General features: G+C 41.8%; 1 long non-coding RNA gene across 3 annotated transcripts; it reads left to right on the top strand.

Moving 5' to 3' along the window:
* Positions 1 to 35,574: 35,574 nt before the first annotated feature.
* On the top strand, positions 35,575 to 43,136 carry LOC143434776 (uncharacterized). Of its 3 annotated transcripts, XR_013104532.1 has the most exons (5): positions 35,575 to 35,683; positions 35,949 to 36,027; positions 36,865 to 36,973; positions 37,108 to 37,209; positions 42,972 to 43,136. It is a non-coding gene; the product is annotated as an uncharacterized LOC143434776 (long non-coding RNA). The 3 variants fall into 3 exon arrangements; XR_013104531.1 differs by lacking the exon at positions 42,972 to 43,136 and having other exon boundaries at positions 37,108 to 37,317; XR_013104533.1 differs by lacking the exons at positions 36,865 to 36,973; positions 42,972 to 43,136 and having other exon boundaries at positions 37,108 to 37,317.
* Positions 43,137 to 72,089: the final 28,953 nt, after the last annotated feature.

The raw sequence follows: 72,089 nt of genomic DNA, 5'->3' as shown, positions 1-72,089 counted from the left end.
CACATGATCACATTTATATTTCTTCCTGTGTTCTTTCTTTTCCTCTGGGAGACACAGCCTTCCTGCCGTAAGTCAGGGTTGAAGCTTGGGTTGTACATATTCCAAACAATTTGGTGGTCTCTGGCAAGTGGACAAGATCCACTATAAATCAGATTTCCATTACTTCCCTTGGGGGTAAACACAGAAGGATGTTTGAGCGGAGACGGACTCAGTGTAAATGATGCTTTCTTCCACGTGAACAAATTGCCTAATCTCTCATTCTGTGCTAAACTTGGCCCTTTGTTGCAAAGTTATCTTGATTGCACTAAAAACAGATTCAAATTTTTCATCAACTCTTGATTCTGATGTGGAGGGAGACTGTTAAAATGGATGAGGGGTGGTGCTGCCAACAGTCACCTAAAAGTTCAGTATCTCACACACAGAAAAATTGTTTTCACTGCTCTGCATGGGAGGGCAGAGCAGATATAAAAGAAAGAAGAAATGGAGAAAGAAAATGAATAGTTGCAGTAACAGGCACCTTGACAAATGCGGGCCATTTTCCATATACTTGATCTTCACAGGATTTCAGTGACAAGCACAGGGAGATTTAATGTGATTGGGAAAAGTGAGAAGCCTGGGAAATAATGAGATGCAGTCCATGGGGATGGATCTCTGTCAGAGAAAAAATTCCCTTTAAAGGTGTTCTGATACTATTTACTATCTTATTGTTAGCTTTGTTTTTAGGAATGTGTGATGTACTGTCTCAAAGCAAATAACTTCAAAGTCTTTTTTTTCCCCCCTCGCCCTGATGGCTTTTTGTGGGGTTTTCAATCATTCATTCATTCACTAGATCAGAGAGCACACATCTCATTCCAGGTGCTAAGGGTTCATTAAAACATCACTTTAAAGCAAGATGGAGCAGGAGCACATGGGGAAAATGATTGGAACCAAGTGGAGAGTGCAAACAGCCCCCAGCTTCACATTCATTTCTGTAATAAGTGTCTCAGTTGGCGCAGTGCCTAGCAAAGCGATGTTGAGTGACACTCCTCACTACTGACACTGGTGGGTCAGTTCTGACCTTTAGTATTGATTAACATGCAAGCTATAGCTGAAGCTTACATGTTAAAAGCTCATGTTTTTGGACTCGGTCCTGATGCAGCAGTGTCCAGGAGTGGAGACTTTGGGAGGTGAATGGATCCAGAGGGCTCCAACTGTTACCAGGATTTTGCTCTGGCTTCCTCTCAACACAGTTCTTATCATTTCCTCTGCAAGAACTGAGGCTCGGCACCCCGAGTATAGCATTAGAAGACAAGAGTTTATTGTAGAGCAAAGTTAGGGTCATTTCCAAGGTGTAGAGTGGTCAAAAGCAAAAGAGCCATTTTGGAGGAAAGCACTCTCAAAAAGTGAGAATGGACAATGACCAGATTATTGGGCCCAATTTACACTTTTAGAGTAGGCTCTGTGTTGTTTTCTAAATTGTCTAGAATTATTGTGTTTTTTTTTTTTATTATTATTCAAGTGATTAGCAGGTCCATTTGGATTATCAAGGGAAGGGAATTGGTTCATTGCCAGGAAGCCTCCTGCTAGATCATGATCTTGTAATCTTCCTGGGAATTCAGAAACTCACGCCTCCCTCCATTCCGAGCCAGCTTTAAGGGAAGAGCTTTGGCATAAGAGCAGAGTTTTTCTCCCTGCTTCCTTGCCAGTATGACACAAGCTACTACTATATGTTCCCCACCATAACATCCTACCTTGCTACAGACTTGGAAGAAGTGAGAAGACTGGAGTGACGGCTAAGGGTTTAAAATCTCTTATTGCCTTACAATTGCATGCAACTCCAGTTTCAGAGGTTCAGTGTCTTTTTCTAGTTCCTGTAGTCACCAGGCATGTATATGGTTCATACACTTACATGTAGAAACATACACACAGGCACACATACACACAAAATAAAATAGTTGGTGATAAAAAGAAGAAAAGTAGCCAATTAACCATAGACTTACAACAGCTGAAAATAAATATTTCATCCATTAAGTTCATTTTCTCAGATATTTTCTCTCAGCAATGGAAATCTGATTAGTAAGCCCACTTTGGGTCAACCATTTGCAAACCTTGTGGACCTTTGATTTTTGAAGGTAAAATGTGATATGGCCATGGATTTCTTATATGCACAGATGAAGAGAGGTATCCTTTGGCCTCTTCTAAAGGCATTAATGTTACCAATGAGGACGGTACCCTTACAATCTCATTATTCCTCAGAGCCTTGACTTCCAAATGCCATATCAAGGGTTAGGATCTCCATTTCTCTGTCTAAGCCTAGCAGTAGGGGTGCCAGCATCTATGTTCACAGGGCAGGCTGTTCTCCAGCCTCTAGTCCTATGTGAAACCCCTTTCCAAAGACTGACTGTGAACATGGCTTCCCCAGTGTTTAAAATGCAGGTACCCAAGCTTGACTTTCTGAGTTCAAGCTCTGATCCACCAGTTATGAACATTAATGTTTTTAAAAAAATTTTTAGCAGTTATTTATATATGTGTGTATTTGTTTGAGTGTGTGTGTGTGTGTGTGTGTGTGTGTGTGCATACATCTGCCTACTATAGTGTTTATGAAGGTCAGAGGACAGCCTGTAGGAGTCAGTTCTCTCTTCTAACCCATGGATTCTGATGATTGAACTCAGGTCATCAGGTCTGGCAGCAAGCACCTTTCTTTACCTATGGAGCTAACCCACCTGCCTTGGCATTACCATGATTGCTGCGTATGCTCAAACAAGAAACCTGTTCCCAGTTCCTTCAGCTTTAAAGTATGGATATTGATACAGTGCAAGTATAGTACCAATACTAATAGTGTACAAGGGGTTGTTACAAAAATTAAATAAAGTGAAATACATATGCTACCAAGAAAAATGCTTAGTATATTGTAAATCTTGACTGATGTAAAAGGGACACAATTAAAACAATATTTCTGCTTCTTGTTTCATCACTGACTAGCACAGTGATTTCAGCATAATATCCCATCAAAACACAGATTATTTCTGTTTCCTTGGTTCTATGTGTGTATACAATCAATAACTAAAGAAGGAGAGGCCATGGATTTGAAAGGAGACAGACATGGCAGAGGTAGGAGGAAAGGGAGAGAGAGGTAGGAAATTGTGTAACTGTATTTCAATTAAATTAAAAAAATAAAATAAATCTATTTTAAATTTACAGCCCGACTGATGCAATGCTATCAATACCCTTCAACTAAATTAGGAAGACTGTGTAATTGATAGTAAGGGAACTTAGAACATCAATAGGAAAATTATAAGTCTAATCAGTAAAGTGTGTAAATAACAGTGTTGTCTTTACCCAGGTCAGTTAAGATGTTTAATCTTTCAGACAACGGTATTCGTATTGTCCCTTTGCAGGGATCCTGAGATTTGATTTGCTCCAGGTTGAGTCTGGGGACATTGAAATCAGCTCTTAGACTACATGTAAGAGCCGTAATGTCACACCACTGCCATACAACACTGAAGAAAAGACAACAGTGAACAAGTTTCACAGGTGCTGTGAAATAGCTGGACTACATTGTATTTTTATAGCAACAACTGATTGTCATGCATATCCCTGCAGATGAGGAACTGCCAGTGGCTGCTGTTGGTCAGGGCTTCTTCTCTTCTCTTCTCTTCTCTTCTCTTCTCTTCTCTTCTCTTCTCTTCTCTTCTCTTCTCTTCTCTTCTCTTCTCTTCTCTTCTCTCCTCTCCTCTCCTCTCCTCTCCTCTCCTCTCCTCTCCTCTCCTCTCCTCTCCTCTCCTCTCCTCTCCTCCCTCCCCTCCCCTCCCCTCTCCTCCCCTCCCCTCCCCTCCTCTTCTCTTTTTTCTTTTTCTTTTTCTTTTTTCTCTTTCTTTCTTTCTTTCTTTCTTTCTTTCTTTCTTTCTTTCTTTCTTTCTTTCTTTCTTTCTTTTTTTGAGACAGGGTTTCTCTGTGTAGCCCTAGCTGTCCTGGAGCTCACTCTGTAGACCAGGCTGGCCTCAAACTCAGAGATCTGCCTGCCAATGACTTCTGAATACTGGGATTGAAGGTATAGTTTTCTGCAAAGGGTAGTCATTGACCAGCGGCAGCGGCAGCACCTGCAACCCTGGGATAGACATAGAATCTAGACCCACTGAAGCCTACACAGGAGAATTCTGGATGATTTAATCGGTTTGAAAAGAAATGTCCTAGAGTCTAAAGCAGTGGTTTTCAACCTGTGTGTCTAGACCCCTTTGGGGGCCTCATATCAGACATCCTGCATGTCATATTTACCTTATGATTTATAACAGTAGCAAAATTACAGTTTTAAAGTAGCAATGAAATAATTTTATGGTTGGGGGTCACCACAACAAGAGGAATTGTATTGAAGGGTCACAGCATTAGGGGACAGGAAGAATAGGAAGAAACTTTTCAGTTCAGCCTGGCTGCACAAAAGAGCGGGAATTTCTGGCTGATGTGGTAAGAGACACAAGGCTTTGCATCTGGAGCTTTCTTGTTATACCATTTAACAAGTCACTGCAAAGAGGAATCTTCACTTTGAAAACACCGTCCTATAGTCATCAGTAGCTATGGTAGAAAGGACACCCACACCTTTTACCACAGGACTAGGGGTCAACATTCGGCTGGTACAGCAGCCTGGCCAGATTGTCCATGAAGTATACTTAAGAAGCTTCACCATGACAACTGCAGGAGTGGGGGTAACTCAAACAAGGCTCTTACATAAGACTACTCTCCTTTGAAGGACTTCAAGTCAACTAGAGTGAAAACTTGTTCTGTGAGTTCAAGACTATCAGACATTACCAGGTCTCAGGGAACTGTTTGCCTACATAATGTTTATCTAAGACAGGAAGTAATGATACAATTTCCTTCTGATGCAACGAGCTAGTCTGTCTGGAGACCGAAGAGTGATTTTGCAACAATCTGACTTCCAGGTTTTAAAGTGGGCTGCCAGTAACTTACCCGTATCTCGAGTGAGCATCACATCTAAGGAAAGCATGTCACTCCTCCCATTTTCACCCCTACCTCACAGTACCCTGAGGACCCACATCCTGGTGGGAGAGGATTTCATGACTTGTGTCTCTGTACCAACTTTAGAGAGCTTTGGTCTTGTTTTTCTGGATTTCACAAAGATGAAGTGACTTGCCCAGGGCAGCAGGGATGGTTATTTCTGGAGCTGCTTTTCCTCTTCTGAGTCATCTTGAATAATGTAACCCTGAGCCTCAAGGTACTAAATTTAACATGGAAACTGTTCTTATAAACACTCAAAAAGTAATAGGTGGGGTGGGGGGATGACAGGCAGAACAAAATAAGAGATGGAATAAAACCAGGCATTAACCAGGGAGGAAAATGGACTAGCATATTTCAGATATGTCTTCTGGTTGTCATAATAGGTTGAAGCAGGTAGACTTTTCCTGGTGAGTTGTAACTACTAACATGACGGAGGGTTTTTTGACTACTTTTCAAAACATTGTATTAGTCAACAGACTCTGAATGTGTCATTGACTCACCCTCCAGAAGACAGGAGATTGATAATTAGCAAATGTGGTCGAGCCATAAAATAATAACTTTTAAAATAAACTAGGCACTTTAAAGAGTCCTATAAATGCAACGTTCCAAATTCCAGGAAGAACGTATAAAAACACATCTTAACATATGTAAATCAGTTCACAAGAAGAAAAATAATAGGAGTTGTCTGCTGAACTCCCAATACTTTTCAGCCCTATTCTGCCAATACGTGGTGACAGAAAATTCAATAATATATACAGACTGAGGAACAGCAATAGTGCATAAGCAACAGGGATACTCTATATTGTAAAAGAAAATGCAAAATTGCTTTCTTGGGTCAGATGAAAAAAATTTGAAGCAAGGACGCTATTTGTCATATCCTTTGTCTGTTCTATCTGTAAACGGAGGAAGTGCAATGATCTTAGTGGATATTTCAAAGCAATGAATAAGCCTTATTTTTGTTCTGTGATAGCAGGGAAACTGTTTTGCATTACCAAGATCAATGTCATGTCAGTTACCTTCACAAATATGTCGACTCCATTGAGTGTCATCATATACTCCTTCATCAAGAAGGTGTGCACGACTGTGGTCCGTGCTGTTGCCAGAAACCATGTGCAAGTCTATGATCCCTGCTCCCGCTGCCTGTAAAAGACAAGGAAGCTACTCTTGCAATGGTATCGATGATTCGGACTCACAGTTGAGAAAGACACAGAAGGCTTTTGTGACAACCCCTTCCTTCTCCCCTTACAAGTAATAACCTAGACAGGAAACCACCAAAAAAAAAAAAAAAAAAAAAAACCCCTCTTACAAAATATGATGTGGTAAGGATGCTGAAGTGTAGCTCTATGAGATGGGAGGCTTCTGGAGCTGAAGAGGACAGGGTGCAGATGGAAAAAGACCCAGTTTTCTTTAAGGGGCTGGCTACTGAGAGTTTGACTATGCTCCAGTGTGTGTATGGGCATCGAAAAGTAGGCTTGTTCTTTTGGGGGGAGGAATGGGGGTTCACAAGGGCCAGGGGTGGACATTGGGAGGACTAGGAAATGAATGTGATATGAAATTCCCAAACAATCAATAAAAAATGGGATAACAATGATCTTAATCAATAGAAATAAAACCAAAGCCCAAAAGTTCATCCTTAAATCAAATCACTGTGGTAACTTTGAGCCACCTAGAAAGCACTTGACAAATGATCCCCAACTTTTCTGGGTGCAGCCACGCACGGATGCTTCTAGCACTGCCTAGCATAGAAAGACTCCAGTGGTAGGTCCTGATGCTAATTCTCTGTCTGTGACCACAGCATGATGATAGGAACAGACTGGGAAACTGGAGTCAGTGAGGATGAGGAACTGTCGTTTAAGAAATGAGCAAAGCATGCTGCTTACTGAAGTTCATAGCAGAATACATGACAGCAATAGTTTGGAGATTTAACGTCTCTGAATTTGAAAGAATAAAATTCTAACAAAATATTCTGCAGGCAGTGACATCAGCAATGCAACTCCATTGTAGCTGTGTTTCTGCTAAATCCAAAGAGCTATTGAATGGCTTCCTCATTGCCTAGAAAAATGGCTACTCCATAGAAGTAATTTTAGACTGAGCAGATGAGAAAGACCCAGGGTCAAGGCTTTTAATCATTGCTTCATAGGAGACAATCTTAAAAGAACTGGGGACAGCACAGGAACATACAATTCGTGGAGGGGAAAAGGAAGAAAAGCAGCATAGTTCTTAACATCAGCAGTGTTAAGCAATGGTGGAAGTACACAGCCTAATGAAATAAAATGAGTGTTACATCAAAGCTCTTAAAGCCAGGAGAGGTTCAAATACAATTGACTTCCTTTGGAAGATCCCGGGGCCAAGAAAAGTCACTTGAAAGTAGGAGTTTGAACCACTTGAGCAGCTATTACTGTAGATGACAGTGCTTCCCCTATAGTCATCCACTAAAAAGAAATAAAATAAAAAATAAACATCCCTTTTAAAACCTAGACATCCAATTCCATTAAAACACAATACGGAATGTAGAACCTCACTTGAAAATGGCTTGGTTTTTCTGTTCCTTTGTGCTATCAAGGACATCAATTCTTCAGATTCAGAACTGGTGGCCAAGAACCCCTTGTCTTGTCAATAATGTACAATAGGACACGAATGAACGTAAGAGTGGATTCGTGCTAGGAGGGATGGAGCTTTCCCACTGAACTATTCAGGCGGGGCGGGGGAGATATGCAGTTAAATACAATCAAATAGTTTGATCAGAATGTTGTGCTGTTGACATTGGCGTGTTGGGTGTATGTGCTTTAGTGCACACATATGGTGGTAGGAGATTGTTAAGCATAAACGGCATCCAGAGAACTAGCACGTTCAATCGGTCTGTGTTCCCTAAAATAATGACGAATAATAATAAAAAAAAAAACATCTGTATACAGGCACGTAGCCTTGAAGTCTTGCAAGCTAGAGCACGGCTTTCAAAAAGTAATTATGTAAAAGAAAATTACATAAAGCTCCAGATGAACTTTTGGGTTTCTCTCTTTATCGAATTTCTTTGCGGAATCATAGCCCAGAGCTGAGGAAAGCCCCCAAGACACCCAGTGAGGTTGATTAAACCTGTTCTTTTCAAAAGTCATCTTCCTGAAATGTGAGGCTTTATCCATTAACCTTACGTGGTCCCCGAAACTTCTTTTTCAATCACAAAATACTTTCTCTGTCCGGATTAAAGAATTAATGAAAACCTACTGTGTTCAAGAACTATATGATTATGTGTTACTATGTGTTTGGGGTAAAATACATGCTCTCAAGCACACCCTTCTCTATTGTCTGGTAATTTCTCCTTTTAGTCATTGACTTTTTTTTTTTTTAAATCATCAGACTGTGAAGTGATCAAACTTGTCAGAATTTTCACACTTCAAATATCTCTATCTCCACCCAGATCACCCTAAGCACACAGAACACTGAAGTCTGAAGTGAATTCAAGCAATAAAAGATATAGTTAAACAATGCAGAGGTGGAAGAAGACATCTCTTTGAAGAGTGTGGGAAATGTGTCTTGTGTAGGGCTCTTTGCAGCTTGGTTGTATCTGACCCAAGCTTTCCTTTATTGATGTGTTACTGGGAGGACACCCTGTTGGGGATGAATCACATCCTGCTCTGGTAATGTGATAGGATGTTTTAAAGAGCACACGGACCATTGCTGAATTTGGCGAGAAATGAATATACTCTTTCAACTTCAGCAAGTTAGGATAAGAGTTCCGTGGGTGTGTGGTCAGAGACCTGAAAGAAATGGGTGAGGCAAGGTTTCCATGAAGGGTGGACTATGACTAGGAACAATGATAGAGGAAAAGGACCCCAATCGTAGCTGGAAGGGCTGGAGAGGAATAGGGAAATTACAAGAGATATGCAATGAGGTTGGAAGGGATTATCCAAACCAGGAGAGGATCTGGAATCTAGTAAGCAGAGGCAACATTTAAATAAATATTTAGTCTTTAAAGATGAGAATGGGGACAACTTGACTCTGCTCTGTGCTTATTTACCTACTCAGCAGTGAGACACCAACACCAGGGCAAAGGAGCAAGCAGGACATAGCACAGCTCAGAGCTGAAAAACTGAACCCCAAAGCTCTTCTGGGAGGTTAGTGGATCTGCTATGGCAGCAGAGCCCAATGTTTAAACACTGGCCCCAAGTGTTTAAAGAAGTCCATGCCATAGGACAGTGTCTGTTTATCATATCTCAGTTTATGGAATCCCAAGGGCAGGTGTTCCCTACAGGAAGCATCCAACCAAATAAGACAATGTATCATTTTGATAGCATTATCACGAGGGAAAGACAAATAAGCAGAATACAAGGTTTATAAATAATACTGAGTAGTCCGTCACAATTTCAAGAAACTGGTCCTTAAAGAATTTGGACTCCGGAGCTAGCTGAGTGGAGTTGCATAGCTAGCTTTGTCATTACTTGGTAGAATTCCTAACGAAAATAATTCAAAGGAAGGAAAGATTTATTTTAGCAAACTCAGAGACTTCAGTCCATCATCATTGATTCTGTTCACTTGGGGCCCCCAGGGGGAAGTGGAACATCATGATAGAAATGAGTGGAGGTGGAGGCTATTTGCCTCATGGTGGACAGGAAATAGGGAGCAGAGGAGGAACTGTGGAACAGGAAGTAACCTTTAGAGGCATGCCTCCAGTTACTTACTTCTTTCAGCAAGACCCTTCCCCCTAACATTTCCAGAACCTTCCAAATTAGTGATTCTGTGTGAGGACATTTAATATTTAAAATATAACAGTTTGATTTCTGGCTTTCTACTTCCTAAAAGCAATCTTGTAGAATTCTTTGAATGTCTCTGTCTCATTATCTTACTCTGTGAAAGCCGCAGGTGGGGATTAAATTAGTTAATACCTGAAAAGGACTTTGTGGTGTTCCTGGCGCATGAGGACCATTCACCAAGGAACTATGTTCTGAGATATAGTTGCCATTCCATTATTGTTGTATAAAGAATGGCTTTTAAGCAAGGGTACATAGTATACTTGATAAAGACTGATCTGACTAGTCAGGCATGTGGGATAGACATTTGATTCCCCCGTACACTGCATCCTGAGATAAAGCCCAGCTTCATTAAGAATCCTAACAATTCCAGAACATGCTGGTCAGTGTTTCAGTAGTCACACAGTAGAAGAGGGTCTTCTTAAGCGTAACATCAGATGGAAAAATCTAGACGAGAAAGACAAACGGATAGACTTGATTAGATGAACACAAGAAAACTTCCAGGTCTCCAAACACAATAAACTTACTCAGCATAAGCACAGTTAGGTAGTAAATGACAAGCTAAGAAAAACATTGTAACATCTAAGGTAGACCAAGTAACATGTACAGTATATAAAGAGTTTATATTTTAGGAGTATCATATATAACACACACGTATACATAATATATGTTATATATAATGCTTTTTGTAAAGCATGAAACAAATCTACCCATTAATAAAATCTTAGCACCTCTATCTGAAAGCATGCCATAAGTCACTATGAATATTTCATTCATGATAAAAGTATGTAAATAGACAAAAATGATTAATCAAAGGAATGTGACATGAAGTGAGATAACATTTTTCACTTTTCAAACTGGCAATGACTTATGAATAACTTTGGTCAATATTGGTTACATACAGGAAAATAGGCACTTCCCATTTTGTGGTCAGAAGTCAAGTTAGCTTAGCCTTGTATAGGATAATTTGTTATATTGATTGTGGGTGTGTCTGCATGTATGCACAGGCACATGTATGTCACAGCATACACATGCTACAGCATGCATGTGGAGGTCAGGAGACAATATTTGGGAGTCAGGTTTTCTCCCAGGCATGTTCTGAGGATTAAACTCAGGTCATCAGACTTGGCAGCAAGCCATCTTACTGGCCCCAGACAGTTGTTTATTGTTTGCTTTTGTAAATAGGTCTGAAGTCTGGGCAGACTTTAACTTACTAAGTAGCTAAGAATGGCCTTGAACTCCTAATCCTCCTTCCTCAGCTTCCTGTGTGCCAGGCCCACAGGTGTGTACCACCATACTAGGTTAAAAGCATTGTTTTCTTTTTGTAACTCTGGGGACTGACCCCAAGCCCTCGTGACTTCCTGGCAAGTACTCTACAGACTGAGCTATATCCCCCAGCCCCACTGCAGGAGGATTTCTAAGGCATATCCATGTAACCTTTGCCTTATCTTTTATATTTCTAAGAGTTAATTTTTAAAAAAATATCTTAAATGCTAGAATAAAATAAGTATAAGTTTAAGGGTGTCTTTTTACAACATTTTAATAATGTGAAAAGGTTGTATCGTCTTAATGTCAGAGAGGTTACTGGTGAGATCCAGGTCCAGACCACCTTGGCAGCCTTGAGAGTCAGCTGTTCAGATCTTTGACTGTGGTTGCCCTAAGCCTCCAGCTGCTGTGTTCTGAAAGGCATGCTTAGGGAGAACCTAAAATAAAACATCTGGATAGCGCTTAGCAGTGCATCCGTATCTGCAAGGGATGTGTTCCAAGCCCTGTGCTGGAGGTCAGAAATGACACTGTGCATTTCCTCTACACGTATCACTACCAGAAATGTTGACCTGTGCACTTAGAGGAAGCACTTTATGACTTCTTGCTATATTTGAACTGCTTGTCATTTTGTCTGAGGGGCCATTATTAATGTGTGTGTGTGTGTGTGTTGCTAAAAGATCTTCAATCTCTCCTGATTCTGGAAGCTGCTTTAGAGTCACTCATATAGCCAATGGCAAGACATCCAGCAGGCCGAGTGTCCTGCCTGACCTACAGGATATGAGCCAAAGCACAGATAGTCCTCAAGTCCCAGCTGTGCCGGCCTCATTCTGGCTTTCAGCTTCCCCTCAGTACCCAACTCTAGGTTCTGCCTACCATGCTGTAGACAGGCTTTGTGTTTGTTCAGGCCTTCTGGCTCCAGGGTGGCCTCTTTCCTGCAGTGTTTGCTCCAGCTTAGCTTTTAAAAGCAGCCTCCTCCCTCCAGCCCATCCTGACTTGCCCTAAGGTGCTTCTTGGAGGCAATTTTCTCTGCTATTCTACTCTTAATGGTGGTAAATAGACCTTCCATCTTCCAATTTTTCTTTCTGTCAAAATAGTTTTCTAAAAGTCTTTTCTAGGCTCTTTCTAACCTTGACAACTTATAAACAGCCCATCTGAATTGTGCCCCCTGATGTGTCCCTTCTGCTTTCTGAAGACACATTCCATCTTGCCAAGAGATGCCTTACTTATTCTTTAAGGTAACTGTTAATAATGCTCACGACCCCAGTCCCCAGAAGGTACACATCCATCCTGAGCATCACCTTGTGTGTCAGGTTTCCCCCTCTGTCACCTGTTTCTTACCACTCTCAGATCTCGAAAGATGCATACCTCCTTCTGGCCTCTAGGGAATCCTTGTTTACCACATTTGAACCTCTCTTTCCTCTTGCCCTGTCAGTTATATCTCATCCTATCTGGGCACCAGCTTGCTGAAGCAAACACAAAACTTTGTGTACATCAGAGGCGCATGAGAAAAAAAAAATCAAAAAGACTAATTTTTCTACTTAATTGCTATGGCCTGAACATGTATGCTCCTTCATCCTCCTAAATTCTTACGTTGAAATGTTAAAAGATAAGGTGATGATGTCAGGAGCTAAAGTCTTTGGGAAGGTGATTTGGTCGTGAGAATAGGACCCTTGTTAGTGGGGTTAGTGCCCTCATGAAAGAGGTCCCAGAAATCCGCCTTGTTCCTTCTGCTGTACAAGAACATAGCTAGAGGACACCATCTATGAACCAGATGTGGAGCCTATTTGTGTATTGGCCTTGGACTTCCCAGTTCTCAGAACTATGAGAAACAGCCATGTTGTTTATAAGCCATCAAGTCTAAGTCATTTGTCACTTACTCACAGAGACATCCCATGAGAGACGTTTCTTCAGGTAATTTTCATCTTTGTGTGAAATTCCTAAAAGTCTGATTGCACATACTAAGATATCTGTGATGTCATTAGATAGTATACTGTTCTGGGTCCATTTCGTATGTGCAGCCCATGGTTGACCAAAATGTCCTTATGTGTTATATTTGTTACAAAATCTGTCTTAGTTACTTTTCTGTTGCTATGATAAAACAGGGAGACAATTTTGGAAGAAAGACTTTATTTTTGTGCTCCCAGTCCCAGGGGGTTAGGATCAATAATGATGTCAACAGGTGGAAAATATTGTGTCCAGGTCTGGGAACTGAGTGCTCACATCTCAAACCACATGCACCAAGCAGAAGGGGAACACTGGAAATGGCACAAGGCTTATGAAATCCCAAAGGCTGTCTGTCTCTAGTGACATACTTCTTCCAGTAAGGCCATACATCTTAAATCTCTCGAAACAGCCACCAACTGGGAACTGAGTATTCAAATGCCCTAGAAGATGGAGAGTATCTCATTCAAACCACCATAGAGTCTGAGTGGCCTAACACACTTCTACGGTGGCTCTTATTCAGTACGTCTAGGATTCAGTGGTCTTCAAATCTCATGTCAGTGTAACCTTGGGGAGTTTTATAGAAAATGCACATCTTCAAATAGAGTGGTGTTTATCATCATTTAGCTGTGTATGAATAAAAATAAAGGGACCTTAGGTTTGTGTTGGAGATAGGGAATGAGAAGAAGAAACACAAATATAAAAATCAAAAATACAATTGTAAACGGATGCTACCTCAACTCTTTTTGTGTCTTCTTGATTTTCAGGTGACTAGATTTCATTAGCATCCATTCTATATTACACAGATGCCTATCCTGTCCAACAGAGGCTCAGTTCCTGTCTCTGAACCTTTCCCCTTCTTGTTTTTCTGCTCTCTTACCCCTTTATCATTAGATAAAAGGGATACAGGTTTTGACCTGCACCAAATTTAATCAGAATCCCCTTGTGATATCAGATTCCTGTACAGAGGAAAGCACGACAAAGAAAACAGGGGTCAAACCACCACCACAAGAAACTTTCCACAAGACCTTTGCTTTCTGTAAGCAGAGGATTCCAGCTCATTTGAATAGGCTGATTCATTTTCAGGATTTTTTTTTTTTTTTAACATTGGGTTTTAAAAAATCTACCCATGTTCCTATGGCTTAGAAGTTTGGCGGGGAGCTAGCTTTTTCTCCGATAACTCTTCCCAAAGTAATTCTTATCCTATTTCTAATCTGTGAAGCTGTCTGACTTTCTGCCCCAGAATTGTGTGGAAGGCAGAGATCACAGGAGTCTTATCACACCTCATTTCATCTGTAGCTCTGCCACCCACCTATCGCCCTTTCAGGAATTCAATGCTATTTTTCTTCTCTCTGATTCCTGCCGAGCAAGCATGCTCTGATCCCACCATTCAAACTCAGGAGTAGCTCCTGTGTGAATAATGGGAGCCCAGCAATTACTTCTCCACCTTTGCTTCCTATTATTACCTGACATGCATTGCACCATAAAAACTTCCTGACGATATCTAATTCGGAATATCCTGCTTTGGTTTACTTAGCCACCCTCACACCAGACTCTTCTACCATGAAAGGAAATTGGCTTCCTTTCACTTTCCTCATGAACACCTAAGAAGTTGTGAATGGGGATGCTTATGTCATGTCTTCCCAAAAGAACTCTACATCATACAAAAGAGACTTCAAGGACACTGCAGAAGTAATATAATTGTCATCTCAGAGGCTTGCTGCTGACCTTTCTGGTCTTTTCTGAACTCTGGCTGGCTGGTTCAATTCAGCTGTTCTGGTTCAAACTCCTCTCTACACTGACTGATTCAATCTGGCTTCCCTTAGCTTCTCAGTGAATTGCTTTGCAAGTCTGGTAATTTGTTCTAATCCCCTGTCTCCTTCTTATTCTCTGGCTCTTTCTGTCTTCACCTTGTTGTCTTTGCAACCTGTCTCTGTAAAACTGTCCATGTAGAGACTGTCTCTGAACTACATAAACTGAATTGCCATGGACTCCACTCTACTGCTCTGACTGTCCACTCACTGACCCAGCTGAACTGACTGAACAGAACTGACTGACTCTCTCTCTCTGCACTGTTCTTAAGTAGTCTTTCTTTCCTGTCTGTTCTTGTGAGAAATGGGCATATCTTATCTTTGACTCATTCTGTCAAATCTTTCTCTGATTCTTCACTGTCTCTGTCTCTCAATAGATAGAGGATATCACTTAGCTGTCACTTTCAAACATGGCTGCTTCCTTCTACAAATTAACCTTACCTACACTGTTAGGGATCAAAGGTCTGTAATTTGGGTGTGTCTGTATTCCAGCCAAAGCAGCAATGTTTCAGGATTAAAATTCCTCTACAGGACACATTTATACAAGTAAGCATAAATCAATATTTGTTAAGACCAACACTGCTTCTTCTAGAGGGGAGTATACAGGAAGTATTAGGATGCTTACTGTAATAGTTGTCTCCTGCTTCACACCAAACTCCTGAGAATGTAATGGTGAAAGAACACATGGACATGAGAGCAGAAACCCAGGTATGCCCTGTGGAAGTTCTCTTGGGGGCAGCCAGGGGAGTGAAGAGGCATTAAGACCATGGTCTTTTGCTCCTTTCTGTGTCCTCTGCTTCAAGCTGACACTGTCCATTGGATTTACATTTCTCCAGTCATGTGCCTCCCACTGCACAGAGTGGTCTGCCTGTGAGCCCTGGAGCTGAGTTTTGATAACATTAAAAAAAATTAGTGCTTAATTCTCTCTGTTCCTCAAGCATGCTTTATTCCAAGAGAGGGAGGAAAAAATGACAATCTGCACAGTGTTTAATTACAAATTGTTCTGGGGCTGAGTTTCTCCACAATTAAACATTCTGGAAAAGCTTAGACACCTGTCAGATTTCCACTCCAGACTTGATTAGTCCCATGTGGTGAGGAGGAGAGTGGGTAGCAAAGTCAGACCAAGGATTCAGGTTTAGACTCCACTGACCCAGACACTATAAGAAGAAAACAGGGATACATGACTTTGTGTCATACCTCTCTTCACTCTCCTGCTTGGTCATCATGGGCCTCTTTCCATATCTAAAACACACACCCCCTAAAGCCCTTCTGTAAGCAGGCCATTTTCCCCTACGTGTGTTGGTTGTCACTGCCGCCATGAGTTCTTTGCTCATCTTAGCCATTGTTTTGCCCTGATCTTCTCTACACAGAGTATTTTATATTCTGGATGCGTCTTATGGACAGCATGAGTGTATTTGTTCTCGTGTTGGAATGTCAGGGTGCTGTCTTACTTATCACTGTGCTCTTAGCTCTTAAAACAGTACACAGTTCATGGCATGGCTGCAGCTAGCGCTTGTTGTTTGTTTGCCTGGGATCCATTTTAGTAAGCATAGCTCAATGTTTGTTAAATCAGCATCCCTTCTTCCAGAGGCATGTGGGATAAGGTGGGGATTAATTGTCTACTGACGTGCATCAAGTGCCTCAGAATACAGTGCTTAAAAATAACATTCACTTATTTATGTTTCTATAGTCAGACACAGAATGACATCAGCTATGTTGTTCTTGCTATGGGTTTCTTCTAAGGTTGCAGTTGAATTGCTGGCTAGATGGAGATTGTCTTTTTAAAATTAAGGGAACAGGAGGCTTGAAAGGTCATTCACATGGCTAGTGGCATGAGGATTCAGTTCTTGGAGACCATTAGCAGGTCTTAACTCTGACATTTGGGCAGTCAGTGATGAGAAGATTGAGGCTGGATGAGGGATGTAGAGAAAATTCCAATTGGGCAGAAAGATCAAAGTACCTGGATGGAAACATAGATGGTAATGAGAGCTGTAAACAATAGGTAAGATTTGGAGGACACTACACAATGCCCTGAAGTGGTAGGGGTCCACAAGAAGATGCTTGGAAGATTAAGGTAGAAAGACACTGGTGAGGAATATTCAGCTCCAGACTTAGGGTACCAAAATAGGACTCCAACCTCACAGACAGTTTTATCAAGTTTTTGTTTTCTTTTTTAAAAACCTGGCTGTTTGTTAGTCACCCCATCTCCCTCACCATTCTTTACCTCCAACAATTCTAAAGGCCAGTGTTCAACATCATTTCCAAGCTGTGAAAGACTCCCTGCCAGGATGGAGAGATTGTTTAGAGGTTAAGAGCACTGTCTGCTCTTCCAGAAGACCCAGGTTCAATTCCCAGCACCCTCATGAAAGCTCACAGTTCCTTGCAAATCTAGTTCCAGGGGATCTGATAATCTCCCACAAACACACATGCCAACAAAACATCAATGCATACAAAATAAAATTAATAATCATTTAAAATAAAGAAGATTGCCTGTTCCTCGCTCTGCTAGGAAATGTGTTGTTAGCCTTGTTTCTTTGTTGGCTTTCCTCACATAACTAGGGGAAAACATGGAAATATCTCTAATAGCAAATACAAAACCAACAAAAACTCTTCTTTCGAATTCTAGGACTGATAGGACCTGCCCAAAGCTTCACTCTACTGGCCGCCCAAACTCCAAATAGATATTTAAACCCAGAATCTTTACTTCATAGCCCACTTGGAACCAGATCACTTTCCACTGTTGTGATAGAACCATATGTGTGGTCTCTGATAACACCCTTGAATTAGATTCTAAAAGTGGTTTCCAGTGGGCAGTGGTGGCGCATGCCTTTAATCTGAGCATAATCCCAGCACTTGGGAGGCAGAGGCAGGCAGATTTCTGAGCTCGAGGCCAGCCTGATCTACAGAGTGAGTTCTAGGACAGCTAAGGCTATACAGAGAAACCCTGTCTCGAAAAACAAACAAACAAACAAAAGTGGTTTCCAGGCTTGAGCATCAGAGACCTGCTGTTTCACCAACAAACCCCAACTACAGGCTCTCCACTGAGCTGTCTCAGCTTCCGGGTTCCATGATGTCTTTCTACTTTGCACCTTTATCTACCTACTTTTCTTCTTTTTAAAATGGGTTTTGTTTTGTTTTTAAATTGTGCACATGTGCAAGTGCCTGCAAAGGTACAAAAGTTCATCAAATATTCTGTAGCTGGAGACACAGGTAGTTGTCAGCTTCCTGATACGGGTTCTGAGGACTAAACTCTGATCCTCTGCAAGAACAGCAAGCACTCTTTCCTGCTGAGTCCATCTCTCCAGCCTTCCGGGACCACATGACTCCCACCCCTAACCACAAGATCCTCACCCCAACCCCACCGGCTTTTCCGAAAGCCTCTTACATGCTCCGGCTCTGCGTTGCCACTCTCCTCACTTTGCCAGTTCTAGCTGTGTGATTTAGCGCGCGCACACACACACACACACACACACACACACACACACACACACACAATCATGATTTAAACTCTGACTCAGACTTAACAGTTGCCACCTCCATCTTCCAGGCAAGACCTGGAGCTGAGGTTTCAGACCGTGACATCAACTGTTTGCCTGATTTCACTTCTAGAAATTTCCATTGTTCTTCTCCACTAAATTTCTACCAAAAATTCACTTCTTATAGGATGTATATGTATATGTATGTATATGTATATTTCCATCTCCTCAGGTCTATGTTAGACAACCAAGTTTCACCATAAAGTTCCCTTCCCTCCTTCTTCTACATACTAAACCCCAACCTCCTGGCTTGATTTTTGACACTGGATATCCCTTCTTCTCCATCTCCCTTCTCTAGCTCAGTCTGTCAGTATGTCCTTCTTGTTTATGTCAACAGATTCCTCTCTGCTTTCTAATTTCATATAGATATGAAATATATTAACATAAATGTGCATATAGGAATATGCATTTATAGGAATATGCATATATATGAAGTTCAGAGTTCACAGAAAAATCTCCTAAGTGTCCTTATCCAGTCTGTGTATAGTCTGTCTCATTTTTAGTGTAACATCCCAAACCCAAGTGCTACATTTAATAAAACTGATCTTCATTGACAAATACAATCACCCAGAGCCTGTAATTTACATCACAGTTTGTTCTTGGTGTTTATGCATTTTATGAGTTTGACATGTGTCTATCATGATCTTATAGAATCATGGGATAGTTTCACCATCCATCCTACCTTTGGCCTGCCCCTCTTTGCCTCCTGTCACAGCCCCAACAGTGTCCACAGTTGGCAGACATTCTGCATTGAATGCCAGGTAGTTATAAATGAGCTCTTTCTTTATTTTAACCCCTTCTTAAGTTTTTCTTCCACATACTGCTGTGGTGCTCTATCTAGAGCCCCAAGTTTGATTGTTGCATAGGTAGAATACCTTCAGTGGTTCCCACTGTCTCTGTCTAAAGTGGAACTGGGATGGTTTGTTGAGTGGGTACCTGCCCCTCTAATTTTTATTTCCTGCCTTTGTGATCACCTCAAATATCATGTACTTGGGTGAACACTGTTTTCTTTCTCTACTTCTGGCAAGAAGGAAGTTCCTTTAAGGTCGCCTCAAGCTAAGCTCTTCCAAGATGACATGCTTCTCCATATTCAACTGCCCTGACAATCCTAGCACCTCCTCCAGAGCTGCCCTGCAGCTCTGTGTGGGCCTCTCACATTGTACTTGTCCCTGTTCCAGAAGATTGGACTTTCTGTCACCGTGTCACCAACATCCCATCCCGTACTTTCATGTATCAGAAAGCTCAATAACATCTCTGTTAACGGACTGTCTGAAGGGTTTTTCCTCCTTACTACTTCAGTGTCTGAATAGGAAATGTCTTCCCGCCTGAGGGAAATTAGTAAGACGTGAAGGTTCAGGAACTGAATCCAAGGTCAGCACCAGAGATCACACAGGAAGCATGCTTGCAGGTGCTAATGATGCAATGAGGAAGAAGCATTATGATTTGGAAGCAGCTGCTTCAGGGGTGGCATTTACAGGATGCTATAATGTGAGGAAGTCAGGAGGGCTGAGGAAAACCTATAGTAACCTGAAATCGGTGACACACCAAAGGGAACCTCCATTTCACACACACAGTCTTGTGTAGAAAAATATGTGGTCGTATGACCAAAATCTGTTTGGTCGGACTTCCATAGAATTTTTGTTGGTGGTGTTAAATTTATGTAAAGTATCCTGAATGGAGTATTTCCTTTTCATTTTTCCTCTTCTCTGCTAAACAGAATATACATGTGTAGACTAGAGGTGGAGTACCCATCCTGGACAATGGACTCCTGTGAATGAAAAGCACTCAAGGAAAAGGCACAGGACAGAAAGAATCAGTGAGAGCAATATTGTGGAGTCCCATACTTGACATTTGTAAGGAGAGAAAAAACTATTCTGCTTTGTTTAAGCTTTTGATGTTTGTTCATGTGTAGCTAATCAAATCCTAAGAAACATGGGCAACTAAGAAGATAGCACAGATAATTTTACACCTTTTAATGTCTTAAAAACCTAGACTTGAAGATATAATGTGTTGACTCATTCAGGATTTTATTCAGTTGTGGTAGAGACATGTGGAGTAAGTAAGGGCACAGAGAGCTGTCAATGATCAGCAGAATAAGTCTTTGGTATTCTGAGAAAAAAATGGTGCTGTTGGATGTCCTCACGGTATTCCGATGGGATTATGGTATTAAATTCTTTCATTCAAGGTAAGTGCTTAGCTCAGTTGACTGTGATGTGGACCAACCAAAGAGATAATGTAGTGGATGTTGAGTTTACAAAGAGATTTCAGGACAAGTGCTTTGCTTGAAAACCCAAGGCTCTGTAAACCATGAAGATATATCTCTAGGGCTGGGGAAATGGCTCAGTGGGTCAGAGCCCTTGCTTTGTAAGTATGAAGTACTTACAAATGTAAAAACACTGTACATGCCTGGTACCTGAGTACCAGAGGTTAGCAGAGAGCCAGGACTGCTTGGGGTTTCCTAGCCAAAATTGGATGTGTTCCAAGTTCAGTAATAGAACACAAGACAGTGACAGAAAGGGATATGCAGTATTCTTCTGTATCTCCTCACACAAGTGCATGGGTGTGTTCTCTTATATACACAGGGACATAACACACACACACACACACACACACAGAGAGAGAGAGAGAGAGAGAGAGAGAGAGAGAGAGAGAGAGAGAGACAGTCTATCTTACTAATTGCCTGGAAGGAGATGAGTTTGCCTTAAGTTTGACTTTTTCTGGAGAGCTGCAAATGCCTCAGTCATCCAAACTTCACTGATACTCATTTTAATTGGTGTTGTGAGCACACTGTGCCAGAAACATTTATGTCTTTCTACAATGTCAGAATTTATTGAATTATAATAAATTAATAAGGTTTAGCTGTTTGAATAGCAGCAATTTGCAATATAATACCTCCTACTTTGGAAACCTAACAGGGGTGATGTAGGTTCTTTTGTTCTGATCCTAATTACTAATATTAACTTTCATGTTTCATATTATAGAGCAAAAATATATGAATTTATATGTATAGATATGAGTTACAGAATAAGCACATGTTAAAGAGGCTACAGTAGAGATCAAGAGGCTTCAGAAGGGAACTGACAGAAATAAAATAGAGTCTATATTGATAAGATAAAAAACCCAAGCCAACCACAGGAAAGAAGATGTTGCCATAGAAGTCAGAACATGAAAGTGGGTTAAGAGTGAAGATGTAGCCAGCTGCAGAAACAAAGGGACCAGTCCTGGAATATACACAGCAGGTCCAGATCCAAATGTATGAACAAATAAATAGGCACCTAACAGAATCAACGGTGGAGAACCAAGTGGAGAACCAAGCTGAGCTGGAGCCCTAGGGATACTTGTGGGGGAGGTATCTTTGATACATAAACATTTATCCGATGATAAGTCAATGTGGTGGCTCTTGTAATAACAGTGCTGGATGTCAATCACTTTATGGAGTCCTGATTTGGACAATCCAACAAAAAACTAGCTGTGATCAGCTCCAAAGGACCTGTGTTTTCAAATAAAGCAATAGCAGGGTAAAATGGTGGCACTCCTGGGGACAAGATAGGGGTGAGTCAGAGTCCAAACGGCTGAGTGTCTGCAGAGAAGGAAAGAAAGGAACTTGGGAAGAGATGGACAAAGACCTGGTCTACATGCCAGCATGGCTCTGAACTCTGTTGGGAATGAGATATACTGAAAGTCACCCAGTGTGGCCCTTGGCACATCTTTTGTGTCTTGGATTGCCAAGAGCTGATGTCAAGACTTGTCTGCAAGTTATAAGTCACATCCAACCATGGTCTGGCATGGGCCCATGGCAGACATTTAGGGAGTCTGTTGGTGTGGAATGTGAAGGCCAGTGAAGTTGAGAATTCACAAAGGTCACAGTGAGAGCAAGTAATCTAGCTTTACTTGGTCTGACTTCCCAAAATAAGTATTCTTGACAAAGGCTAGCCACAGGTCTTTGCACCCAGCCCCTCTCAACCTACTCTAGGTGAAAGATGAGGTGTGGGAACAGAGAGGAAGCCAAGTGGGTGTCTCTGTATTGTTCTATAGCAGGAAATTGGCACTTCCTGTCCCTTCTCCTTATCTTTATGTCATCTTCCAGAACAGGGATCTTTAGTAGTTTCTAAACCTGCTCAATTTGGAGAAAATATATATACTTTACAATCAATGTGCCCCCCTCTCCCGTGTGTGTGTGTGTGTGTGTGTGTGTGTGTGTGTGTGTGTGTCCATGCTTAAATCTAGGTGACTGATGGCCTTGGTGGCTGTGATCTACAGCTCAGTTGAAGCCAGGAGTGGAATACAGAGGAAGTAGCCTCAGCAATCCTTCTTGTGTGGAAAGGACAAATCCTTTGTCGTCCAAACCAAACAAACCCCACTACTTCTGTAAACTGATTGAGAGAAACACTCCCTTGGTCGGGATCTGACTATAGAATTATTAATTCAACTGACACAGAAACTGCATGAAAACCAAGCATGTCTTTAAGATGCCTACTATGTTCCCCTAATGTGCTTATTCCCCTTGGATGCAGCCAAACAATTCTACTGACTTAGGGGATCAGAGAAATGCAAGAGATTCCTCTCTGTCTTCTTTCATCTCTCTGTACAGGTGTGTAGGACCTATATTCAGTCCTACAGGTGTGTTGACCATGGTTTCTATACCACTGCCCAATCCTGTGCATCTTTTTCCTCTCTCCATCTTCACTACGGGCTCCCTTTCCCCTCCAAGTACTCTCATATTTACTTAGGCTAACAGAGCTGTCACTGGAAGATAGCTAAGTTGTGAATGTTCTGGGAGGTACTGGTCACACAATGTAGGATTTGCTGGGGATTTACAGGAGCCTTAGGTTTTCTTCCATTTTGTTTCCTTGTAGAGTAAGTTGTTGATCTTAGTAAGAGGTCATACGCTAAGAAATCCCAGAGCTTATGTTGGAAGAAATCAATTGCAATGCCTAAGATGAATATACTTGATATATATTTTTTTTTCTATCTGGCTCCTGCTGACCAAAGATGAAATTATAAACTAGAAGAAAGCCAGTTTCTCAGTCATTCTCAAACTATTCCACCTGAGTATTTACAAATATTGTAATTGCAAAACTATGCTCTGCTCAGCAAAGGAGGCAGTTGCCCATTATCACGTGAACCTTCAAGGATGATGGGAGGATAAGTCAGGTGCCTACGTAATTATTTCCACTCAGAAGAGGAGCTATGAGATAGGTAATTTAGTGTCAAACTCTGCTTACTTTAAAGATACACATTATAATCTGGGGTTATCAGGAGCTTTACTTTAGATTGCAGAATGATACAACTCTTCAGAGTGTACTTTTAGAAAGATGATAGTAGACTTAGCTTACCAAGTTCACAGGAGAGACAGACTGAGTAGTTGCCATGTGCTGAGGACTGGAACCAGAAACTAAATACCTCCCCAGATGAGAATGCTCATTTCTACGGGCCCTTCATGGTCTCATTCCTGTGTCCTTCAGTTATCAGATTGTATTGATTACTGCTTGCCAAAGACCCTACTGGTATTGCAAAGAAAAATGTTTGATGTTTCAATTATGGACAAATATCTTTCCCCAACAATTCTTGGTTCATGATATATCACTCTGAATGAAAAGCAGACTTGCAGGGTAGTATCACATCAGACCCATAACACGGTGAGAAGACCAACTTAAATCCCCTGTGTTGCCTGAAGACAATTATAGCAATCACGAGTTCTTATTAGTTGTTGGAAAAGATTCATTATTAGTGAATGTGCAGGGTTTTTTTTTTTTATTTTAACCCAAGCATCCCCATAAATCTTTAGAGTGTTTCCCCATGATCCACCCTTACACTACCCCTCTTCATTTATAAATAAAACTGCTGTTTCATGAGATACTGAACATAACTCCCAAGAGACAGACTGACAGGATTGAAGTAGAGCCTCTTGGTCACAAAATAGTCTCTGTTCTTAAATTTTCCTGGTGCTGGCCAGATAAGGGTTTTGAAAGATGACACATGGGTTTATTATTTGGTCTGGCTGTGGCCTGCATGATAGCTGCTGGAGGTCTGACAATCTTTTTGGAGTCTAGGGAATAGATGCCTGACAATGTTCATGTCTGAGAACAAGGCAGAACAAGAGGTATTTTTCTATACTATATAAAATCAGATTACTGTTATCAAATGTCCCCTTCTATCAAGATATGTCATTCTTAAAGCTTGTTTCCAATGTGGCACCCTTTCCTCTTCTGTTGCCATGCTAGAAGGCTCTAGAGCCTTCTTGGTGACTATAATATAGCTATTTCTACCATCTCCTACTATCCGCTAGTATTCCTCCACTTGTGTAAAGTGAGACCACTGGAATACATTTTCCTATCAGTCCTCCACTGGGAAGTTATGACAAGCACAAACCCTCCTTCATCTTTCAAATTCTTACTACATGCAGCTCTGTGCTTCCACCTCCCACTCATATCCCAAGCAAACCTGTCACTTACAGGTCACTCAAGGGGCTCGAGATTAGTCATCAAGAAAATCTCTCACATGCTTTGCCCACACTTTTCTTACCTCATAATCTCTGTTATTTGTATCAGACTACATCACTTACTGTGCCTTCATGTCATGGTCATTCATGAACTCCAGGCACCTTTGTTCCTGAAGACTTTATGTCCAGGATTAGTGTCACCTTTTCTAGTGCCATAGCTATCATGACTCTTGAGGTTTTCATAACTCCTTTCAATGGTCCTCCTGATCTCCGTCCGACCTCTGAGGCCCTTCTCCTCCAATGACTGTGACCACGTCCTGCCTCACATAGATATCCCACAGTCTTGGCCTTCTCAGTTACTGCTGTTGCTGTAATAAATTAACTGAGAAAAGAAATGAATAGAAGCAAAGGTTTATTTTGACCTATGATTTTAGCTCATACAGTCAGTCACAGTAGAGAAGACATGGTAGTGGGTGTCTGGGCTCATTGTATGCAGTCAGGAGGTATTAGGATAAATGCTTGCACTCAGTTGTTTTCCTCTTTTCCAACCCCTTTTATTTTGTGGGATGATGCTGTACACATTCAGAATGAGTTTTTCTGCCTCAGTTAAACCTCCAGGAAACCATCCTCCCAGACACACCCAGAGGTATGTCTCCTAGGTAACTCCCAATCCAGTCACATTGTTGATGAAACGGAACCATTGCAGTCTCAGATGCTAGAAGGTGAGGGTGACCACACTTGCCCTGCTTTTGAGCTCATTCCCTCCGGTAGCTATATCAACTCCAATAAATCCTCAGTCTGACTGAGGCCATGGTAGTTTCTATTGCCAATATGTCAAATTTCACAGCATAAAACAACACAATTTTTTTGTTTTGTGAGAAAACAACACAATTGTTTTCTCACAGTCCTGGGGGATAGAAGTCTAAAATCAGCTTAAGTCAAGGAGACGGTTCCTTTTAGAGGTTATGAGAAGAGAGTCCTTGGTTGTTGTTTTCAGTTTCTCGTGGCCACCCGAATCCTGTGCCTTCTGGCTCCAACTTCAGAGCACATCATCCTACTTTCTGCTATTGTAATCATGTGGCCTTCTTCCATGACTCTGACCCTCTGCATCTTTCCTAAGAATCATTGGGATGCCATGAGGACCACACAGATAATGCAAGACAATCCCTCATCTTGAGATCATAAATTACTGCTTTACCTGTTTCGTTACATAAGGTAACATTGACTGTGCTTAGGAATTAGGACTTAATATCTTTTCAGGGTATTCCTCAGCCTATGATGATGATTTGTAATCAGTGGCTAGTCCACATTTCCCTCATTTTCCAGCTCCTTCATACCTTCTCTACTCTGCTTAGATGCCACAGTAAGCATTACGACTAATCCTTTGCATAGTCTGGTAGCTCGCTTATTCCTTTCTTGGATTATCGTGTTTGTCTGAAAACCTCCCATGTTGGTTAATTGCAACACAGAGTTTTGAAAACCCATACCAAGAAGCTGGATGCCACTGAAGAGACATACACATTTATGTTAAATGTCTTCTCTTGAAGTCTTTGACCAGCAGCTTCATAACAGCCCAACTGAGCACACTATCTGCAGTCTAGGTACCTACTCCCACTCCCACTGTTAACCAACATCTTGTTATGCCTTCATTTAAAGATGAGAGCAGACAGGAAGCTCTCATCAATAGATAAGAGGTTAATCTTTTTATGTGCACAAAGATGAAACTTTGCCTTTCTCCAGGACCATGGGTGAATAACTTCATTTCTGCAGAAGACTAGAACCCAACTCCCTAGGTCTCATGCCCTCTCCTAGGGCACAGTGTGAGGAAATGCTCTCCCTCTAGTATGCACTCTCTTTCCTCTGTGCTGCCCCATCATTCCCACCAAGAGGCCTGTAACTTGAGAATAAAGGAGTGGGGTCCCATAGCTGTCCCACTTGTGATTGAACACTTCACAGACATTTGCTCTCTGCACTTTGACCAGTTGTGTTTCTGTACTGACTGCTTTCCACTCCACAAAGAAACTTCTCTGAGGAGGTCTGCATTAACCTATGGGTCTAGAAATAAGAATTTAGAAAGCAGTTTGATACTATGTCTATTTAGAAAAAAAAATAGTGGTAGGCTCACCCTTGGGGCCTGTGAGTTCTACCATGGGCTCTTGGCCAGATTTATCAGGCACATATCCATATCCTGTGGAGGGGGCCTGAAATCCAGCCAGAATGTGCTTTTATTAATCAAAATGTTATCTTATATTCGTGTCACTATTGCACACAAAAGCATATCTTATCATTCTGGTCTTTGGGTTCATTCTGGTGTATTGGGTTCTTAACTGGCTATGATTGTTGATGAAATTTTCCTCTCAGAGTCTACCTAGCAACTCCTTGTACTGTCAGAGCTAGTCAGAAGGGAGGAAACCTTCTGGACAATACTAACTTGATATCTCATCCCCTGTAACGAATGCATGTGTTGTCTTCAGCAACTAGGTCTTAACCTTGAGTTCTAGTGATCAACCGAGAGCAAGGGCAGCAGATTGCATTTCAGGAGTCTCTGGGACATCCCTGGGCAATAAATAATTCAGTGGGAAATATCATATGCCTGAGCCTTTAGGGAGGAGCATTCTCTTAAACATCCTTACCATCAGTTATTCTTTTCTCTAACCAGCCCTCCCCCAAGAGAGACTTCCCTTTAGAGAATCAAATATGTCCATGATGCGGTAGTAAAACACTAAATTCTAACCACTAGGCCACATGAGAGCACCCATATTTTTTCCTATCAAACATAAAAAAGTAGTTTTAAAACCTAACACATCACAGAGTATGATTCTTTTTTTTTTTTTTTTTTAACTCACTCAAGACTGGCCCTATATAGCCATTAAACCAAAATTAATTCATGGCAAACACACCAAAAACAGTGGTTTTTCAATCTTGTATTTAATACCAAAGTTAAGGTTTTAATCAATTTGGTTGTTCCACAGAACAGCAGATTCCCTGACAAAAATACATCTCCACTTATCAGGAAATGACATTCTGTTGAGGAATGTGAACATTCTATCAAAAAAAAATTCTAACCCTGCTCCTGAAGCTAGGTTGGAGGGAGCTGCCTTTTTCATGTTGACAACCTCAGGTCTGAATTACTCATCAAAGATGGGTCACGATTCAGCAGAAGCCGAGGACTCAGTGTGTGGTTCCGTGAATTCTAACCACTCACTCTGTAATTCGAGACCTGTTAGAGTCACATTTGTGCCTTGGCAAGAAATTTATGATCTACATAAACAAGAAACTCATTTTTCTGTAATTTGAATATGGCCTTCATGCCAAAGATTAGAGCACCGAGTTTTGAAAGGCACTTTGGAACCAAATTAGATCCTTAAGATTCTTGATTCGGGCTTGATGAAGTTGCCAAAAGTGTCTTGCCTTTTATAAGTTTCCTGATAAATAATGCAAAGTGTTGCATATCCTCTGATTTATAACCCCCATGTCTAGAACTCTATCCTAAGAAAATAGTCTCATGCATGGAAGTTAATGGTAAGAGACACAAATAGGCCTTTGTTCTGACCCATCTCCAGTACTAATACCAGCACTTACACACCCTTTAAATTCCTGTTCTCAGTTTTCCCTGTTCTAATAAGGAGAACAGCATCACACATATCTGGTACCTTTTGAGGTTTGGAGATGTTAGAACTATAGCCTACTCCTAGGCAGTTCTGGAGTATTATGAAATGGTAGCTTTGGAATGGACCATGTGTTTTTTAAAAACATGCTTGGCTTCTGATGTCAAAGAAAGAGACACAAACCAGGTATCCAGGAATGGGAGATTTTAAGCTAACATTTTGTTTTCTTTTGTTTTTCTTAATTTGACTTTTTTTCCAGATACTACATTTAGGTCATGGCTTTTCCTCCCCCAGCTCCTCACAGATTCTTCCTACCTCCTAATCCCCTAACTTCATCCTCTCTCTCTCAACAAAAATATAGAAAAAAAATGAAAATCAAAACAAATGTTTTAAAAAAAAACTAATAAGCTAAAAATACTAAAACAGAACAACATAGACATAATCCCCTCACCCCTCAGAAAAAGTCATGGAGTCTTTTGTTTTGGTCAACAGCTCCTAGGCGTGGGGCCTAGGCATATGGTTGAAACACCTAGGGATATTCTTTGGGTAGAAACTGGTTTTCCCTTTTCCATAAAGAATCCATTGCAAATAGTTTCTTGGCTAGGGGTGGGACTTTGTGTTCACTTTCTTTTTCAGTGCTGGGATTTTGTCTGGTTTGAACCTGTGTAGGTCTTATGTGTGTTGCCACAGTCTCTGTATATCTAACTTTTTATAAACCCATATAAGCCTTTTCCGAAATAAAAAGACATGCCAGAAGAATTTTAATGACTTAGAAAAATATTCACAATGAAGGGCTGCCTGAAATCCTATCCCTAGCTACCAAAGTGAAATTGAGCACTTGAGCAAAAATTGGTATATATAAAAATGGAGACGGGGAATACTGGAAACAGAGAGACTTAAACAGAGAAGAGGTGGGGATAAGGGAGACAACATGGCCAGGAAGGAGAACCAAAATGAAGGGGTATGACAAAGCCATATGGAAGCCTGCTACCTTGTCCCCAAATTAAAAATATATAAATTCTTTTTAAAAGTTGTAATTACCTGCTAGGCTGGAAAAAGCTGTTCCTAGGAACTGTGGACCATTAAGCAAAACTCCAACTTGAAGGATTAAGGAGGCCCCAGAGTATACTCCCCAGCACAATATAGGCTCTTTCTATTTCTCTGGATTTTCTACCAGAAGTATATGATAAGGCCCTACTTCTGAAGACACCACACACCATGCTTCTGTTGCATAACAAGGAAAAAATCAAGCTAAAACTGATCTAGAAGCTTCCTCTCTGCCAGCTAGTTTATATTGTTTCAGAAAGTGTTATGCAGGTTGCTCGTGGAGAAGAGGTCCTATCAGTAGCCTTACCCAGTTGTGAACCCTGTGAACAGTGAAACCAACCTGCCAGGCAAGATGTCTCTTTGTACAAGAGGGGTACTACTACTATGGGGATCAACAATTGCTCTCTAACTGGATTTGAGGCCTAATGTACAGAAGGAAACCCATTCTTTTTACTATATACCTGGACAAAACCCCAAGATAAAAGGGGGTCATAGGTCCAAGGACTAACTGAATACTGTCACATAGTTGAATTGACATAGTACCAAACTGCCTTAAAACATCTATTTACATCCATAGACAAATGCTACCCTCAGCCTTGATCAGAGAAGCTTCACTTCAGTGAAGAGCAATGACTGTGGAGACACATAGCTTCAGAAGGCACTGAATCCACCACTATGGATGCATGTTAACATTAAACAACATATGTGTACTATCCCCTCTCTGTGTGCACAAGACTTGACCATGATCATGCCAGCCAAAGTTCTAGCAAGGATGGGGAGGCCTCATCAACCCTACCTGAGAAGCTATTGGTAATGGATGGGTGCTGAGTGAGGGACAGTCAATTATTTTTTCAGGAATATGACCCTGATAGGCTACTGTGCCCCAGTAGGTGATCCCACACCTGTGCACACACAGTCAGCACTAAGTGGACTCAGTGGGTTCTAAAAACAAATAGTACATAATACTGGTAAGGAAAATTGGTGGTGTGGATAAGGGGGAAATTTGAGAGGAGGGAACTGGACAGGGGACGAATTTGATCAAAGTACAATATGTGCATGTATGAAATTCTCAAACAATGATAAGATTTTTAAAAACAATTTATTTATTTTATATGAGTATATGAGTACACTGTCACTAATTTCAGACACACCAGAAGAGGGCATTGGATCCCATTACAGACAGTTGTGCGCCACCATGTGGATACTGGGAATTGAACTCAAGACCTCTGAAGAGCAGCCAGTGCTCTTAACCATTGAGCCATCTCTTCAGCCTCCAATGATAGGATTTTTAGTGGAAAAAGAAAAGAAAGAAGAGAGAGAATCAAGAAAGTGTGTATGCTGAATATGTAGGAAAGATGAAAGTAGACCTGGACCAACTCCCACTGTGGGTTTCATGTGGCATCAGGTTCGATACTTGGTACTTAATTTACAGATCAGCACAGTAGAACCTGTACCTGGAGAGCAGGCAATGATAACTGTACCTTAATCAAAGCCTGACAGAATCACCATAAGAAATCCCATCACTATGTGTACAGCTCTAAATACCTCTTGGCTTTTCTCTTTCCCCCAGGAAACTCAGATACTAGTCAGTAGGACTCAAAGTTAGATATGTAGCCACTCTGAATATATTATTTTTCTTATTTAAGTCAGCGACCTCATGGGGAAATTTTTATTATTTAGAATTTAAGGAGATGGTTCAGTGGATAAGAGTTTTGCTCTGTAAGCATGAGGATGTGAGTTCAAATCCTCAGCCCCTGTGGAAAAAGTTGAACATGGCTGAACTGGGAATCAGAGATAAACAGATTCCAAATTTGCTGGTCAACCATCTTAGCTGAAACAGCAAGCTTCCCACAAAACGGGTGGCCTAGTCTCAAGGCAATAAGGCAGAAAGAAATAAAAAAGACAAGTGATGTCCTGCTCTGGCCTCCACATGTTATGCATGGGCTTATTAACTGTATGTACTATGTGTATGCAAACACACACACACACACACACACACACACACACACACACACACATATGCATGCACAGAGTCACACAAACATTCTATGCACACATACACTATAAAAAATCTCATTACTCATATTTTACACACAATAAAGCTTTGCCAAAGTGTGAATCACTTCTTGGGGTTCAGAATATTAAATACATATTAAGTCCAGAATTCATGGTCAGGTCACTATGCTGTGCAAACAGTGGCCAATTATTGTTTTGTCATTCCACAGACGAGAGTGATGAGCAGAGGCAGAGGGGCAACATGCCTGAGCCAAGGTCATTGAGAGACCTTGTGATGGACTTAGAATCTGATCCCAGCTTTATTAATCTAGGACAGTCATACAAATCTCCACCTCTGTGGATCTTTAGGTGATACCGTACCCTTCAAGAAGAGTGCCATGAAGGCCAGAGGACTGTGCCACCTCAGAGAACTGGTGTAAAGGTGACAGGTACCGTAGGATAAACAGATCTCATACGCTGAGACGATGACTGCTCAAAGCTGACATCGATCTGTAACTGGTTTCAAGTGCAAGCTGATGTGAGTACTTAGTTTTCAGTGGCTTAAATGATAGCAGGGATAACTCTTCGATGTGATCTACACTCCATTGTGAGCAGCAAGTGGGTTCAGGAAGCCTCACGGAGGCAGGCGGGTCAAAGCCCTACATGAGCCTGGGGAGCAGGGCCAGCTGCCAGGTTGGTGTAGCATCCGGGCTTCGTTCAGTAGACACAGTCCATGTCCTGATCTTTGAGCCACATCTATAGGCCTCTACAGGAAGCATGCAGGTGAGGCATCTCTACGCCTCATTTAGAGGTTGGTTCCGCATGCAGCTCTTAAGCCTTAAGGGAAAATAGAAACCATATGCTTTTCTTTGCAGCTTCTCCCCCATAGCGAGTTAGCCATTTGGATGGTTCTACCCTGAGCTCTAGTTTCATGTTCCCCCAAATTTCAGGAGACCTTTCAATCAGACATCGTTGGTACCTCCTCACGGCAATGGTTTGTGCTGGGATTAGATTCTATATAAACCATGTGGTCCCTTCTTTAAAGACCTGCCTGCTCTGGTCTTTTTCTTCCAGACTCAATGATCCAAATTGCTCATTTGTTTGTCTCTTTATGGTTTCTCCAGCCTAAACATCTGTCTTCTTACATTTTATTTTACTTTGTCTCTGCCCATCAATTGACTTTGCATGCACACTCTCTGGCCTTCTCACATGCTCCCAGTCATCTGTCTCTGAAGCAAGCCCCTCCCTCAGCCTTATACCTACCATTCTGGTTATATCTGCTTGTTTGGTGAAGGTCTCCTTTGCATCCAGAGTGGTACATCAACCATCTCAAGGCCTCTGTTGAACTCTCTGATCTCCTTTTTTTGCAGCCTATCCAATGAAGGGCTGGAAGTGAGTTATTTACCGAGGAGGCTGAGCAGAGAGATAACTAACTTGAACTCAATTTTCCAGAGTGTGAAGGCAAGCCAGGGAAGTGCTGTCTTTCAATCACGATGCCTTCAGTCATTCTTCAATATGTGTGCTTCGAAGATCCTGAATATCAAACACTCTTCAAGATATGCCTGCACGAGTCTGTTTACCTGTTTGTCACAGAGGGACATGACAAAGATTTCTCCAACTTCCCTGGCACATCATCATTAACATCTCAGCTATGTCTTCATGACATTCCAATATGAAAGAACTGATCAAACAGCTTTTATTTTAGCAGGTGAGGTTTTTTTTAATTGTAACAAATATTTAACAGATTAACCACTTCTTTGTTCTTTGAGAAACAGGTGCACATGAACACACCATATCTGAGTCTGAACTTGAATTATCTTAAACTAGAAGGTTGTAAATATATGGTTTATTTACTAGTTGAGCTGTGTTTGTTTAAAAAAAAAAAAAAACTGTAATGTCCCACAGAACTCCTATGGGTAGCCCTTAGTGCACAGTTTGAAAACAATGAAGATGTGGCTTTTGTCTCCTTGGCCATATTATATGCTGATAAGCTCTGAAGCCAACTATCAAAAAGACAGAAGCCATATCCATTAGGGAGGGTGAGGCAGGAGTCAGAATGACTTACCAGGTTAGAGAGGTCGTTCTGTTGATGATTTCGTGGGTCTACACAAGACTAACTTTTTGTATTACTCGAAAGAACTTTACACTAGAAGACAGGCTGGGGGACAGACAGTCAGTGGGTAAAGTGCTTACAGTATAAGCATGATGAATCTGGTTTCCCAGAACCCAGATAAAAGCTACTTGTGACCCCAGTGCATAGAAACGGTGTTAGAGATGGGCTCCTTCCCAGGGCTGGTTGTCTAGCTAGTCTAGGCAAAACAGCAAAACAGTGAGAGACACTGTCATGAAGAAATTGTCATAGAGCAAGAGAGGAAGACACCCAAAGTCAACCTGTGACCCCCAAATGTGCACACATGGGTGAGCATTTTTCATGCATACATGCATGGACACACCAATAATAATTTAAATAAAATAAAAGGTAAACAAATTGATTGAAAGAAAACCACTTTACTGTTATCACATGATTCCCTTTTAAACTGAGCTGTCACATATAGCAAAATGTGCACAAGCTAAATGTTCAGTTTGACGAAGTTTTAACATATGTAAAACTCATGAGCACCCATATTAGAAGTAGGGCCACCTATGGAGAATGAAGCCATGGACCCTAGAGGAGATCCGCCTACTTCCGTTTTTCTAAACCAGTATAATTTGTAACTGTGCTCCAAACACTCATCCTTATAGCACAGATAAGTGCAGGCAGCTCTCAGCTCTCATCAGAGAGTTATTTTTGCACCTGTATGTTCATTATCTGCTCTCTGCTAATGTCAATTTCCTAGTTTCTGGCATCAAAATGTAGCTATAAAATATGTTAATACTGGGAGATGCTCAGTAGGAGGAAGGGACATGTGGGGACTTTTTTATTACCTTGTAACTCCGTCCTTAATCTAAAATTCTTTCAAAATGCAAAGCCACAGACAAATAAAGGTAAAAAAAAAAAAAAAAAAAAAAAAAAAAAAAAAAAAAAAAAAAACACAACAGAACAAAACAAAACAAAAAACAAACGTAGGCCACCACCACAAGCCAGGACTCATTGTTGTTTTTTAAAATGAATTACTACTTCCTTATATTTTCAGTAAATCTGTTTGGACTTTTTGTTCTTTGTCTTGCTTTTCTGGTGGGGTCTCACGCACCTCTGGCTGGCCTTGAACTCATTACATAATCAAAGAAGATTTTGAATTCCTGCTCCTCCTGCCACCTGATGCCTCTGCCTCCTTGCATCCTCCTGATGCAAGTCAGTTGCATTTTCTTTATAAGTTCAACTTAATTGTTAGTTGTGAGCATTCGTGCAAGTGCCCTTGGAGTTCAAAGAGAGCCTTTGCTCACCTGTAACTGGAGCTGGAGGCAGTCGTGAGCCACCTGATAAGGGTGCCGAGAACCAAACTCTGTAAAAGCAGTACATGTTCCTCACTGCTGAGCCAACTTTCCAGTCCAAAGCCATAGTGTGGGGGTTTATTTGTGCTAGGGAGAGAGCCCAGGATTTCCCACTCGCTAGGCAAGTGCTAAATACCCAGCTCTGTTCATCGATTTTCTAGAACGGTCTTTTGACTTCCTAAACTTACCTGCCATGTTTTCATTACTATTGTTTTTAATCAACACACCGTAAATGCAGGTTGTCACCTTTGAAAACCATTCTTTGTTCTTTAAATAGTTTTCTAAAACAGTGATCTTGTTGGGGGCTGTCTAAGAATAAGTCTGCAGACTAGGAGAGCCCTGATGAAGTCACAGTGTGCTCAAGGTAACTGGTTTCAACTTGCAAAGGAACTGGCCCAATGTCCTCAAACAGGCATCAACTTCCCTGTTAAGAGCAAATGCACAGACATGGCATGGAAGATCCTTCGTAGACAGAGGAAGACTGTGTGGAGTGAGGTCCCTGATGCCTGAGAGAAAGTCCCGGAGCACCATGAGCACCGGCTGGAGAAAAGCTGGGGTCATTTAGCTTCGAGAGAAACATACCAGTGTGGAATTCACTCTGAAACATACTAAGAAGTCTATATCAAAATCCTCCTGGTTTCCTTATCAAAGGGAGCAATCTTTCTTTTAGGCTTTTCTGAATTACCAAACTAACCTCCAACGCCTCATAGACAGAAAGTAATAAGAAAGTCTAAGTCAATTGTTACGGAATGCCTCCTACGTAACCACCGTAACCGGCACAAGCTATGCTGAGTGCTTCCACGGACCTCATTTCTTCAAAAAGTCTCAGCAGGGGTTGGAAGGATGAAGAGGAAGTGAGTCACTAGCTAGTGTAAGCATTGCTGGGCTGAAAACGTGATTGTTCTGACTCCAGGCAAAGGTTATGGTGCCACAAGGCCTCCCCTCTTGCCTCAATACCTGAGTCTGGCTGAGACTTGAATAGCGGGGATCAGAGTGAAGGTCTGTGTGGTCTCTGTGGTGATATGACTATGCTTCAGTGTTATTTTGAAATCTGAGTATAACCAAACAGTTTCATTTAGGAACATCGTGCAGGGCAGAGGGTGCATCCCTCTCTGTTCTTTTGGTCTATGTTCTAGAATCACGTTTAGGAGAGTCATCATGGAAACTCATCATCACTCCAGCCCTGTGAGCTTGAGAAAAAGAAACCTCCAGTGGGTGAGTAAATGGATGTGAAGTGAGGAGGGTGGAGAGACATTTCCGTCTTTTGGAGATCTGATCTGAACCTCAGGCTCAGCCTTTGGGTCCGAGCTTCTCCCGGAAGCCGGGAGACAGAAGGACACGGAAAATGACGGCAAGATTACACTCTCGTCTAACACTTTGAGAAATGCTAAACCATTTTTAAAAACTCGACATTTGGGGCTCTTCAGTTTATTCCTTAAAAAAAAAAATGTAAAATGGTTTTCCAGACACAGCAGGAGTTGCACATACAAATGCTTAGCATTTGTGACAGCATACCCAAGACCTGTGTGACCTCAACCCAGAGAAAATCATAGCGCAGGGAGGGGCAGTATGGATGAAGTTCCACCCCTAGCTAAGGAGCTATGGACAATTAAGGCTTCAACCCCTAGTAGGTTGGCCACACTCTAAGGGAAGGCAACAAATTCGAGAGTGTATGAGTGGTACCAACTGTACTTGATGAGTTTGAAAAGAGATGAAAGAATACAAAATCACGTAGATAAAGACAGGATGTTGAATCTGGGAAAAGGAGTGAGGAAGGGAGTGGCTGCAATCAAACTGATTGCATGAAATTCTCAAAGAACTAATAAAAGTGAGAAAAATCTGTATTTACATTATAAAGATCATTAGGAAAGGAAAACAAGGGCATAAAGCAAGCCTGAGACCTCTCCTTGGTTGAACCATCTTTGTGAAAGCAGACTGACCCCCCCCCCCCTTTCTTCTAAGTTGGAATATGAACATGAGCAGAAACCAACCCAGTGTTTACTGTTTACTTAATGAGAATCAATTTGAGTCTATCTCTGATGTTACAAATAGAATCAACAAAAGCTCATAAACTAGACAACATTTGGAATTTCAAAGATCTGGAGAGGAACTGCCCATGGAACCCCTGACTGAATCAAGAAGAGGCGGCCATTTTGGACAGGTTGGTCCCGTCTTCTATCACAGTTGATTGAACAAGGGTAGACACATACATGACTCGGACTATACCAGCAACACCTTTTTCCTCAGAAATGTGTATTTGCATTGAAAGAGACTCACTGTCTTCTCCATTTGCAGGTGGCTGAGCCTTCTGTGTTTAAACTACAGTAAGGCAGAGCAAGGACCCAAGATCTCAGAAGCAATGCAGCCATGGAAAAAGAAGAACAGCATTCATGAAGGGTGCCTATCAGCCAGGTTCAGATCGAAAATAAGCCTATAATATTGGCAGGTTTCCTTCACCCTGGTTTTCCCCAAACACACACGTGTATCTCTGCTCAATTAAGCTTCTTCACCCCAGTATTTCTCCTCAGTATTTTCATTTTACCTTTAACCTATCATTCTCTATTCTTTAATATGTCTCCTATCAAAGGGAGGTTAACTCAAGAGAGTTGATATGAAAAGTGCTATCGAAACCTACTATCTCATAACCCAGCTTAAATAAGGGCAGTGGTACTAGAAAACACATAGAACCAGAGAGAAGAGGGTGAAATACCAAGGATTAAAGGATTAATCAGGATGGGAAGAGGATGAAGAAGACGAAATGATGGATTAACTAAAATTAAGAATTTTGAAAAAGTCTATGGGAATGCACTAAAAGAGGACTATGAAGAAAATGAGCAGAATTACCCTGACTGAGTGTGCAATGTTGCACCCAGAAGACATGGATTATTAAATGAAGATCACAGTTCAAGATATGGAATACCAACCCCACCCACACACCACCACCATGAGCTATTGGTCAGAGAGACCCCAGAGGTCTCAAAAAAAAAAAAAAAAATGCAGGTTACTGCCAAGGCCTTTTTTTTTTTTTTTACCCACCGTAAGTGCATGGGTAGACCCTACTGTTAAAGACACTACATATGATTTCAGTTGTAGAACATCTCAATATTAGCTTCTAACCAGAAAACTCCCTCCCTGCTAATGAGCTTTTCTAGTGCTGGAAGGTGCTATGCTGGGGGAAAAGACTCCAGTGGTTTTACTCAGCACTGGGTACTGTGTGCTGCTGTATGGATCTTCCAGGCAAGGTGTACAGACTGCTGCAGTATTTTCACAGCTGTTATAGAGTAATCACCTGTTCTCCGATTGCATCTGAGGCCTATCCACAGAAGGAAATTTCACTTCTTATACTGTAACTCTGCTCAAATGCTCACGGCTGAGGAGGTCAGAGGCCCTAGGATAGAATACTATTTTTATGTTGCTAAATGGTAATGCTGTCAAAGGCTCTTGTAAATATTTATATTTACATACGTAGACCTGGGGTGTTTTCAACCTTGGTCAAAGAGAATTCTTTGTGAAGTGGGCAATAGTCAATAGAGAGATACATAAGCACATAAAGTCTAAGAGTAAGATACTGAGCTCTCAGCCCTGAGCAGACATTTCTATCAGCCTGCCACCAGAAAGGCTCAAAACATCTCAGAAGAGGAGAAAGTGCAAGAGCTGGAGTCTGGGCAGGAGTGATGTGAAGTGTCCTCTTCTGGATATGACATGACTATCACAGTCATGAACTCATAGCAGCTGTGGGTACCTGCACAATGCCTACACAAAGAGCAACTCAGCCACACTCCCAGCAGAGATGGTTTAGATTATCTTCAGACTCTGTGGCTTACTGAGGAGCCGTTGGCAGTGGGTAGTTGCTGGGGGATGGAGAACATTCTTTATTGAAGATGTAGGAATTTGTAGGTTTCTCATGTTCCAGTGGTTGGCTCCCACACCCATGCAGGTGGGCAGCAGTAACTGGACTTAGCACATTATCAAAAAAAGAGAAAAAGAAACGACATCAGAAGGGTTCATGTTGCGGAGCATATGATGAGATTTGGGAGAGGAATATTGGGTAGACATAATCATATTTCGTTGTATATATGTATACAATTCTCAAAAAGAAAAAAGTTTTAAAAAGGTACTTCTCCTCTGGGTATTGTGGTGATACATGCCTCTTTCTTCTGAATAAGAAGGGAAGAAAAGAAGCTGTATTCTATATAACTGTATAGCTGGGAATATAAGAGGCAATCCCCCTAGCAAACAATTGGTCAGTGTCCTGTTTTTGGAGGGGAGAGGGAAGTTATACAAAGATACTAACTTTAAGAACGAGCTAAAGTATCTAGTATTTTTTAGAACACAGGGAAAGAACCATGCGGTGTTTATATTTTTTAGAACATAGAGAAGAGACCATGAAGTATTTATATCAGACATTTATATTTAATGCTGTTTGGAAGAAGGCTGAGAGTCTGCCCTATGATTGGGGAATTCTGTATAGCTGATGTTGGTATGTCTGAAATTCACAGGAGGTCACCTGAGACTTAGCTTTAGGGAGGAGGTGCTGGGCAACTGGAGTTGCTGGCACTGAAGGGTCACTCGCTGTATTAGCCAGCTCCATAAGTGTGACAAAATACTGAAGAAAACAGCTTAAAGAAGGAAAGGCTTATTTCCGTTTGCTTTTCCTATGTGTGGTTAGCTGGCTCCGTGACTATGAACCTGAGTATCATAGCAAGGAGGGCATGATGGAATAGGCCTATTACTCCACTTATCAGTCCATGAAATACTTATTTCATAACATTAGGAAGCAGCGAGACAGAAAAGAGCTGGGGACACGATATCCTTCAGAAGCAGTTTCATGATCTACCATCTCTAGCCAAGCCCTACCATCTAGTAGTCCTCTCAACTATGAATTCATGAATTGATTGATCTATGGATGAAACAAATGACTTCATGATCTGATTACATTTCAATGGCCCCGCCTCTGAACACTGATCCCTGGGGAAGCACAGATCTGGGACACATCACTATAAAAGCTGGGGCATGTCTCCCATGGCACACAGCTATTACCTGTTCCTAGATGGTCTGTGTTCAGCCACAGCAGATCAATGAAGTTCTTCCCCTCCATTCTGTCAGAGTCTCGCTAGCATCCTTCCCCTTGCAGTGTGTGGTGATCTGAATGAGAATGGCTTCCATAGGTTCATAGATCTGAATGCTTGGTCACTAGGAAGCGGGACTGTTTGAAATGGTTATAAGGATTAGGGATGCGGCCTTGTTGGAGGAAGTGCGGACCTTGTGACAGGAAGTGTGTCTCTGGGAGTGGGGCTTTGGGGTTTCTGAAGTCCATGCTAGGAACCCCCTCCCCCCTCCCCCTTGAGGATCAGGGTGTAGCTCCCAGCTACTTCTCTAGCGCCATGCCCGCCAGCCACTATGTTTCCCATCATGATGATAATAGACTCATCTTCTGAAACTGTGAGTGTGGCTCCCAATTAGATGCTTTCTTTTGCAAGAATCTCCTCGGTCAGAGTGTCTTCTCTCAGCAATAAGACAGAGACAAAGAAGGGATTCCATGGAACCAACAAGCAAAGCAGAAATGTAAGCTGTAAAGATGTGAGTCCGGTATACGAAGGAGGAGTCAAGGGTGTGTTTGGAAGTAAGAAGTAAAAGCCGTGTGGTCAGAACACACAGATACACATGGCACTGAAGGGCTACCTACATATCTAGCTCCGGCCCATGGCAGCACTCTTCATGTTTGAAGTTAGGTGATCCTTTGGTGTGGGGTTGTCCTGTGCACTGTAGGGGGTAAGTAGCACTCTGGTCTCTGTCCAGTAGATGTCAATTGTACCACCCAAGAAATGTCAACCGCAAATGTCTCCAAACATTTCGAAACACTCCTGGAGGTGGGGGAGGCAAATCGCCCCAGTTGGGAACAGCTGAACTATGTTTTGCTCTGTATTCTGTGAAGCATTTCTGTCCTTTTTAATAAATCCCTTTCCTCTTAAGCTATTTTGATTTAGCGCTTACTGCTTGCAACCCAGGGAGGCCTCCAAGTTATCCTAACAACTGTGGAGATTTTAAATCCGTCCTGGCTTTGTGCTACGCATGTCCAGGCACCAGCTCGTTTAATACTCTCAATAATTCTGTAAGGCGGATTCAAAGATTTTCCTCTTCTCTTTGCAGGATAGAAAATAGATGGTTTAAGGGGAGATGAGCCCCCAGTCGTGGAGCAGAAACAGGTGTTTGGTGACTGCTGTCATATGCCACCACCCAATGTCACTGACAGTCACATGCTCTCCGTAGCCTCTTTAGGATTATTATGTTGAACTCCGTAGGACTGGCATTTTTTTTTTTTTTTCTGTATGTCACAAAGGTCAAATACCTGTCATTTCATTTGCTGCAAATGAAAATCTTCTGACCTTTTGCTAGGGACGCCTGTTACCATCCAGTGACTTTACTTATCCTACATCTTCTCTGGGACATCTTTGTGGGCCACTGAACCTCTTGAACTCATAAAGATGCACGGGCTTGCCAACCTGCGGTGACAGAACATCACTAAGTGGCTTAAATAAAAGAAATTCACTTAAAAATAATTTTGGAGACTGATAGTTCTGCTAGGGACAACACACCATGATAGGGACTCCCAGCAGCAGCCCGGGATGGAGACATCTCAGAAGCCCACAGCAGCTCTTTATAAAACAGTTTTTCCCATTTCTCCTAACCTTAGCCCTAGACAATGGCTGTGTAGATTTCATTTGTGCATAATTGCTTTTCAGTTGGCCTTGGTGTGCATAATTATTCTATTATATCTCATTTCCTATTTCTTTCTTCTTCTGTTCTGGTGAATTCTGTGAAACTAGATCTTCCTTGATGTACTGATTCTTAAACAATTAAAAATTGAGACATAGGGGCCCAGCACAGCTCATTCCTAGTCCAGGTGCACGCTGTGAACTCTCATCTTGAAGACAATGTAATAACTGCACAATGGTAGTTCTAGATTAATGTTTGAGTTGCAAAGAAAGTTTGAAGAAATTATTAGAAAATGAAACAGAGCCAACATTGGAACCCCGAGAAAGGAAAAAAAACTATTAAAGGTATGAGATAAGTTTTGCACAACATTTGAAAGTGGCTTCTGGATAAGCAAGTATAGAATACATAAAATTGTATACTAGTAAAATTAAGTCAAAACACTGGGACTCTTAGGAGAGTCTTTGTGTGAAATGCACAGAAGCAGAAAGCTGGCGGAACTACTGAGTTAAGGGTTAACTTGAATCTGGCTACTGCCTGGCAGCTTTGCCCATGTCATTTAATATTAGAGCTTCACAGGATAATGTAAGGAGCTGACCTTGCAGTTCTGAGCTCTGAAGTATAATAAGTCAAAAGTTAAAGTTGAAATAGTGATAAGTTTGCAATTATTATGATTTTGGCCACAGGTCTGAAAATAGGGAAAGCTTAAAACTTTGGAGAACAATTGTAATTCTTAATTCTTTGTAGAATGTGGTTATTCTCTTGAGTTTGATTTAACAATGATATAATGTTTTTTTTTTTCTTATCTGCCTTTTGGAGTAACAATAAAAGACTGGGACAAGAGAAAGAGAGCAAGTGAAGAGAGTGAGGTGAGCATGAGGTGTGAGTGAGTAGTGGAGAGAATTTGAGAGAGTGTGTGAGAAGAAGAGTAGAAGTGTGTGTGTGTGTGTGTGTGTGTGTGTGTGTGTGTGTGTGAAAGAGAGAGAGAGAGAATGAGAAGAGTCAGTGAAGAGAGGATGTGAGGTGTGTGTGGAGAGGGTGTGGAGTGACTGGAGAGAGTATGAGGAGAGAGTGTATGGAGTGTGTGTGTGTGTGTGTGTGTGTGTGTGTGTGTGTGTGTAAGAAGAGTGCAGGTGGTGTGTGTGAGGTGTGTGTGAAGAGTGTGTGTGAATGAAAGGGGAATGCACAGCAGTGTGTAGAAGTGTGGCAGTTCAAGGAAAGAAAATACACAAGAGAAAAGCAGAGTGCGTAGGAGAATGCAGAATTCGTGCAGCCTCAAGGTCTAAGGAAGAAAGGAGAGAGAGAGAGAGAGAGAGAGAGAGAGAGAGAGAGAGAGAGAGAGAGAGAGAGAGAGAGAACAGAGAGAGCAACTTTAAGCCTTGAGAAATTGCCTGTCAGTTTGTACCTGAAAAGTTGTCTATGTCTGTTTATTATGTGCCTTCCAGATATCCCTGCTTTCAGTTGAGACCAATAATCCTGTGTCAAGGCTGGACCCTGACAAAGCCCTAAAAGAGGGTGTCATCAGAGCTGGGGGTTTCAGATGCTTGTCTCTCTGGCTTGAAGATGGTGGTCATCCTGCATCTTCACTCTGCTCATATGTCTCAGCGTCTCCTCTCCTATTAAAGGCACCATCCGTATGGGAGAAGAACCCACTTGCTTTCATGACCTCATTTAAACTCCTTCACCTCTTTCTAGATCGACTCTCCAAATACGATTCCATTCTGAGGTCCCCACATTAGGATTTAGGGTGCACACAACGCAGTCTATAAGTGTTGATCTCCCTCCCCAAGAAGTACCCAGTGCCTGTTGTCATTGGACTTATTGGTCCCAACTATGGCTGCCTTATTGAATCTTCAGACGATTAGTTTTACATGAATGTGTTTATGCCTCCTCCTTCTTCCGTGAAGTCCCTGCACTCACAGAATGTGCCTCTTCCCCAATACCCAGCACAATGGTGAGCAAAAGTCCCCTAAGTGTTAAGTTGCCACCACTTGAATATCGATATTGAGTTAAAACAGCAGTATTGATTTAAAACATTCCAAGATTTCCCCAATCTGTACGTTTCCATGGCTCCCTGCTCTTAACAACCAAGTTTTATGCAGTCAAAACACTTTGAGGTCTCTTGAAATACCTTTATTATTACCTTAATGTTCTTCTTGATGAGGCAAGCATCATTGCTATCAAGAACGGAGCTTTAAAAACACTCAAAACTGATTTGCCCTGCTGGAGGTCCTCAAGATTTTTTCAGCTCAAATTGTTGATTATGTAAACAGGGTCTTCCGGATGGAGGGGAATGACAGTAAAAGATCAAGATCAAAACAGAATATGCAGGAGCTGACAAACCCCAACCCACAGGCATGCTAAAAATAGCCAGTCAGCAGGGTCACTCTCTCTCAGCCCAGCAGAGAGGCCAATGCATATCCCTGCCCAGAGAGGGAATTATGGAATCGATGTAAACATATTTGTTCTGGGGAAATCTTTGCGGGCCCTCATTGGCTGTGAGCTTTGCCTGGTTGCATTTTTGTACATAGAAAGATTTAGAGACCTGTGGGCAGAACAGTTGCTTGCTTCTCCTGGTGTGTATAGAAATTTCCCATTTACGGCATTTTTATGTGACAGAAGGATCGGCCAAGCAGCTCCCATATCCCTTCCCTGAAAAGTGGTCTCAGTGGGTGGTTTTCAGAACCACAGTTCGGTGTTGTTTATACACCTTTGTCCAATGGCTTTTGTTACTTTCTCTTCATTCTGTGCTGTTTTCATTGACTTGTGACCTGAAGATGCTGTGCTACAGCCAGTATCTCAGTGTCAAGATGCAGCCAGAAGAGTTGGGAAGGCAGTGTCTAGGTGGGGTTGAAAGGATGGTACTGTTAAAATTGGAATCTGGGGCCAGATACCTGGGTTCCCACTAGACTTGCACACATTTCAGCTTTGTGGTTTTTGATAATTTTGTAGGTGGAATTTTATTTTTGAGTGTATTGCTATGCATCCCAGACTGGCATCAAATTTGTAATTCTCCTGTCCCAGTCTCCTGAGTACAGGGATTATAGATGTTGTGCCACATGCCTGGCATGCAGTTTGTTTTAACGTGAGGAACAATTTCACTCACCAAATGATGTGTTGTTCTAACGAACTCATAGGCATCGGATTAGTTATAGTCTTACCCTAGAAGCTAAGAAATAATTAGTGTCTATTGCTAAAGCTAATACGATCTTAAACTGGTTTCCCCCACATCTTCCTGTGACACTAATGTTACCCTACTTGCCCATCACGATCGCAAACCAGCACATTTGACAAATCAAATTAAAAGGCTAAGTTAGAGTTTACAGTAGCAGGTATGGATTCCCTCCTATGGAATAGGCCTCCATCATGGCCCCTGAGGAAAGAGAATAGTGTTTTTATCTAAATGAACACAGTGCACTTCTAAATAGTCATGTGCTAATCTTGGCCCACCTTAATCAGAGAATCCTACTTTCCAGTGAACGGCAGGGAGTGCAGAGAGTCACAGAGGAGCAGAATGTCAGAACAAGTGACAATTGATGGCTCAGCCGAAATAGCACATCTATACCGTCTCCTTTAGGGGTCATAGAGCACTGTGGAAGGGAGGGTAGGAAGCATTTAAGAGCAAGAAGATAGGGAGAAGGGATGCAAGATGCCATCTTGTGAACAAGACACACCAGTTGCCATCATGAAGGTACACCAACTACAGTTGCACAGGACTGGGCCACTTAATAAATGGCTAGTCAATAGCCAGGCAAGGAGTCGGGGGGGGGGGATTTGGAGAGCACTACCCCTCACTGCTGAACTATTTGCTACAATACATTCTGGGAATGGCTGAGTCATTGTCTCCCATTCGTAAGGTGCTCTGTGCTCCAGTGACTAGCTCCACAATGATGCCACTGGCCCCAGAATTCACTACTCTGGAAAAGGGACTGGTGGACCACGGGGCTAGGGGAATGGGGGGAGATGATAGGGTGAGGATGTGGTAAGAAGGAAAGGAGGAGAGAGTCATCAAATCGCATTATATGTACATTTGAACTTGTTAAAGAACACACTTAAGAAAAAAGCTAACTTAGAACTGCCTGCCACTTTCAGAGATTAGAAACCTTTCTCTCAGAGTAGGGAAGTAGTACACTATTCTGTGACACACAGAAGGGGTGGGCTTTGTGCTTTGTGATGGGATTCCAGTGAGGACATACAGCACATGGCATGAACCAGAGAAAGCCCAGAGGGAGACTTGGGGTACATGCTGTGTGTCTTAGTTTGGGGTGTTCATCCTGGAAGTTGAGGAGTCCAAGGTCAAGGTGCTGCCATATTCAGTATCTGGTTAGGATTCTCTATACAGACAAAATTCTAAGGTAAGATGTGCTACGGAATACGTGTGGAAAATAACCAAGGGTCCTCGAGGTGCCAGATACATAGAAACAAGCCCTAGACTCACAGGTGTGATCATGGCAGAGCAGTCATAACGGACTAGACGCTGCAATTTTTTTATTACTGGTTTTGAGAGAAGCCGTTCCTTTAAATCCATAGCATGCAGCACAGGGCCTGGTGTACAGCAATTAAAATTTATATTCTGTTGATCATAGTTTCTGAAGCTGATGCAAGATTTATACGTGGGAAGCTTCACAGAGAACAAGTTGCTGGTATTAGCTTATGGCTGGGCATGGCTGGCGAAAGCAGCGTGTGCACAAACACGGTGGCTTGGGTTGGTGGGTAATGCACTGTAATTTGAATATGAACTGTCCCTCATAGGCCAATATATTTGGACAATCCGTCCCCAGCTGGTGGCACTGTTTTGGAAAGACTGGGAAACTGGTAGGAAGTAGCGCCTGGTAGAAAGTGGGTCACTGGAGGAGCGCCTTGAGGTTTTGTTCAGTTTAGCCCCATTGGTATTCGCTGTTTGCTTCCTGGCTTCGAGTTCTGGGGCTGCACACCCTCCCACTATGATGGATTGTATCCTATCTTAATACATAAGCAGAAACAAACCTTTCCTCACTTCAGCCGCTTCCTGTCAGAGATTTTGTCACACGGTGAGAAAATAACTAGTACCACAGCTTAAAGAGTGGCCGAAAACCAGACAGGGCCAAACACAGCTTGCAGCTGTGTCTAGTGCATCATAGTGACTGAGAAAGGACACCAAGTCCATGGAGCAAGTTCCTGACTAAGTGTGTTTAAAGCCTCTTCTAAAAGCATCGATATGGCACAGTCTTTTCCAGGGAATGAGATTTTTCTCAGCAAATGTCTTCACAAGAAGGAAGGAATCTTGGCTGTGAACAGCTGGACACAGGCTGTGACTCTGTAGGTTTTTAGTTCTTTCGGATTTTACTCCGTGACTTACTCTCCCAGGCCTCTGAAAGAAAAACAATTCATCCATGATCTAAGAAGCAGCAGCGAAGGGCACGGCTTCCCTGAGTTTTTATCTTGCTGATGGTGTCAAAATAATTCCCTGTGTTTAGGAGGAGGTGCTGAAGAAGAGAATTGTACTGTTCTCTGCAGAAAGTGGCCCCACTGAGTCCAGCATGTTCTCTCAGACAGAACAAGCCTGTAGGCCCTAAGACAGGAAGCAGGGGACAGACTGGAAGATCTAAGAGGGAACTGGCGGGATCCATGAAATTAATATTTATTGGACACCAACTCTGTTCTGAAGAAATCGCTGCCTTCATGGGAGGGCAACAAGAAAGAATGAGTACAGACAGAACAAGAGGATGCTTATGTGAAAGAACTTGGAGGGTGCTGAACTCCTGTGTCCTTGGGGAGCACTGTGGGAGCCACACACAAGGGGAGCCACACACTAGGGGGAGCCGCACACCGGGGCTGGCCGTTGGACTAAGTCTTGACGCCCCACAGATATGAAATCAAGATTGAAGTTTACAGTCGAGAGAGTTAAATTATGTCTTAGCAGGCTTGTAGCCCCTGGGTAGGACAGTAATCTGATAAAATGCTAGAGATTCATCATTTCAAATAGATTGCTGTGGATTACTGTGTTTCCCTGCTTTATTTTCTCCATACATGATTTTTTGCCATTGTTGTTGTACAAAATTGATTTTTGGTAGTCAGCGGGCTTTTTGTCAGCAAAGGGGGACGGATCCAACTGGTAAGGAATATGAAGACGCTTTCTTTACTTGTGGAAGCCAGGAATTCTGACCCTGCTCTCTGTTTAGTCTGAGAGATGTTTTACCAGTTAAGTAGAAAAGAAATAGCCATAGCTTCTTCCAGGAGAGGCTCAGAAAGAACTAACGGAAGTGTTTGAACTTGTAGCCAGACCAAAAAGGGTTCCAGAGAAATCCTTTTAGCTCAGTGTCTGACCTTTATATCCATGCCATCATACAGAGGAAGAATAAAAAGCAAAAAGAGAACAATTTGGCAGGTATGGGATGGATGGGTAGTTCAATGGCTGGATCTGAGGTCAACTGGTTTGTATTCTGACTCTGATGTTCACCAAGTTTGTGACCCTGGGCAGGCTATCCAACTATTCTAATTGCCTCTTCCTGTTTTTAATGGTGACAGTGATAAAAACTACACGCTAGCCTTGCAAAACTTTGAAGATAACAGACCAAAAGCAAATATTATATAGTCAGAAAGATACTAAAGATACAATCAAGATTGATTGCTATCATCTATCCACTCAGCATCCCCACCTGCTCCTTTTTATTGACCACAAATTCTGTCTTCCTCAATGAGGGAAGGCCACAGAGGGAAAAGAACATAGAGACACTATGGGATCACTCCCCAGCCCCTTGACCTCAGTCACTGGCTTATGAATGGACTTGTGCTTCAGATGCAGATGGTTCAGAGTCATTGAGTTTTATCACTTGGATTGATCTCTCTTCTGGAATCGTGCATCATTACTACTCTGGGGTGGTCATGACCATGTTCTCACCATATGGAGAAGGCCACAGCCTGCGGTTGTAGAGGGTAAAACCTTTTAAAATACAGAGAATGAAATAATGCGTGCTAGTGCCAGACTCTTAGTCCCTCAGCAAGCCGCAAGTCCTTAGTTATTTGCATTTGGGGTTATGATCCTATTACATTAGCAATATACCTTTCTCCTTAAGCCAGTATCAAACCGGCAATTTCCGCTTGGTTAAAAGGGCAGGGAGGGACTCAAGGAGAGGTCAGACAAGTGAACTCATGTAAAGAAGAAATGGAGCAATGTTGTGTGAGGTGTGACAGAGACCTGGTGGTTTATGACAGTGGTGACCAGCACATCAAGGGTTCAGGGACTGTTGGGGTGAGATTTTTTTCAAGGTTCTCAATCTCATTTTAATTCTAAGTTTGTAATTTCTACCTCAAGAAGCTTTTTTGTTGTAGCCATGCTGGAAATGGATTGCTTATACAGCAGGTTATGGTCACGATGAAGTTTTCTTAATGAATTAAATATAGAATAGTCGTTTCCCGACTGCTCTATTTCGGTACCTATTAAATATTGAGTTATTTACTTTATAGTGTAAGTCAAACATGCTCTGCAGGAGTAGAACAAAGCAGGAAGTACTGGGAAACTGCTAATTGTCTTAGTTCTGTAACAAGACACATGAAAGAGCAATTTATTTTTATATCTTTAAATGGATTTATCTCATTTTGAATGTGTTTGAGTGCTTTGCTGGTATGTATGTGTATGTATATCTATGAGCCATGAATATACCTCATGCCTGAAGATGTCATGGGATCCACTAGAGCTGAGGTGGTGGATGATCTTGTGCTACCACATGAGTACTGGGATTTAACCAGGGTCCTTAGCATGAGCAACAAGTGTCGTTAACTGCTGAGCCATTTCTCTATTCACTTGAAAGAATAATTTCATGAAAGAAAATCTTACCTGAGCCCATAGTGGTCATTCTATGGCTGGTTGGCTCCCTGTACTTGAGCAAAACATCACAGTGGTAAGAGAGTGTGGTGGAGGCTGCTCTTTACTTCCTGGGGGACAGGAAATAGAGCAGGGGAGCACAGATAGAGGCCAAGGCAAGACAATGTTCCACAAAACATGTCCCCAATGACCTGGTTCCCCTATTGGTTCCCCCCTACCTTTTTACCACCTCCCAATAATGGGATCGTAGTATGACCATCAAGGGACTGATCCATGAATTACAGCAGAGCCATCATGACCTAACAATCTCTGTAGCTGCCTTCAGAGGGTGCTTTGATCTCCTCCGTGATTCTTAATGCAGCTGCGTTGCCAGTGAGGAGTAACCATCACAGAAAACCAATGTCTTTATTAGACTTTCTTTTGGAACTTGTTAAAACGTGATAGAGCTGAAGCCCATTGTTAATTTAAACTAGCAAAGGTACTTTCGAGGTTGAGTTTTTGAAAAAGGCCTTAGCTTTTCTTTTTTGCACAGCACCACCTTAGGTTCAGAACCTTCTGGCCATCATAAGGCCACATGATGTCAAACCACAAGAGGCCTAATTAACAGCAAGTTACCATTTCATGAAATGCTCCAAGGAAATGTAGTCATAAGGGAAGGATGAGACATCAGAGACAAAACCACTGGCTTCAGGAAGCAGGGGACAGGAGGAGAGCTAGGCAGACAATCTCTTAGGCACACCTGCCCACCGAGTCGGGCAAGATGAATTGGAAATTATTGTGGCCATCCACTAACACCATCATTTTACATCCCGAATGAGCATGACATGGGTGACTATTTTAAAAACACAATTATAAGATTAAAAAGCAGCCATTAGTGTAATGTCATTAGAATTATGAAGGAAGCAAAGAGGGAGGAGGCAGAGGAGGAGGAGATCTATTTATGTGTTGGCATCCTCTAGGAAGCTAAATTGTTTCAGAGCTAAAATTAATGACTTGGAGGTTAAAATTATTAGTTTCAAACATGGAGAGAAGTAGCCATGTAGAGGTGCCTTAAATCTCATTGATGACTAATTTTCCAGTTATAAAAGTGAAAATAAGGGCCAAGTTGTTGAGAATATAAGGGCAAGACTTGGCAGGTCTGAGAGAAGTAAGTGCCAAACTTCTTTCTACCTCTGCTGGGAGAAAGACAGCATCCCTGGCTTAGCCACCATCACGAGCATTCACTGCAGAGCAGTGGGAGAGAAGAGGGGCTGCAAGAAGAAATTACTGGGCCTCTATGGGCCCCAAGAGCAATGAATCTGCTTTGTGGAGTTAAAGAGGTAACCCTGGTTCCACCTTTGGCTTATCCTTTGAGGTTTTACTCCAATAGACTGCTCCAAATAGACACGAAAAAGAGCCTTCTAGAACAGCGGGTTAGAATCTGTGGGTCTAAATGACCCTTTCACGGGGTCCACCTAAGAACATGAGAAAACGCAGATATTTACATTATAATTTATAACAGTAGCAAAATTACAGCCATGAAGTGCAGGGGCTGTAAAAGTCAACCTTTGTAAAGGAACAAGTGGGAGGGAGAACAAAGCCCTACAGGCTCCTGAGACTCCTCAGAATCCTGATCTGATTAGTCAGATCTAAGATAGCTCCCCAAACACTGGGTGAGGAAACAAAAAGGTATTAAGGCCAAGGCGGTGGCTGCTTTCCTGTTTTCGGGTGACGATTTGCCCCACTCTTCTGAGTTACTTCATCAGGCAGGGCTTTCATTGGGGCACGGTGACGGCGTGGCAAGATACGATTGGCTGAGGATTTAGAGGCTTGGATCACACTGGGCGATAAATGAAGATCTGCACCCTGATGCTGGTCTCTAGAGTCTGCTTTCCTGGGATTCGCCCTGTGACTTTGTTGTCTCTCACCTCCTACCTCCCAACCCCATCCTCAGTTGTGTTCTCATAATGAAGTAGCAACAAAAATAATTTTATGGTTGGCGGTCACTACAACATGAGGACCTATATTAAAGGGTTGTAGACTTAGAAAAGTTGAGAACCACTAGAGTCACCCATTTACTGGCAATGGAAGCATTTAGGGACATGGAGATATATATTTATTTATTTATATTTTGATCCTGCTCATTTTCCCTTTGTCTTCTCTCTTCCCTCTCCATGGTCACTCTTCTTTTCTGGGACATGAGATTTTTGAAACCTGCATTGCTACTCTAGCCAATGTCTCCAGCCTCTCCTTGGACATTTGCCAGGATCAACGAAGCATTCTCTTATCTGTCATTGTGAGAAGCTAGACTTCCATAAGCCAGAACGTACTTTCACAATAACGTATAAAGTCACTTATATTTTTTTGGAGAGAGACTCACATTCTCAAAACCAAATGTGACCTTTGAATTTACATTTAGACTACTGAATTGTGCCAAAGCCACCCCATCATGTTTGCACCTTAGGGGAGGAGACAGATATTTTAGAGAAGAAAAAAAAAAAGAATGGAGAACACAAAACAAAGGCGTGGGAGATGAGCGATGGACTGGGAACTGGGTATCAGGGAAACTGTGCTGGCTGAGCAAGAAGTGGTGATTATTCTGAGAAGTTCTGCCGTGTGCACTGAGTGAAAGGTTGTTGTTGTTTTTTTTTTTTTTTCTTTTTCTTTTTTTGCAAACCTTCTCCCCCAGTGCTGTCTGCTTGCCAGCGCTGTGTTAAGTGACATTTGTGTCACCTCCCATCAGGATCCCTTGCAGCTGGTATTTAATTCCTATTCTTTAACTGTCCTCAGTACACATACCCCCCAGAGCACATCTGCATGGTGCTGAAATAGATACAGTGTGTTAGAGGCACATTATTATGATTCATATCTTATACACAACAGATGACACAACATGTCCACTGTTGCCTGCCTTGACCATGGGAACCAGATGAAAGCTCAACGCTGCCTGGCTTTCTTCTAAGTAGTCTTTGTGAGCTAATTAGTGGTGTCTCCCTGGAAAGTCCAGCTGGGAGATAGCTTTACCATGATAGAGAGTGCTTAGGTTGTTCAAAGAGAGAAAACCCAACTCAAACAAAATTGTGAGAAAACAAATTTTCACAGTACAGAAAGAAGGCCAGAGGGAACTGGAAATTAAAGACCATTAAAAGAGATGAAATCTACAGCCATGAAAACCATACAATACCCACAGTGGTCTTGGCTTAAGTTCCTTTCTTTGACTAGTGTATTGTAGATGGAATTTATTTTGATTTTTTAATCTCTTATTTAGGTCATGTATTTTTTAATTCTAAGCATATAAACATACTGAGAAAAAAAAACTAGAGAATAATTTTACATATTTATTATTTTTAACAGAATTGTCTTTCTATATTGAAACAAGCCCAGAGTTACAATGATACTTAAAGTGGGAGATTTCAATAATTTCATACTCATACTTGATGAGACACAAACAAAAACCATCAATAATATAAAAAAAATTGTATAAGTTCTATTTTAATCCATGGGTCATGCGAGCAAAGATGTTGTATATGTCATTGAGATTGCTGTAGCTAAACAGCATAGCCTGAATGGCTTATACACCACAGTTACTTCTGCTAGGAAATCTGAGTCAAGTTGTTGGTGACTTTATAGCTGAAAGCCATCCACCAATACACCAACAGCACCTTGTCACAATGCTCTCATGTGATGTAAAGGGTACTGAATCTCAGCCCTTTTTTGTAGGGGTGTTATTCTCCTAATCTAAGCCCCCTCTCAATTATAATACCTGTGATCATGTTTCAACTTACAAATTTGAGGGAACCTACTTAGTCCACAACGTGCACTTGGACTGAGAATGTCAACCATACAGGAGAGAAGGTGAAGCGAGCAAGAGGCCCTTGGTGTGAGCTGCGGTCCGACCCTAGCAAATAAGCCAGTGTTAATCCTTCACAGCAAGGTAAAAATATTAGGAATCCTGGTCTGATGAGGGTGGGCTCCAAGACTGATTGGGTCAGCTCAGGACAGCACGTGCTGTCACTTTCAGATCCCAGAAGCAGGTGTGCATAACATGTAAAGTTTTAGAATGAAGATTCCTGGACAGCATCCTTAGTGATTCTAATGTAGTAATTATCAGGGAGCTCCAGAGAACATTCATAAAAAACAAGCCCCTACACCACCAATGGTAATGAGGTGAGGCACGGGATCTGAGGCTACACTGCAAGGTACCACACGGTGAGACATACGTAATATGTATTACACATGTGACATATATACTAATATGAAATGGGTATGGTAAGCCATCTTCTACTCTGAAAACATGACTCATTACTTACACACTTGGGGGAAAGGGTCAAAGCCTTTAGGACTAATGACTCCAACTAAGTCATTAGTCCTAAAAATATTTAGAGGCCCTGGAGTATATACAATAGTTTGATGTTTTTATCCCATATATATATGTATATATATGTATATACATATATGGAAGAATATACATACATATATATATATACACATATACATATATATATATATATGTATGTATGTATATTCTTCCATTTCTTTTTCTACTCTCAAAAGAGGTCCATGGAACTCTCCCTCTCTTCAAGCTCTGCTCCTAAATACCTTCCCTCCATACCCTGCTCTTCCTCGGCCTTAGTCATTTTCCTAGTCTTTATGGAAAACATGGCATGGTCTTGATTTTAAAGCTTCAACTTTGCTGTCTTTAAACATATATCATTTACCCCATGGGTAAATGTGCTTCCATGACTCACTACTCTCTCCCTTTCAGATGCCCTTTCAGAAAACATTCCAGCATCATCCTTACATCATCATTCTGAACAACATCTTCTTCATAGAAAAAGGATGCTCTGACCTCTTTGGGAGGCTTGACATTCTCTAAGCCAGACGTCAATACTCCCCTTTACCTTCTTTTACTGAATGAAAGAGCTGAAGATGAGGTGAGAGAAGGCAGAGCTTTTGTGAGTGTCTGTTATTTAAAGATAGTGTGCTTAAGTCTAAACAAGCTGTGGGACATAGAATGCCTTATAAAATGAAAAAGCGTGCAATCTCTTGGCAATCTGGCCCAATGACTTGGCTTTTTATCATTCATTTCTATTAAAAGACTTGGAGAATCTCACCTCTTCTGTGAAAATAACCAAAGGAAGCAGCTGCATTCACACTGTCTACTCTGGAGTTGGCAGAGGCTTGGAGACCTGACCCAAGGTGTTCTCAAAGCTTCATGTCTGAAACTCCTAGATTCCTGAGAGTTGGTACACTGACTGGTTCTTACCCCCTCCTCATCACAGAAAACTGTGCACCAGTGTATCAGGAGGGTCCCCCAACTATAAAAAGAAGCTGACTCAAGTCATGGTTAACGAATTGATATTTCACCATTGAGAAAATTTCATCTTCGTTCCATAAGGACATAGGTATTTATTCCAGCAAATTATTGTTAGCTTGTTTCCAAAATAATAGGACACCAAAGCAAATAAAAACGGACCTTAAATCACAAGGGATCGAGGGAAAGGGGGGAGAGAGGGAACATGCATTAAAAAGAAGGCTAATTTTGAAATAGCACAATTTATTCAGAAATGAGAAGATACTGAAGTTCATCGCTACATTCAAGAACTCCAATGGCACTATCAGGTTTTTATTTTGACAGTATGAAACAGAGTTTTTTGTTTTGTTTTGTTTTCTGAGACAAGGTTTTTCTGTGCAGCCATGGCTGCCCTGGAACTTGCTCTGTAGACCAGGCTGGCCTCGAACTTAAGAGATCTGCCTGCCTCTGCCTCCTGAGTGCTGGGATTAAAGTGCCACCACTGCCAGTTGAAACACGTTTATTTTTCTTAGAGATATAAGTTTCTTATTATATTGTGTGAGAATGTGCCTATATGCATACTGTGCGCATGTCTGGTGCCCAAGGGAGGAAGAGAGCATCAGTCAGATTCCTTGGAGCTAGAGTTACAGAAGCTTGTGAACTGCCATGTGGCTGCTGGTAACTGAACTTCTCTGCAAGAGCTTCTGTGTTCTTAGCCATTGAGACATTTCTCCAGTCCCCCAGGAATCGGGTTTCTCAGTCATAGGTAGTTGTATTTTACAGTTCATAGCTGGCTTTTTGGTGATGTTTCGTAAGTTCAAACCCTAGCTCTCCCATAATGACAGTGCAATCTTGCACAAACTGCCTTCTATTTGGTTCACATTCTTCCTTCCTTATATAAGGCACCACCTTACAAAAGTGTGAACAAATAGACTCATCTATATAAAGTGCTTGGTAGGCATTTAACACTCACCTATGACTACTGTGTGTGACCATGGATATACAACACAATGGAAGACAGTATAGCTGCTGTCCCCATAGAGATTACAATCTAACTGAGGCAATATACATCAAACAGACACTCAATAATTGTGTCTAGTCAATATTCACTGACCCATTTGGAGCAGTTTATAGAGAAGATGATGTGAATGTAGTCAGTGAGAGGAGGATCCTGAAGAGAGAGGAAAAATGTTATCAGTGAATAGGCTTTAGATTGACCCTAGAGGAAGAAGTTCCACCCAAGGAGATGGTAGAAACTGAATGGCGGGATGGAGGAAATAAACACAATTGACTGAACAACACAAGAAAGAACCGTGACCTCATAGATGGATTCTTCTGTGCCTGAGGAACCGAATTGGCCTTTCTGGTACACAGAAGAGGGGAAGAAGCTTTGTCATGTAGCCAAGAACTGGGAGTAGGATGAAACTTTCACAGCAACAGGAAACTCAAAATAGTGTTTAAATGAGAAGTAAAGACTGGGCAAGGCTGTAAGGTTTGGGGCCAAAATTAACCCTCAGTGGGCAAATGGTTCTTTTTGATCTGCTTGTTTTGAGGTTTTTGTGTTGATTTGTTTAGTAGATTTCACAGAAACAAATGGCAAAATGCAAGCCAGATGTTCTTTCTCCCAACCTCAGGAGCTGAGACTGGCCTTTCCCAGTTCCCAGGAACAAAGAAAGCAAGGGGCTTGATTCATTGCAGACCTAGAAGGCTTCAAAAGTATACTGACAAAGGGAGATGGGATTTGGTAGCTGGAGAGAAAACAGGGCATTCTGGAAAATGGGGAGGCAGACATTTCAGAAAGGGAAAAACAAAGACAGAGATGGAGAGGGAAGAGAAGTGTTAGGGAGTGTTTCTGGGGCAACATTCTGGAGGACTGATGTGGGGGAATGCTAACTCTTTGGGTGGATAACAAGATGAAGTGTTTGATGTTCTATTGGTCAGGACTTGCCATTACTATAATATCAGCTTCTTTGAATTTATTGTAATACCAAAGGTCCTGAGTGAAAATTTTAACCTTCAGAGGATTTGAGGCTATATTTAACTCTGGGATGGAGGCTAATGTGGTATCAAAAGTAGAAAAGGAAATTGTCATTAACAACAACAGATACCTCTGTCATGGGCTATACTGTCACCTGTAGACAGTACCAAAGTGGAGCATCTGAGATGTTCCCACTATTTAAAGGCTGAGTGTACAGTTTCACTCCCCTCCCCATCTCAGTAGAAGGGAGTTTCTCATGTATTCCGTCATTGGCAAAGAGGTCCTGCTGCCATGAAATTGGACAGGTAGAAAAGTGGTGGCTTGGCCTAAGCTATTGACAGCAGAGCTATAGAGAAGAGAGTAGACTTATGTATACATTTAGGAAGGAAGAAAATACGACTTGCTGCTTGCTGGTGTGTGTAGAGGAAGCTGTGGTGTGAGCTCATAGAAGCATCCAACTTGCGGTGTGGGTTCTCAAAGAGCAACCACAGGGGTTGATTGAACATGTCATTTACTGCAATGTGAACCGCAGTAGGAGGGGCAATTTCTGGGAAGATGACAGGATCCATTTTGAACATGTGGAGAAGGATGTGCTGATGAGGCAGTCTGTGGGATGTCGAGAAGGCGTTTAAATATAAGGGAAGATCTAAGATGTGCTAGGCTATGAACATGATATCTAAATGAGAGTGGCAAGTGTTCAAGTTGAAGCCCAAGAAGAATATAATATATGAAAAATTGGAAGTCAACCAGTGATTCCCTGGGCCAGCACAACATCTGAAGAATGAATAGAGGGGAACAAATCAACAAAGGAGTGACACTGGAAACTGAATCAACACCAAGAATTTAGGGCGACATTTGTGGCATTTGAGATGTTTCAAGGATGTAATCTCTATGAAGAGATCAGCTATGACTACTATGTCAAAGATGACAGAAGGTCAACTTTGATTGATCATTCATAATATATAATATATATCTTATATATAATATATATCTTATATATAATATATAATATATAATATATAATATATAATATATAATATATAATATATAATATATAATATATAATATAATAATTATAATACACACATATATACACATTATATATGTATATGTCTATACACATATGTATACACACACATATATATACACACCACACACACACACCACACACACACAAACACACACCACACTCTGTGTGTGTGGCTTGTTGGCTATATGCTATATGTACCAAGCAAAAGTTATAAAGAGAATAAGAGAGGTCAGCTCAGTGAAAAAAGTATAGAGATATCAGAACTGGGTACGTATGGATTGGATAAATCAGAGAAGAATCAACTTTGAAATTTGCTGTTCTTTTCATTTGCTTTTGAAGGCCTAGAGGCCTTTGATGATAGAATGAAATGAGTAGAGGCACACCAAGGGCATATCAAGAGTGGACAGCAATGGCCCCGAGAAGAGCAGTGAATGGGGTCATGGGCTCCACCTCTAAAGTTCCCCCCCCCCCCCCATCATTGACACAGCGGGGAGGAAGATGGCAGCTCAGGCTAGTGCTTTGAAGCTCTGCTTGTGTCTTCGAGGTTCTTCTTTCTCTGTGATGTGGGAGACAAGGCCACCTACAAAGAAAGGTCATTGGTAGAAAGCCTCTGCTTACGAAAGGGCGACGTGTGAAGTGAGGATTTTGGATAGTGAAAGATGATGATACCAAGGACATTGCGAGAGTTCCTGTGCTATTAGGAAGCCTTTTGGTCATCAATTCTCATGGGGACATGAGTACATTAAATGAATATTCTATAGTTGTTCTCATTGGGTGGTTCTAGTACAAAGAGACCTTGCTAAGATTTTGGGTTTCATTCTCTGGTTGATACAAGGGGTGCTGTGTAGCAGAGGTTGAATAGTGACCCTTCCTCTCAAGACAGTCATTTATACAGGCTCTTCTGAGTCTTTGTTATCAAAGCCTTCCAACTGCTATTCCTTTCAGCTTACATTCCTGTTCTGGAAGGCCCACTTCATACAGAATCCTTCTCAGGCCATCTCCCCAGGTAGGAGAAAAAAAAATGATTCTGATTCTTTTTCATGTTTGGTGTTTATACTGATTCTGTAGGGTGAACTTTAGAAGACACGAGTAGCTTCTTTCACTAGCGTTTTCCCTCTTTCCCTATTGAGTTGTCCCCAATCTCCGGATCTCTTTTCCCTTACTCAGGATCAGTCTGCTAGACCTTCCTCTCAGCCCTATGTCCTCTTGGAAGAAGAACTACCCCACACATTTGTGCTGAATAAAGATCATGTTCACTTAAAAGGAATAAGGAATTTTCCAAGAGGGCTGGGGACAAGCAACTGAAAGCATCATTGGGCTATAAAAAAAGATTTTTACTTCATCTTTCTAGACTTGTGGTTCATGAGGTTGAAAGTACAAACGGGATACGGCTTAAGGTTCTGTGTTTTGCTTGACAGCCAAGGGCCAGAGGGAAGAGATTAGGATTAAAAGGAGTTGCCTGGTCAGCATTTAGGAATGTAGAACAGTGTCCAGGAAGTACCAAGAGATAGGCAAGACACAATAAATACTTAGATCCTGCAAGGTTCATTATGTCCAGGACTCCATGTCCATAATCCAAGCATCGGACTCAACTTCCTCATGAATAACTGGTCTGAGCTTCTCCCCTGGCTGAACTGGTGCCAATCATTAAGTCACCTGATCTTTTCAAACAACAATTTGATTGTGTTGTATATATTACCTTTCCCATCTTGGAGCCCCGAATATTTGATTTGTGAACATATCTACATAGTCACCCCTTCTGTTTTAATCATCTCCCCTCCCTTTCACGAGCCATGTTATCTCTGTGCGAGGCCATTACTTGCACAGTTTCCTACTAGAATACTTCTTTTTTCCATTTACTATTTACTTGATCAATATTCAGCTTTTCTAAGAGCTTGACTCAGATTTCTTTTATGGTAAGCCATCTCACCTAAACTCCCCCGACTGAGCCAATTCCTCTTTTCATAGATGATCAAGTAGCATTGCTATTCGTATCATGATTATAACTACTCACTGTTCATGGGATCATTTTCTTCAAAAGACTGTGAATCCCACAAGGGCAGGAACCCAGTGTGCTAGGATAGTATGTGGCACTGACTCCTGTGGCACTTTACTCAGTAAATACTTGTCTGATATATTTAAAAAGTGTCCCTGCTTGGTTTGCCTTGGTGTATGGTGTATGTTTGGCTGAAGTCCTACATGGCTCAGCTGTTGAGTATGACCTGACCTCGAGGGCTATGCTCCCTAGGCCTTCCTTCCACTGACAGTGGGATACTGTTGGGGATGGGGGGGGTGGGTGGGCTCTAAGAACTCTGGTGTCCCTTTAATTACTTTTTTTTTCTTTTAGAACTTGTCTGAAGCTATTTTAGTAGTTGACTTTTGTGGTTGGGTTGTAGTTTAGCAATTTCCCTGAAAGACAGGAGCCCTGGGACTGTTTGCCTGAGAAGCTGAGATCTCATCCTTCTTGGATAAGAGCACATTGTTTCTTTCTTCAGAACAGGCCTGCATAGCTATGTTTCTTGGGGAAGAGCCCAGGAAAGACAACAGCTGCAAAGTCCCTGTGGTCCCAGGAGTGCCAGAGGTCAAAAGGTCAAGTGGTCTTTTTTTATTTCCCAGAAAGATACCCCTGTCAATGATGTCTTCTGGACTCTAAACCTAATTTCCTGCCACAGGCTTCGAGAATTGATATTTCCTAAATGGCCTAGCTTAGTAACTAACAAATTGTGTGCATCATTTGCATTTGTATGTGCATGTGTGTGTGTGTGCTCGCGCACGTGAGAGAGACTGGGGATTCAACCTAGCATCTCATGCATTCCAGGCAAGCTCTCCACCACTAAGCTCCATCCCTAGTTGTGTTTCTTCCTTACATGCTTATCAATTTCCTAAACACTGAGTGCCACAGAAACAAAATGCCGAGTGATTTGTGTCTCTAATAGTAAAGTAGCCTCTATATTGAATGTATACACAAAAACATGACACTGTCAAACCACACATTGTTAATCAGGATACCCTCCCTCAAAGAGGTATCTTGGGCTCTTCCAGGCAAATAATTAGATTCAAAAGCGGTATAAACCAATCATGAAGAATGAGGTTACTATCTGATTAAAAAATGTTTATCTGGCTTACACTGGGCTATCACAGTATCCAGGCCAGAGACACCACTGATAAGCAATCATAATGCAGACTTCAGAGAAGTTCAGCCTCCCAGGAAAAGCTACTTTCTCTATAAGAGCTTGGATCCTGGCAGGGACAAGCCGTTTTGGCTTGCAGGAATCCATGACATGGAGTCACAGAGGATGACAAAAGTCTAGTTTTCTAGGTGGTTCTCTGGGAGTCACGTGTGAAAAGCCTGTGGCTGGGGTGAATTAATTATGAAAATGAAGCAGCTGAAGCAAATGCATATGCATCAGCTGCTTCTGCAGGGATGAGACCCTAAGACTTGAACACAACATAAAGGAATATCAGTCCACCCCTGAATGGCAGGCTTAATGGAACAGTGCAGCTCATGAATGGTGTCTGATACTTAGACATAAAGGAAATTAGAAGAGACCAAGGAGAAACATAATAAAAGGACATATCCTCAACAGCCTACCTCCACCAATAAAGCCCCATCTGTTTCCTTTTGACACCTCCCAATATCGCCATTATATTACGGGGCACTGAGAAGATGGCCCTTTCATTATATCAAAGGTTTTCACCATCTAATTTTCTCCAGATTCTTTACTTACCTTTTAGGTAATTCTCAATATAATCAAGTTGAAAAATCAATATTGATTATCATAGTTAAGTAATATTTATGCAAATCTTCATTTACTCAAAGAGAAAGTGTTTAATCCATCTATCTATCCATCCATCCATCCATCCATCCATCCACCTACCCACTCTTTATTTAGCTGGTGGTCAGTGGGGTTAGAAGATAAATCAGGTAAAACTTTTCCACTTCACATGTGTTTTTCCCAGACATTTCAGATGTGTTCACACTGACAATGGGCTTGAGTAAAACTTAATAACCTTTATAATTTCTTTGGGAGCTCACCAAGATTAAAGCAAGAGGGAGTAATACAGGGGGTGATGAAATCCTACTTGACTTTTTGGACCCTACTTTTCTTGTCTGAAAACATGGTACCAATTACATGTCACATGATTTCCTATCAGTTTATAAATGAAACAGAAATTTTCTAAAAGGTCTGATTGGTCACTGCTTCTCTTTTCACTGATATTTGACTCCAAAACAGTAACTTGAGCCACCCTTTTATGGTTGCTCACAGTCCTGTCCATCAGCAACATAATGAAAAGTTACTGGGACACCTGTATTTCATTGGCATCTAAGCTCACTCAGTTATATTCCTATAGCAGGTGGGGGTTTCTGCAAGGACTAAGATGGATGCTCATGTCTGGTGTATCAGATGGGATGCCTGCCCAGTCACTAAGGTGGCCACTGGAGTGTCTGAAGGTAGACTTTGCTGTTCCATAGTAATTGGAATGTTGACATGGTTTCTCGGAGCTCCTGAGATATTCCTAGAAACCCCCAGCAAGAGACAGAAGGCTTCTTTTGAACTCCCCTTTAAAGTCTCAGAATGCTACATCTATCACATTCTGCTCGACAAAACATCTCACCATTTCACAAAGGCCAACTCAGACTCAAGGGAAGGTGTGGCAGAATCAACCTCTCTGTGGAAGAATTGAATGGACCTCATGGAGGCAGGGTATAGACACCATAAGAGTTAAAGGTCTCAGTGTAAGAGACCTTGTTCTTTTATCCATTAAATTATGAAGAAAATAGGTAAAACGACTCAATACTATGAGTGGTTTTAAGCATGAGTGGAGTTTGATATGAAAGTAAGGTTCAAATTAGATAGACAGGGGAGACTAAATATAGGGTCTCTGAGGTGGCAGCTTCTTGTTTCAGAAGACACTGAGGAGAAAGAAAAGGAAGGAACAGAGGTAGGTATCTGGATGATTGACACAGGAAAGAGGAGGACCCAAGGGTCTTGTAAAATATTCAGGCCACAGTTTATTTAGTGAACTTCTGGCTTCAGGCTTTGCCTATCACGAATGTATAAAGCCATTATTTTCTTTTGTCCGTGGCTTGATCTTCTGTCTGTCCCGTTTGTTCACTTCTTTGTGCATGCCAAGGAAGGAGCTCACTGATTCCCTAAACATCAGCCATCAGCCTCCTTCACACCCCCTCCTCATTACGGGTTCCTTAGATGCAGCATAAAGCAGCTCACATCCCTTTCTGCCAGCTCAATCCCATGGTAAATGGATTCCTCTTTTCTGCCTGGGACACTGTTCGTGCTTCTGTGTATCACCAGGTGATGGAGAGTATTACAAACCTGCTTTTCCATCATTGGATTCTAAGAAACTGATGATTGGATTCCTCGATAGCCCCACAAAGCATCTCCTTTACTGAAGGCACAGAATTATTGGGGTGGGTTTCTTTCAAAGCTGTGTGTGGCAGCAAAAAGAACAACGTGATCTGCTCCTGGTGTTAGCAGAGGTTGCTCCTATTACTGGTAACAGCTAATGTTCTACAGCTCATTGTTGCTCTCGGATGGGAATACAGGAGAAAGCATCCATTGGGGGTTTGGTACTTGGGTCATGCCTTGGTAAACCATGTGGCTCACACTTCTTGGCAAGAGATGGGAATAATTTATACTGTGCATTTTCACAAGGAACTAACCTTCACTGATGACCCCCTTATCCTTTCCCTCTAGTCTCTGTATCTGAGCTGCTTTTGCTCCATGCTTTCCTTTGGCAAGATAGTCTGTGCACAGTATGCTAATTTTGTACAGCACAGGGAGGGCAGTTGGTAACCGAGGAAGATTAAAGATTGCCCTGATGACAAGTTTTAATTAGTATGAAAATGGAGGGAATCTTGCTGTGGGATGGGAAAGAGGCTTTCATATTTATATCCTGCTAGGGAATCAATTTCAAAATCATAAAAAAGTAAAGACTTGGACTGCAGACTCAGAAAAGATAACGGCTCAAGCTTTTCCATAAAATGTAAATATCACTTAAGAGCCTCCTTTTATGTCTTCTTACTATAATCTTTTATTCTCTTTCTGTTATAAAAGAAAAGTTTTCGACAAAATGCCTTCAGAATCTACCAACAAGGACTACAAAATATTCTTATCACACAATAAATATATAACATATATCTGTACAGTAACCAGAATTCCCCTTCCTGCTGTTAAGATAGGTCTTCCCTATGCAGCCCAGACTGGCCTCGAACTTGTGGTCATCTTCCTTATGCCTCCCAGGTGCTGGAACTTCATGCTTGGCTTGCTTGAATTTTTTTATGTGGCCTTCCTACTACTCAATCCCTTAACCCAAATCCAGACTCAGTAACTCCCTTGCTGTGTGTTGGGTGAGTTACCAAATATCTCCATTTCTTAACTTCCTCCGTGCTAATGAAACATTTATTCACATAGCAGCCTTGATCATTAAAGTAACTAATATAATTTTTAGCACAATGCCTGGCACATAGAAGTAGCTCAATGTATATAATTTGAAATAACACTTGGACTACACATTCTCCTTCAGTCTTCAAAACAAACAGTAGAGAAATGGAGCCACAACAGGAGTTGAGGTTCTGTATTCAGAAATCAGAATCCATGGCATTGAATCCTGGCTCTCATTTCTTCCTAGCTGCATAGCCTTGGGAAGATTTACTTGTTAATATATCTGGGGTTCCTGTTACTAATCTGTACAATGGGGACAAGAGTGATATAAGGCAAATGTGAGATTTATGTACAGAAGAATAGCTGGTGCATTGTAGATGCCATCATTATGGTTTAAGGCCGTGAGATGTCAACACATTGTGCTGTGCTAATGTAAATACAGGCTCTCTGCAAGTGCCTTGGCATATGTCAGAGCTGCTTTCATGGGTCATGCTGGGTTCACACCTAGAGCTTGGCTTTGGCTTAATGCTTCCCTCCTTTGTCTTGGAAGTCCTAATGCATTTCAGAATGAGGTATTATGCACTTGCAGTTTTCACTGGGCCCTTTGAATTATGCAGCCATCCTTCCTATGAGTTTTGGAATCTAGACAAGAGCTCAGTTACCCTGACCCTCACAGGAAGTATGTATTTATTTTAGGGCATTCTTCAAGTCTGAGCTTTTGTAGTTCAAATTCTAAATGTGTTTCTATATGTTGAGTTCTTTCCCTATTGTCATAGCAAAGAATTTAGGGTTAAACTGGGTTCTGTTCTGGTCTCTGGCTTCCTTGACCCATGGTACTGTGGTCTGATTATTTCTCTAGGTGTTCAAACATCTATGACATAAGCCCTGTGCAACGGTGTTGGGAAGTAGAGCCTGATAAGAGTGATTACTGATTGATGTTGTTGTCATGGAAATGAGTAATTACTACAGAAGTGGGCTTCTTATGACAATAGGTAGGATCTCTCTTGTTCTCTCTCTCCTTTTCTTTCCTTCTGCCACAGAGTGTATGGCACAAAGGCTCTTGATGGATCTGGGTGCCATGCTTTTGAGCTTCTACCTACCAGGCCTGTGAGGCATATACTAATTTTCCTTATAAATCACTGCTATGATAGTCTAAGCTAACAACACAAAACAGATGGAAACATCTGCTATGGTGTGAATCTGATATGGCTCCACAGGCTCATGTGTTTGAGCGTTCGATGCCCATGGTGGTGCTGTTTGGAAAGGATATGGCCCTTTAGGAGATGAATCGTACTGAAAGAAGAGAGTCACTAGAGGCAGGCTTTAAGGTTTTATAGCCCAGTTCCTATCTGCTTTCTACTTCCTTACTATGAAAGAACACAATCAGTTGCTTCCCTTGTCAGCTACTATGCCTTATCCACCATAATGGGCTATATCCTCTGTTAAACTGTAAATCAAAATAAACCTTTCCTAGTTTAGGTCATTTCTTGTTGGATAATTAATTAGTCACAGCAACAAGAGAAACAACAAATGCAATATCTACATGTAGAGTTGTCATGAGAGATTTGTAGACTCCCACGTCCCTCTCACACAAGTAGAATGAATGACATATTTAAATGCACATTTAGTATTACATAGTAATGCTATGCAGAAGTCATTGTAGTAACACAAAAAGAATGTATAAAGTGTTATTGAATGCATGATGACTTTTCATTGTGTAACTTCTCAAGGAACTAACACTACATATATTAAATTACTCTTATCTAGGGGATTGAGTATTTATAAGGAATAAAAATCTGCATGTGTGAAACAAGGGGGAGAAGCTCTCACACTGTAAATTCCTGAACTGCCAGATCAACTTCAACTAATAAGTATCTGTTCCTTATCCCCCATTCAAAACCTTACATGCAGCAAGTGTACAATTAATATGTGTGTAGTGAAACACATGCACACACGCACGCATGCACGCGTACACAAAAAGAGAGAAGAGAGGCCAGATTTTCATATTAACATATTGGAGTAGGAAATGAACCCATAAATTAACAGAAAGAAGCAGAAGCAGCAAGCTCAGAAATGCACTATCAGAAGAGAGGTAGGCTTAAGAAGGAAGTTTAAATTCCTGGAAGCCTCAGAAATGATGAGCCAAAATGAAGCACATAAACTGTTATGTGCTTCATAACCATGCCAGAGTGTGTGGTGCATGTCCTCACTGTAGACTTAGAGTCATAAGCTTTCCCTTTTCAAAATGTCCAATGATGTCTCAGTCTACGTCTTCCAAGAATTTGCCTCCCTCATGTAACCACCCTCTATGTTCCCCACCTTCTACTCTAGACACGTTGTGCTGGTCCTTGAATACATCTTGTATATTCCTGGAAGAACTTTTCCAGTAAAGAACTTTGTTCTTTACTTTATTGGATATTTTCTTCAAAGGACTCAGCCTCAGAACAAACTTTACCAGACACTGCGTATACAGAAGACATAGCATCCAGCCTTCATCTTTCTATAGCTTGGAAAAAAATCATATATTTATTCAATCGTTGTCCTCCCCTCCACTGGAACATGGACTCTCTGATGGTAGACCTAGTTTGCTGTTTCATTCACTTGGGTATCTACAAGAGCTTAAAATAATGCCTGGCACAGCCAATGTTTAAAGTTTGCCAATACTAGTAAAAAGAATACATGAATGAGCTTGTGAGTTATTTTAAAACACCTACCACAAAGAAGTAAATTAAAGAAAGAACAGCAAATAATCTTCTCATTCCACCTTAAGGGAGGTCTGAGAAGGGTGGAGACCTGAGAAAGAGTGATGTCACAGCGAACGGACCACACTTGGACCAAGAATTTTATAGACAAGAATGAGTCAGCACGCCTATAAACCTTTTGCACACTGGAAGTCTGTTCTGTCTTCTCATTCTACAGTCATGGTCGGGAACATCTGCAGTGACTCACCCATTCCCAGTGGTGGTCACTGTTGCATGAAAGTATTTCCCAAGCTTTCTCTAGCTGGTCCCCTCAGCATGGCACCTTCATGATTTACCAAGATCACTAAAAACTGAGGTTATTCACGACCTTAAGGCTTGATCTTCTCTTGTACTAAGGAAAGCTGATTCCACACAATGAAATTGGGGCAAGTAGAAGGAAGGAGAGTCAACCAACCAAAGAAAATGATTAATTCGATTTCTGAGGAAATATTATCCTAACAAGGCCCATGGACTCCTCAGCATCCTTGATAGAAGTCATCACCGCTACAAATTCTCCACTCTTTCTCAATATCAGATTATGCAATGTACTTTGTGGCATGTGGTTTTGCAGCAGGCAGGTGGTGTACAAACATCTGTATTACTAACCTTGAGGTTCCGGCTTGCCTTGACTTATAGAGTGTTAGCACATATAACCTGAAGAGACATTTAAATGCACTTACTTATGTGGCATGGGTTTTATTATCTGTCAGGCAAAGAGCTTCCTCTAGAAAAACCCTGATCCCAACAGAGCAGATTCATGTAGGTGACTTGCTCCTTGTCATTTGTCAGTCCTTGTCACTCCACTGGTGCTTTAGAAACATCCAGAGGTACACAATCCGCCAGTAAATGCATATGATATCACACTTCAGTTCATCTCCTGAGTGTGGAAACTGCCTGTCAATAGGTCTTTAAATTCATGACTTCCAACCCACCCAAAGCAGGATATATGAGAACAGCAGAAAACCTCCATGAGAATGTGTATTTCAGCAGGAGTTGGTTCTCACCGCTCTACTTCCATCACAGCAGCACTGACTTTGTCTCTGCAGGGGTCATTAAGCCATGTGGGCAAAGACACAGCAAACAGCAGGTGCCAGGGCACAGGGCACAGGGCACAGGGCACAGGGCACAGGGCACAGGGCACAGGGCACAGGGCACAGGGCACAGGGCACAGGGCACAGGGTATGGGGCACAGGCTCAGATCAGCAATTTGTCTGAAGCCAAACACCAAGAACTTAAGAAAGACTCATCATGTAACTGAGCTACAGGCCCATCAGCTCCATCTCAGGGGCTTCCAATAGGTTTTCATTTCTCTCCACATTTAATGGTGGTATTCCTCAAGAGAAGAACCACTGAAGTCATTTTTTTATAGTACTTGGGAAAGTAGAGGGATTTTTCAGAGGACTTTTCATGTCTATTTTTTCTCATAGTAAAGACTGACCTCAGGAGCTATACAGTCTGGTTTGTCTGATTTCTTGTTCATCTCTGGCCATTGTTGCCCATCAGTGGATTTTATTTCTCTACATTTACTCCTTGCATTTAGTCAGCTCACTAGATGTGTCCCACACACAGGCCAGAGCTCCTCAGTTAACTGTATCTATTTACACTTTTTCTCTCCCAGATCATATACCAAACCATGAAGGCGAGATTTTTCTAGACCTTCAGAAACTTCTGCAAAATGTCCGCAGTTCAATAAGACCACCAGCCAAGGATGTCCCTTATCACTTATTTTCAGTCTGTTTTTATTAATTCTAATTTACAGAAGACCTTAGATTTTTAGGCACCATGGTATACCTTTCAGGAGGAATTCTGAACTGATTTCATCTAGTTATGTGCTCTTCTCTATTGTCAATCAAACAACTGACTGATCATCAAGAGATCAGTGCCCTGAACACTGTGCAGAGTTCATCAAGTTAAATACGACGATGCCCATTTTCTGTCTCTTCTCTTCAAATGCCTCCAACCTCCCTCAATGGTTGTTTTCAAGAAATTGAATTGATTATCCTCCTGTGATGCTTAGTGAGCTTAATGACTTAATCATTAACTACACATGACCATTTATATTAATCAGGATTAGTAAAATAAAAGTTTACTTGGAGTTCTTCATAAGCACATGGGCTGGTGATCTCCATATTGAATGTCACAGATATAAACCATTCTCATCATCACACAAAGGCTTTCTGGATAGTGACAACCTCAAGATTCTAAAGGTTGGACCACTCACTAATTTGAAAGATTAAGAAAAGCTCATTGTCTTAGGCTGAGTTGACAGGATGAATAAAAAATTAAATAAAAATGGTGACTTTTGTCACTTTCTTTTTACTTCTAACACTGTGTTTAAGGATTTTATTTTCAGTTTTCATTATGTGCATATGTGGGAAGGGATGTGCACATGTGACTGCAGAACCCATGTGCAGTGCCTGAAGGATCCAGGAGAGGGCATTAGCTCTTCTGAAGTGCAGTTAGAAACAGTTGAGAGCCATCCAACCTGTGTGCGCCAAACCTAACGTGGGTCCTCTGTAATTTCAGTAAGTACTGTTAATCACTGACCATCTCACCAGGCCCTGTTACTTTAAGGCAGTAGATATTATTGGATGGTACAGCCAGAAAGTTAAATGTTGGGTTACTTACCCCAGTGTGACTATATGAAAAGGCTGGGTGGCCTTTGAGGTAATTCAAGTTACATGAAAAGCTGACAAATTGACTCATTCATTGTAGTGAGCCGCTGTTTCAGTGGCTACACACGTGCATTTTCCAAGATGGCGCTGGTCTCATGTTTCCCCAGCAGTAAACAATTATTCTGCGCAGCTGCTAGGCAGAAAGAGCGCCAAGTCACTGGCCTATCCCAAGGCTTAATATTGGGTGGTGAGCGAACAGCCATTCAGAAGTGAATACGTCACTCTAGGGTGTATTTAAACGGGCCTCTTCCGGTTTCTTCCGTCTTTCCGCTTTATCATGTGGAGTAATAAAAGGTCCTCGTCGCAGTACACCCGATTACCGCCTCACTGTCCTTATTCGCGGGCAAAAAGGAATTTTGGGGCGCTCGTTACAATTCATTAAGTAAAGTGCTCTCTGGGAGCCATGGTAGTTACTTGAGGTCTCCCAGTCTCCATGCAAAGTGGAAGGGATATCACAGTATTATCCCCTTGACAAATGAGGTTGAGACACAGCACAGCCCAAGAAGAGGACCTTTACCAGACACCAGGCCTGTCGACATCTTAAGTTTGGACTCAGTTTCCAAGATTGGGGGGGAAGCAACTTGTTCTTCCTTAGGCTATCCAGACCCTGATTTTGTCCCAGCAGTCCAAGCAGACTAAGACAGAAGGAAATTATCTTCCCACCAGAAAAATCTACAAACCTGCTCCCAGCTCACACCCACCTACCTTTTCTTTTAGCCAAGCGTAGGGGAAGAGCAATCTCACAACTACTTTCCCATCTTCTAAAAGATACTGCTCGTTGGATTTAGCACTCTTGGGTCTCAGACATCAGTGACTCTTCTTTAAAGACTTTTTCTCAATACAGGACAAATATATTTTAATACCTGCCACCTTAGGGGAGAAAAGTGATCCTTATGTTCTGACCACATCTTGCTCACACCCTTCCCCCACCCGGTCTCCAACTGAGCCCCTGAGTTGACCACACACTGTTTCTGTCTTCTCACCTCCTTCTTCTACTTCAGTGCACATGAATTCTTACATTTCCTTGATGTCATAGTCACCCAGTACGGCCCATCTAAGTGTGATACAAACTTTCAGTTGTTTGAAACAACAGTTGCTCTTGGATCAAGCCTCAGCTAGCCAGGCAGCTTGAGGCTGGAGACCAGAACAATCTGAAGGCTTCTTCGTTTCTATGCCTGGCAGTAAATACTGGGCAGTCGCAGTATCATAGGAATGCTGGGACAGCTGTAGCTCCTTGGATATCTCTCAAAAAGAGATCTGTGTGGTCTCTCCATAGAAGCTTACCAATATGGAATCTTTATAGCAGCCAGATTTTTTTTGTTTTTTTACATGTTGGCTTAAGAAAACTGAAGAGCGTGCCTCTGGAGAGAAGCACCAGCAACTATGAGTACAGAACACTTATCCCAAAACTGAGCTGCGTACTGTACCGCACTGTGCTTTATGTGTCCCAATTCAGTAACCACAAATTCAGGGCAGGAGAAAGCTGGATTATCTCTTCCCTGCTGTGTCTAGTGTTGCCTCTGGAAGATTCAGAGATAGGATGCAGAGGTAAGACTGGAAGCATATGATGCTTCTGGTAGGATAAATCTCCACAGAAGATGGTAGCTCCATCACAAGGTTCCATCCTGATGCAGGGAGTAAACATCACCCTTGTCCCCACTTCTCCAAAGTCCAGTCCCAAAGCTTTACCTTAAACTTTGGCAGCCTCATTTGGATGTTTGATAGGCTCTTCAAATTCACTAAGGCCACAGGGATGACCTGAGATTTCCGCCATCCTCTTCCAGCCACCATCCATTTGTCATCTACAAATAAATGTTATTCTTCCCTCAGCACCGTTTCAAAAACCACCCAGAAGCATGGTAAGGTTAAAGCTTCCTGCTTCTGTATAACACTAACATCCACCATGCAATGACTCTCTGATGAGAAGAGCCCAAAAAAAGAACTATGCTATCTGTTCCCAAAGGAGCTGTTATTCTGTTAAATGACATTAACCTTGCTAAGAAGCGTATGCTGCATGGTGCTTTTATTTATGATTTTTTTTTCTGTGTTAGGCTGGCAACGTTCTTCAAGGTGTACAGTTCTTTTTTAATCAGATGTATTCTCTATAATTTAGTAATTTAATTTAAGATTAGTTATTGAATGCCTATCATTTGCCAGTCATTGTTCTAGTTGCTGGGGAGATAGGAGGGTACAAAACTCAGCTTCTAATAGGAAAAGGCAGACATTAAAAAAAAAAACCAAAACATGTAAAATGTGTCAGGCGGAGATAAGAGCCATACCGAGAAATGAAACCATTGAGGGAGATAGGGAAGGATGGGGCAGCCTGGACCAACGCTATCTTCTCTCTGTCATTCAAGGGAGGTATTCCTTTAAGGAGGTGGCAGGGCAGAAGGCTGACTGGTGTGAGGGTGGATGAGGTCAGGTGTTCTGGGCAGAGGGAAGAGTGAGTTGAAGGGCCCATAGGCTGATGTCTGCTTGGCATATTTAATAAATAACAGGAGACTAGTACAGGAGAAGGGTGTGCGTGAGTGGAGAAGTGGCTGGGGAAATTGATCAAGACATTGGTGCTTGTTGCCAGAAACTGTAATGACACCTCTGTAGATGTCACTGTAATTCTAAGGACACATAGTGGTCTTGTTTTCTAGAATTTGTCACATGC

Source organism: Arvicanthis niloticus, chromosome 17 (genome assembly GCF_011762505.2).
Source record: "Arvicanthis niloticus isolate mArvNil1 chromosome 17, mArvNil1.pat.X, whole genome shotgun sequence".
In the NCBI taxonomy this organism is placed as follows: domain Eukaryota; kingdom Metazoa; phylum Chordata; class Mammalia; order Rodentia; family Muridae; genus Arvicanthis; species Arvicanthis niloticus.
The sequence above is the reverse complement of the archived record's forward strand: the minus strand, read 5'-3'. Positions and strand labels throughout refer to the sequence as shown.